The sequence below is a fragment of the Trachemys scripta genome, unplaced genomic scaffold (genome assembly GCF_013100865.1).
Source record: "Trachemys scripta elegans isolate TJP31775 unplaced genomic scaffold, CAS_Tse_1.0 scaffold_26, whole genome shotgun sequence".
NCBI classification, from domain to species: Eukaryota; Metazoa; Chordata; order Testudines; family Emydidae; genus Trachemys; species Trachemys scripta.
Genome location: NW_023260511.1, coordinates 1,211,545 through 1,283,633, shown reverse-complemented (window position 1 = coordinate 1,283,633; position 72,089 = coordinate 1,211,545). Strand labels below are relative to the sequence as shown.

The following is a 72,089-nucleotide window of genomic DNA, read 5'->3' as shown; positions in this document are numbered from 1 at the left end:
TAATAAAAAGGCAGATGTCCCTGCTTAACTCTTAAATGCCTCCTTAAATCGATCTGCCCAGCAGGGTTACACTATAAAGTATTTCAGGTTAGCAACTATCAAGGATGGAGACAGAACATGTGTAAATTAATGACAGCTTATAATAATAAGTACTGTAAGGAACCTGGCCATTCACATATCAAGGATCTTTAAAAATGACCTTCTTTCTACTTAATTCTGAAATATCAAGGAGAGGGGAACTTATGCTAGGCTGAACGTACCACAGACAGAAAACGGTCAGAGCAAAGGGCAGAAATGAAAGGATACCCCCTGAAAATACTTTTTAAGCATTAGTGCAATTCTCAGGTAGAAAATACATAGAACTTTAATATGAAACACAAAAATTTTGTTCAGACTTACATTTGCAGTTTGGATGTTTTAGGATCTCTTATTCTGTTTTGAAATCAAACAACCTTCTTTACCCTGACTTTCTCTCCTTCCTAGAAAATTGTTTTCAGATCCTATAATAGCTAGTGAATAATTAACTACTGGCTAGATTATAGAGACAAAGTGGGTGAGGTAATACCTTTCATTGGATCAACTTGTGTTGGTGGGAGAGACAAGCTTTCAGCTTACACAAAGCACTTCTTCAGGTCTGGGAAATGTAGTCAGAATGTCACAGCTAAATACAAGGTGGAACAGATTGTTTATCATAAGTAGTTAACACATATTTCAAGGTACCATTCAAGGTTAAATGACCCATTATCACCCCTCCTGTCATAGGGGGAAGGGAAGAGAGTGGTGGAAAAGGCAGCCTGAGCGTGTGTGTTTGTTAGTGGTTATAAATTGTTGTAATAAGCCCTAGTAAAGTTATGAATTTAAGCTCCCAGGATTGTCTTTTGAAAGTGTTGTGCAGATTTCCTTTGAGAATGAGGCCTGATAGGTCAGATACAGGGCTTTTTTTGCCTTTTATCATTTTCCTGTGTGAGTTCATTCAAGAGTGTCATGATTGTCTTGTTTCACCTACATGTATTGAGGCATTTAGTGCATGTAAATTTTCTAGACACTGAAAATCATGGACTGAATAAAGACACTTTCAGGCAAGTTTGTACTTGGCATGCCTCCATTGCTGCTACTTGTACAGCTACACTGCTATTTTTGCTTGTGCTAGTTTGATAGTTAAAGAAAAGTGAGATATACTGATGACAAATTGCTAAATGGGTAATTTTTGAACTCTTTATTATTCGCTCTGCATCAATTCATTTTTCATCAAACCACCAAAAAATGCAAATAGTTCTGCTCAAAGTTTAAATTTGGATTGTTGTTTCTTTGCCATTTCAATTAGATTTTTACAAAACACAGGTTTAAAACTCCTGATAAACTGAAAATGTCTGACTCAGACTTAACTCTGGAATTGTGATCAGCATGCCTTAATACAGGAAATTAAGGTACAAATTTCACTAACAACAAAAGATATATGTAGGGTGCAAAGGCCATCAGAGCAATAATCCAGGTATAGATAATAATAGGTTATTGGATCCTACTTTTCAAATAAAAATTCAAATTTTAGCTAAAACACATACAAAGTTCATCATTTTTGTGTGATAGCAGGCCCTGATTTATTTCTGAAATTAAAATTAGACTCTTGCAAGTACAAATACATAACAGATACATTACTCAAAGAACAGGAGATATATATACACATACAGAGACCATGAAAAGGTGGGAGTTGCCCTACCAACTCTAAGAGGCTAATTAATTAAGATGAGCAATTATCAGCAGGAGAAAAAAAAAACGTTTGTAGTGATAATGACAGGAAGGTGTGAGGATACTTAACATGGAAAAATAGATTCAATGTGTGTAATGGCTCAGCCATTCCCAGTCTCTATTCAAGCCTAAACTGATGGTATCTAGTTTGCATATTAATTCAAGTTCAGCAGTTTCTCCTTGGAGTCTGTTTTTGAAGCTCTGTAGGTGTATATATATCTCCTTGCTATATGTTCCATTCTATGCATCCGATGAAGTGGGCTGTATCCCACAAAAGCTTATGCTCAAATAAATGTGTTCGTCTCTAAGGTGCCACAAGTACTCTTGTTCTTTTTGCAGATACAGACTAACACGGCTGCTACTCTGAAAGATGCATTACTGCTATTTCCTGGGAATAGTGAATTTGTTTTAAACAGTTTATGTTCCACCAGGTTCCAAACATTAGTGTTGAGAAGGAAAGCCCTTATTCAGCAAAACACTTAACTTTAAGCACATGAGTATTCCCATCGAAGGAAAAATGAAACTACTCGCATGCTTACAATAAGGCATGCATTTAGCTATTCTGCTGAGTAGGGACAGGATAACACACATGCTGAAAGACAAGGAAATGCTTAATTGCTTTGTTAAATTGAAACAAAGGTGAAATAAATGTCATACAGTGGAAGGATGTTCTAGTAGTTAGTACACTAGCCTGGGATATGGGGATAACAGTACTTCCCAACCTTACAGGAGTGGTGTGAGAATAAATGCATCAGAGATTGGTAAGTATGCAATAAAATGGGGGCCATATGATTAATTTAGAATGACGATGAAAGGATGTTGTTTCTGTATAGCAGATTCTCACAATTGTCTGTATATCTGACCTTTTCTCTATTGGATTGCCACCTGTCCAGGTTTTACACAGACAGTCCATTTTTTGGCTTCTGTGTCTGGGTGCCATTTAGGGTTGCCAGATGCCCGTTTTTTTACCAGAAAGTCTGGTTGAAAAGGGGACCTGGTAGTGTCCGGTCAGATATCCTGACTCGACATCAAAAACCTGGTTACCACGGGGCAGCAGGAGTCCCCGGGACATTAACCCAGTCCAACCCCTGCTCAGGCTTCTTATCAGGCGACAGAAGCTCCCATCCCATGCCTGGAGAAGAGGGAACTCAGCTTGGAGGGAAGAAGGTGTAGATGATCCAGCAAGTGACAGGGGGATGGAAGCAGAGGACCGAGTGACAGGGGCAAGGCCTTGGGGGGGAAGAGGTGGAGCAGGGGTGGGGCCTAGGGGAGAAGAGGCGGGACAGGAGCAGGGCCTCAGGGTCCAGTTACCAGTAATTAAAAAGGTGGCAACCCTATTTCCCTAGTGAATATTAAATTTGTCCAATGTCTGCTTGGGAGAGTAGTGAGAGTTTTAAAAAAAATATATTGGCCTAAATATTAAAAATATTCCAATTTTTGAGTGCCAGCTTGAGACATCTTGCAGGGGTCTGATTTTCTGAAAGTGCTGAGTGCCTTCGGCATTAAAAATTAGAGGTATCCAAAATCAGTAGTCAAATGTGAAAATTATCTACACATGCACTGTGGGGCGGGGGTGCAAATTAAGACTGCACAGGCAGTCTTAATACTAGAATTTCCTATCTTTTGAGTGCTTGATTTTGCAACCTTACTGTTCTTCTGATGTAGCTTTTTGGACATAATAAGTAATAATGACTTACCATGTGTCACTTGATTTTCCTTTTATTTCCTTTTGTTTTTTCTTCCACATTTTCTCTTTCTTTTTCTCTCTGCCTGTCTCTCTCTATCTATTCATGATCATTATATATTCTTAAAATTTGTCTTTCTTCCTTTCTCTGCTCATGATCACTCCCCTGGGGTCTGTCTTCTTGAAGAACCCCTCCGTATAAACCATTTGAATCTCACCTCTCTCTTCTTCCTTTCCCCCCCTCCTGGGATTTTTCTCATTAATCTTCCACTTTACTGACTCCCATTTAGCTGTCTACTCCTCATTTGGTCACCACCCTCACTCCCTCTTGGAATAGCTCTTCCCCTCCTCCTTCTGGATATATCCTCAAACAGGAGGGAGAAGTGATATCCATCTCTCTCCTCTGTCTCTGCAGTTGCTATTTCTTCACCTTGGGGATTGTCTTTCCACCCCTTTTCCCTGATTCATGGGTCCCTCTTCCCCACTGTGGGGTGTGGTGAATTTCTCTCTGTGATGGGTTGGTTCACAGAAACCCCCTTGGGAACTGCCAACTGATGTGCCAAGACTACTTCTGCCCCTGCTTTCTCTGCCCTCCTGGGACACCAGCACCCTGAGCCAGACATGCCAATCTACTCCAACACAGACCCAGGGTCTGAACCTCGTGCCCCAGAACTGCAGGCTTAGCTGAAAGCAGCTTACAGAAGTGTTCCTGTCTTTAACACTCAGATGCCCAACTCCCAATGGGGTCCAAACCCCAAATAAATCTGTTTTATAACTCATAAATTGTTCACCCTCTATAACACTGATAGAGAGATATGCACAGCTGTTTGCCCCCCCCTTCCAGGTATTAATGCATACTCTGGGTTAATAAGTAAAAATTGATTGTATTAAATACAGAAAGTAGGATTTAAGTGGTTCCAAGTAGTAACAGACAGAACAAAGTGAATTACCTAGTGAAATAAAATAGAACACACAAGTCTATGTCTAAGAAAACTGAATACAAATAAAACCTCACCAGTTCCAGTAAGCTTCCTTTTACAGATTAGTCTCCTTCTAGTCTGGGTCCAGCAATCATTCACACCCCCTGTAGTTACTGTCCTTTGTTCCAGTTTCAGGTATCCTTGGGGGTGGAGAGGCTATCTCTTTAGCCAGCTGAAGACAAAATGGAGGGGTCTTCCATAGGCTTAAATAGACTTTCCCTTGTGGAGGGAGACCCCCTCTTCTCTCCTATGCAAAGACCAGCTCCAAGAAGAAGTTTTGGAGTCACATGGGCAAGTCACATGTCCATGCATGACTGAGTTTCTTACCAGCCAAGCCACATTCCTGGGAAAGCTCCGATGTGGATTGGAGTCTTTGAGTTCATTGTTGACTTAAGTGGTTCTTGATTGGGCATTTAATTTGCACATTCCATTCTCAATAGAAATCAAGCAAGTATAGAGCCAATATTCCTAACTTCAAGTACAAAAATGATACATGCATACAAATAGGATTAATAGATTCAGTAGATCATAACCTTTACAGAGATATGTTACATGACATATGTAGCAGAAAACATATATTCTAGTTATGTCATATATACATTCATAAGCATATTCCATAAAGCCTTATGGGGAGCACCATCACACTCTCCACTGTCTCAATACTAGGGTCACCCTCTTCCTCTATTTCCCTAAGAGCGTCTCTAATTCCTCACCTGAAATCTCATTTCCCGCCCTGCCTTGGAGTCCATTGTTTCTCTTATTAGGAATCTCTTCAACCATTCCCAAGAAGTGAGTGGGTGGGATTTCTAATTTTTACCCTTTCCCCTCAGGACTCTCTAGTTTCCCCTTCAATAGGACTCTGACTTCACTTATGTTCCCATCAGAAACCTCCAGCTCCCCCTTTATTCCTTGCCCCCACTGACTGGGTGGGGGTCTCCCCCATCCCAGTCTCACTGTTGCTGAGACATGAAAGGAGCCATGCTGGATGGTGCTAGCTGTATCTCTGCTCTGTCCTACAGTGAGTTACTCAAAGCAGAGGAAACAAGCAGCAGGAAAGTCAGGGGGAGCAGCCCCACAGCCTGTCCTTCCAGCTGGGGTGTCAGAGGGGTCCCTGCTTGTTGCTAGGATTAGGGCCAGGCAGATAGGGAGGTGATGCCCCTACAGCCTCCCAATAGCAAGAGGGCTGACTCCCCCCGGGTATTATCTCTCCAGGCTGGGCTTCCCCAGCTCAGGATTCACATCTCTTTGTGGCTCCAGCAGTTAATCTGAGCCCCTCCCCAACACTGCCCCCAACTGCAGCTGTCTCAGATCCTGCCCCTCCCCCACCCCACCCAGACACTGGACCAGGCTCTGATCACTTTATGTCTCTGAGTTTTTACTCCCTATTTCCCCTCATTGCGTATGTGGGGATTCACTCCTTCATCCAATTCCTCTCACTTGCAGCATCGCTCCCGGTGCCCCCCTCTCCCATCTACCTCTTGCTGAGCATGGGGCTGCCATGTTCAGGTTTCCCAGCATCATCCCTTTGCTGAGATGGCTGCAAACATCAGGGTACTAGGCACACACTGCCAGCTGGCCAGTGTTAGGGGCTCAGGATACTTCCTAGCTGGGCATTACTGGCTCCCCCAGGAGCTCGCACCCTGCCTGGCCCTCAGAACCTCCTGCTTCTTTAAGGTCTCACTTTTGCTTCTTGTTCTCTCCCTACCCCCATTTCTGTCCTCCTGGAGTGTGTACATGGGGTCCTAATTCTACCCTATTTCTCTGCTATGGATCCCCACAGGATCTTTCTTCTTTTAAGGTCTCACTACAAGCCGCTCTCTTCCAATTGGATCCCATCCCTCTCATCCTCCAGGGATATCTCTCTCCCTCTGATCACTGATCAACTGCTTGGGAATCTCTCCTTCCCATTTGGTCTCTCCTATAGTTACTCTCCTCTTCCCGGTGGGTCTCTCCATTCCTGATTCCCACCACGTGGTCTCTCTCACCTATTCCCCTTTGGGCAGCACTTTGTAGTTGTTCTCTTTTTCCTTCTGGGAGTATCTTTCCCTCTCCATCCCGCCACCACCTGGGGGATCTCTCTTCACTGTCTCCATACCCAAGTGTCCCTGTATTTCCAGGTGGCATCTCCTCCCTCCATTACAAGCAGGGCCGGCCTTAGGCATGGGTAAATGGGGTGAAAGCCCAGGGCATCATTACAATGGGGCACCTCCAGAGCAGGGGTACCCCTCCCGCTGCTGGCATCAGCAGCCCCGCGGCTCCTGATTGGTAGATGTGTGAGTGAACGAGCCCCTGATGGTATGGCTGATGTGATTAGGTCCTATGATGATGTCACTTGAATAGATATGTGGACAGAGTTGGCATCGGGCTTTGTTACAAGGATAGGTTCCTAGTTCAGTGACAGACAACCCCCCAACCTAAAGCAAATACTCACCAGCAACCACACATCACTGAACAAAAACACTGACATCATCATAGGACCTAATCACATCAGCCATACCATCAGGGGCTCGTTCACCTGCACATCTACCAATTTGATATATGCCATCATGTGCCAGCAATGCCCCTCTGCCATGTACATTGGCCAAACTGGACAGTCTCTCCGCAAAAGAATTAATGGACACAAATCTGACATCAGGAATCATAATACTCAAAAACCAGTGGGAGAACACTTTAACCTGTCTGGTCATTCTATGACAGACCTGCGGGTGGCTATTTTACAACAGAAAAACTTCAAAAACAGACTCCAATGAGAGACTGCTGAGCTGGAATTGATATGCAAACTAGATACAATCAACTCAGGATTGAATAAGGACTGGGAATGGCTGAGCCATTACAAACATTGAATCTATCTCCCCTTGTAAGTATTCTCATTCTTCTTATCAAACTGTCTGTACTGGGCTAGCTTGATTATCACTTCAAATGTTTTTTTTTTTTCTCTCTTACTTAATTGGCCTCTCAGAGTTGGTAAGACAACTCCCACCTGTTCATGCTCTCTGTATGTGTGTATATATATCTCCTCAATATATGTTTCACTTTATATGCATTCGAAGAAGTGGGCTATAGTCCACGAAAGCTTATGCTCTAATAAATTTGTTAGTCTCTAAGGTGCCACAAGTACTCCTGTTCTTTTTGCGGATACAGACTAACACGGCTGCTACTCTGAAACTTGTAACTTTGTTATCTTTTCTTATACATGTGTGCTAGTCTCTCATTTCCATGTTAACTCTCCTTCCCTGTCAGTATAGGTTCAAACCAGTCTTTTCCAACTTTTTAGTTATTTTATCTTTTCCTCATAAACATGATTGATCTGCAATTTCTTACACATACACAGTTCTACTTACGCTTATACTGTTAATTTTATATATATATATATATATGTCATAAACAGATTGTGACGGGTTGGATCACAGAAACCCCCTTGGGAGCTGCCACCTAATGTGCAAAGACTACCCCTGTTCCTGTTTTCCCTGCCAGCTCAGGACTGCAGCACCGCCTTGCTGAGCCAGACACTCCAGTCCACTCCAACACAGACCCAGGGTCTGAATCACTTGTCCCAAAGCTGCAAGTTTATCTGAAAACAGCTCACAGAAGTGTGCTTGTCTTTAGCACTCAGATGCCCAACTCCCAATGAGGTCTAAACCCAGATAAATCTGTTTTACCCTGCATAAAGCTTATGCAGAGCAAACTCATAAATTGTTTGCCCTCTATAACACTGATAGAAAGATATGCACAGTTGTTTGCTCCCACAGGTATTAATACATACTCTGAGTAAATTACTAAATAAAAAGTGATTTTATTAAATACAGACAGTGGGATTTAAGATTTATCCACCAATCCCTAGTGGACCCCAAACTCATCAACCTGGAGGCTCTGGTGACAATTCAACCCTTCATGTCACACTCTTTAACCTTGTCTACAGCCAAGTTGCCTGTCGTGTACAAGGGCTGGTCAGGAATGTGGACTTTTGCAGTCTATGATAATTATCCCATCCCCATGCAACTGGGGGAAGACTTGGCCAACCATGTGAAGCTAGCCAAGAGGGTGGGAATGGTCACCCACAGCCAGGCTAAGCAAGCTTTCACACCTACCCCTATTCCTGAGCCTTCCACCAAAGCCCCATCTGTGTTTCCAGAGACCCAGACAGAGGTGGTGGAACCGGATCTTCTACCCACGAATGCTACAGCCATAGTGAATCCAGTCCCAGAACCGGAACTGGCAAAGCAACCAGCACCAGAACCATTGCCAGCACTGAGTACAGCGCTTACAACAATTCCAACACCTGAGGGCAACAGTGAGCCTGAACTGGCAAAAGCAGCAGGTAATCCTACCCAAGAGGCTCAGCCAGAGCCTGACATACCACATAGTGCACCAGTGGAGAGAGTTCACAGTCAACGGAAACAACTCCAGCACCTGCATCGCTTCCAGAGGGACCAAGCCCAAGTCCACAGCCCAAGGAGGAACTGATGTCTCCAGCATCAAGGGAACAGTTCCAGGCCGAGCAGGAAGCAGATGACAGCCATCAGAAAGCTTCGGTGGCGGCACGGAGCACCCCACCACCTCTCAGCTCTTCTAACCGATCCCGGTTTGTTGTAGAACAAGGACATGTAAAGAAGGAGACTATTTCTGGTGGACACCAGGAAGACTGGCATCCTCAAAGACAGTTGATAGCTCCAACTAAGTACCGGGTAAAGCTCTTGAGCTTAGCCCATATTCATCCCAGTGGCCATTCTGGGGTGAACAGAACCAAAGACCGGTTGGGGAAGTCCTTCCAGTGGGAGGGAATGGGCAAGGATGTTACTAATTAGGTCCGGTCTTGTGAGGTGTGCCAACGAGTGGGAAAGCCCCAAGACCAGGTCAAAGCCCCTCTCCAGCCACTGCCCATAATTGAGGTCCCATTTCAGTGAGTAGCTGTGGATATTCTGAGTCCTTTCCCAAAGAAGACACCCAGAGGAAAACAGTACATACTGACTTTCATGGATTTTGCTACCCGATGGCTGGAAGCAGTAACTCTAAGCAACACCAGGGCTAAAAGTGTGTGCTGGGCATTAGCAGACATTTTTGCCAGGGTAGGTTGGCCCTCCGACATCCTTACAGATTCAGGAACTAATTTCCTGGCAGGGACCATGAAAAACCTGTGGGAAGCTCATGGGGTGAATCACTTGGTTGCCACCCTTTACCACCATGAAACCAATGGCCTGGTGGAGAGGTTTAATGGAACTTTGGGGACCATGATACGTAAATTCGTAAATGAACACTCCAATGATTGGGACGTAGTGTTGCAGGAGTTGCTTTTTGCCTACAGGGCTGTACCACATCCCAGTTTAGGGTTTTCACCATTTGAATTTGTGTATGGCTGTGAGTGTAAGGGGCCATTGCAGTTGGTGAAGCAGCAATGGGAGGGGTTTACGCCTTCTCCAGGAACTAACATTCTAGACTTTGTAAGCAACCTACAAAGCACCCTCCGACACTCTTTAGCCCTTGCTAAAGAAAACCTAAAGGATGCTCAGGAAGAGCAAAAGGCGTGGTATGATAAACATTCCAGAGAACGGTCTTTCAAAGTAGGAGACCAAGTCATGATCTTAAAGGCACTCCAGGCCCATAAAATGGAAGTGTCGTGGGAAGGACCATTCACGGTCCAGGAGCGCCTAAGAGCTGTTAACTATCTCATAGCATCCCCCACCTCAAACATAAAGCCTAAGGTATACCATGTTAATTCTCTTAAGCCCTTTTATTCCAGGGAATTCAAGGTTTCCCAGTTTACAGCCCAGGGAACAGATGATGCGGAGTGGCCTGAAGGTGTCTACCACGAAAGAAAAAGTGATGGTGGCATGGAAGAGGTTATCCTCTCCGTGACCCTTGGACGTCTGCAGCGACAGCAGATCAAGAAGCTGTGCACTAGCTTTGCACCAATGTTCTCAGTCAACCCAGGACGGACCGAACGGGCAAACCACTCCATTGACACAGGTAATGCTCACCCAATTAGAACCCCACCCTACCGGGAGTCACCTCACACCCAAACTGCTATCAAACGGGAGATCCAGGACATGCTCCACATGGGTATAATCCGCCCCTCTAAGAATGCATGGGCATCTCCAGTGGTTCTAGTTCCCAAACCAGATGGGGAAATACGCTTTTGCGTGGACTATGTAAGCTAAATGCTGTAACTCGTCCCGACAACTATCCAATGCCACACACAGATGAGCTATTGGAGAAACTGGGACATGCCCACGTCATCTCTACCTTAGACTTAACCAAGGGGTACTGGCAAGTACCACTAGATGAACCCAGCAAGGAAAGGTCAGCCTTCGTCACCCAGGCAGGGGTGTATGGATTTAATGTGCTCCCTTTCAGGCTGCGAAATGCACCCATCACCTTCCAAAGACTTGTAGATGGTCTCCTTGCAGGATTGGGAGAATCTGCAGTTGCCTACCTCGATGATGTGGCCATTTTTTCTGTTTAATGGGCAGAACACCTGGAGCACCTGGAAAAAGTCTTCGAGCGCATCAGGCAGGCAGGACTAACTGTTAAAGCTAAAAAGTGTCAAATTGGCCAAAACAGAGTGACTTATCTTGGACACCAGGTGGGTCAAGGAACTATAAACCCCCTACAGGCCAAAGTGGATGCTATGCAAAAGTGGCCTATCCCAAAGTCAAAGAAACAGGTCCAATCCTTCTTAGGCTTGGCTGGATATTACAGGCAATTTGTACCACACTACAGCCAAATCACCGCCCCACTGACAGACCTGACCAGAAAGACACAGCCAAATGCAGTTCAGTGGACTGATGGGTGTCAGAGGGCCTTTAATCAGCTTAAGGCGACACTCATGTCTGACCCTGTGCTAAGAGCCCCAGACTTTGACAAACCATTCCTAGTAACCACAGATGCGTCTGAGCGTGGTGTAGGAGCAGTTTCAATGCAGGAAGGACCGGATCAAGAATTCCATCCTGTCGCATTTCTCAGCAAGAAACTGTCTGAGAGGGAAAGCCACTGGTCAATCAGCAAAAGAGAATGCTACACCATTGTGTACGCCATGGAAAAGCTATGCCCATACGTTTGGGGATGGCGTTTCCAGCTACAATCCGACCATGCTGCGCTAAAGTGGCTTCATACCACCAAGGAAAAAAACAAAAAACATTTTCGGTGGAGTTTCGCTCTCCAATATTTTGATTTTGAAATTCAACACATTTCAGGGGCTTCTAACAAAGTGGCTGATGCACTCTCCCACGAAAGTTTCCCAGAATCAACTGGTTAAAATAGTCCTTGAAATGTGAAAAAATTTGTAGTTTTTACATAATTAGTAGTATATGTAAAGGTGCATGTGTTTTATTAATCTGTTTATTCTAAAGTTTTAGAAAGAAATCACAGCCAGTGCGGTCCAACACTGTCTGAGATTTGGGGGGCTTGTCATAAACAGATAGTTAAGGGTTAATGCCTCTTTTACCTGTAAAGGGTTAAGAAGTTCATTTAGCCTAGCTGACACCTGACCAGAGGAACCAATTGGGGGACAAAATGTTTCAAAAGGAAGGAGGGAAGTTCCCTTTGTCTGTGTCAGTTTCACTTTTGACTAGAGTGGGAAAACTCCATAATTCAGCCTCTTATCAAGTAGTGAATATTAGTGAAAGAAATAAATTGGTTTATGTTTATTTCTTTGTAACTTGTCTTGGGAATTGAGGAATAATCAAATTGGGTATTCTTTTGTGTACTAAGTTTTTGCCCAGGGGAACATCCTCCGTGTTTTGAATTTGTTGTCTGTGAGAGTAGCTGGTATGCTAATCTCTCCCAGAGGGTTTTCTCTTACCTTTCTTTTCTTTAATTAAAAGCCTTTTTCTTAATACCTGATTGATTTTTCCTTGTTTTTAGATCCAAGGGGGTTGGATCTGGATCCACCAGGAGTTGGTGGGAGAAAGGAGGGGGGATGGTTAATTTCTCCTTGTTTTAAGATCCAAGGGGTTTTGGTTCGTTGTTCACCAGGGAATTGGTGGAGGAGTCTCTCAAGGCTGCCCAGGGAGGGAAAGGTTTTGGGGGGGAAGACAGAGTTTCCCAAATAACTGATAAATCCTTTGGGTGGTGGCAGCCAGACCAGATCTAAGCTGTTAATTGAGCTTAGGAGTTCACATGCAGGTCCCCACATCGGTACCCTAAAGTTCAGAGTGGTGGTGAAACCTATGACATATATATATATACTGTTAATTAAATTTAATTATAATTAAAATGCATAGTAGTCTTCTGTCAGGCCTAAATATGTCTTCACTCCCAAAGGACAGAAGCAGCACAGGTGAAGAATCTTTCTGCAAACATCTAATAGTGAACAGGGGACAATACTGCTAGAGAGTGGTTCATTTACAGAAGCTTCCTACTCAGAAATCCTATGTCGCTGTAGCTGCTCGCTGGTTTATTTTGGCAGATCCCCTGAAACCTGGACCCCTGGTTGAGTACCACTGCTGTACAGAGCTGTGCAGGGTATGTACTCAGGTATATACCTGCACCCTTCAGGTGAGTCTTTACTCCACGTACCTAAACCATGCTTCACTATCAATGTTATTATTTATAGCCATCCTAGGGGGACCATGTGTATATTTGTACACAACATGCTGTAGAAATAAGTGTGCAGTGTAGATGCATCCATAAGAGGAACATCCTCTGTAGCAGAAGGGGAACAGGATGGCTACCCACCTCCTCTGAACTGCATTTACCTGTGAAGGATGAAATTGCTTTTAAAGGCTCCTCACTGGTGCTGATGGTAGCTGAGCTTCTGATGGTGGGGGGTGGAAGTAATATGCAGAGAGACTTATTCAGTTGAATATAGACCCAAATTATAATTATTAGTCAGACATGAATATGTTCTAATTATTGTACAGAAATATACTGACATTAAATTAGCAATAATATTGATGTCATTTTGTTTCCAAGGCCAATGCCAAGCACTGTTATGAAACAGTGCTGTATTTTCCTCAGTAAAATTCTCACATTTCTGTGTCAGAAACTTCATGTTCTTAAAAGGTTACGCAGATATCAGTAACTGCTAAGAGGCTGAACATTTATTGTATGGAAATTATACAGATAAGATGGCATCACAAAAGTAAACAGCTCTTCTTCTTTTTTTTGTTCCACAAAGATCCATCAGTATAAATTGTTATTGGTTTGTTATAAATTAATATAATGAGATATCAAATAACTAGGCTCAATCAATCAACTTTTATTAATGAAAAATATTAAGCAAAGATTAACACAGCATAATACAGAATGGAAAAGTCAATATGCTACCAACCAATCCTGAAGACAGCAGAGCAGCTGGTCAAAATTTCTCAAGATTGTGTGCATACCCCATCTGTATTTATACGTTACTCAAAGACTGGTTATACAATTTAGCGCAGACTCATTAGTATAATATAGGATATTTTTTGCTTACTTTTAGCTGTTAATATATCTTGTCCAGATAAACTAGTAGTTAGCAATGAAAATAAATTACATTTCTAGTTAATAGCTCTGTTTGTGAGAGCTCAGTTTTACAGATTCCAGTACAATCCCATTCTTTTATATGGGGAGCCACCCCTGCAGCATTAGCAATGTATGTAACTATAATTTCATAGCCAGTGATTTTTCACATCACCTTTCTTCTGGCTGCAAAGCAATCTGTTACTTTGGTTCAGTTTGGTCAACAGTGCCATGACACATCAAGGGGCTTTGGCTTAGTTTAGTCAACAACAAGGAGCCTCGCAGCCATTTTAAATTTATTCCTCTTCTTTAATTGAAGAAATTCTCATTGTTGTTTCTTTGTGGGAATTTTTAAAGAATGGATAAACCTCTCCTGAGAATGAACAATCGTTAAATGTGAACAACACAGACATGTCAGTTACACTGAAAAAGGTCACCTGCCTATCTTGGTAACTAAGGTAAACTCCAATTTTCTTGGGCTTTTTCTGCATCATGACCCGGGTCCATGGAACTGTTTTTGCCCAGTAATCTCTTCCACTCTGACCCAGAGCCCAGAATCCCTCTTTAGGGGACAGGGAAAGTTTTCCTTTTCTCTCTATGGATTTTATGGCCACCCCCAGGTCCCAGTCAGTGCTGCTCCCGACATCCACCTCCCAGTAGTGCTTTCCAGAGGAGAATCCTTCAGAGCCCAACACACAGACAGTCGAATCGAACCTCTCTGGATTTGGTAGAATGTTCTGAGGTTGGGCTTCATGTTTCAAACTCTTCTTATCCCCAGCAATGCAGAGGTTGGGGTGGGCTGTTCCTGCATCAAGAGTGATGTCATCTGCAAAGAGAGATTGGGTTTTACAAGGCACTGGTCTAATGTCTGTCTGAGCGGGGTTAAGAGAAGTTTACAGGGTAGACCCCATCCTGCACTCCTTTCTCAGGTGGGAATTTTGCCTGATTGAAGCCTGCCTGACAATGTTTTTTTGTTATATTGAAATATTTCAGATACATGAGAAAAGAACAGGAGTACTTGTGGCACCTTAGAGACTAACGAATTTATTTGGGCATAAGCTTTCGTGGGCTACAGCCCACTTCTTCAGATGCATAGAATGGAACATATATTGAGGAGATATATATACACACATAAAGAGAGCATGGAAAGTTGGGAGTTGTCTTATCAACTCTGAGAGGCCAACTAAGTAAGAGAAAAAAAACTTTTGAAGTGATAATCAAGATAGCCCAGTACAGACAGTTTGATAAGAAGTGTGAGAATACTTACAAGGGGAGATAGATTCAATGTTTGTAATGGCTCAGTTATTCCCAGTCCCTATTCAAGCCTAAATTGATTGTATCTAGTTTGCAAATACTCACTAGCAACCACACATCACTGAACAAAAACACTGACCCAGGAACCTATCCTTGCAACAAAGCCCAATGCCAACTCTGTCCACATATCTAGTCAAGTGACATCATCATAGGACCTAATCACATCAGCCATACCATCAGGGGCTCATTCACCTGCACATCTACCAATGTGATGTATGCCATTATGTGCCAGCAATGCCCCTCTGCCATGTACATTGGCCAAACCAGACAGTCTCTATGCAAAAGAATTAATGGACACAAATCTGACATCAGAAATCATAACACTCAAAAACCAGTAGGAGAACACTTTAACCTGTTTAGTCATTCAATGACAGACCTGCAGGTGGCAATTTTGCAACAGAAAAGCTTCAAAAACAGACTCCAGCGAGAAACTGCTGAGCTGGAATTGATATGCAAACTAGATACAATCAACTTAGGCTTGAATAGGGACTGGGAATGGCTGAGCCATTACAAACATTGAATCTATCTCCCCTTGTAAGTATTCTCTCACTTCTTATCAAACTGTCTGTACTGGGCTATCTTGATTATCACTTCAAAAGTTTTTTTTTTTTCTCTTACTTAATTGGCCTCTCAGAGTTGGTAAGATAACTCCCACCTTTTCATGCGCTCTGTATGTGTGTATATATATCTCCTCAATATATGTTCCATTCTATGCATCAGAAGAAGTGGGCTGTAGCCCACGAAAGCTTATGCTCAAATAAATTCGTTAGTCTCTAAGGTGCCACAAGTACTCCTGTTCTTTTTGCGGCTACAGACTAACACGGCTGCTACTCTGAAACCTGTCAGATATATGAGAGTTGCTTGAGATTTACATGAAACTTAAAGTGATTTGAATTATTTGAGTGGCATTCACAAGGGGGATATAGCCATATACAGCCAGCATTTAGGTGACACTGGCATTCACAAAACCCTTGCCCAGCTGCTGCCTAACCCTGCAGGCAGATACATTTCCTAAGCACCTAGATTTCCACCATTAAAGTTCCCAAGATTCCTAAACTTTGGCAACTGGATGTGCACTCAGCCACTTGAGTCCTGGCATTGCCAAGCAATTTTGTACCTAACTCATGCCCGCGTCCTATCAGGATTGACAAAGTAGGTCTCATCCTCTGCCTACTCTGCCTTTGGGGACTGATCCAATAGATGTGAGAGAGACAAGGTGTGTAAGGCAATATCTTTTATTGGACAAACTTCTCTAGGTGAGAAAGACAATCTTTCAAGCCACACAGAGCTCTTCTTTTCACCAATAGAAGTTAGTCCAATAAAAGATTACCTTACCCACCTTGTCTCTCTGATATCTTGGGACTGGCATAGCTATACACCAGTAGATGTGCTCAGATGAGGAGGTGCCACTCTTATGTATGCTTAAAGTTTAGCCCTTGCTTACAGGCCCTGATGAACTGGGGCCTTGTGAAAATGTTAATCTCTAAACAGCCAAGCAGATGATAGAGAAGAAAATTATTGCACCTATTATATTGTATCGCTGTACTTCCCTATTGTCTTTATTATTTTACCATCAATGTTATAATGGACTGTCTTAGTAACTAAAATAATATTTTGTCTAGAATCTAGACGTGGGAATTGAGAATCAGAACTGAGTTCTATTCCCTTCTTTGATACTGACTCAAGTGAGCTTGTTCAAATATCATAAGCAGTCTCTGTGAACTGTATATAATACTATCTTTAGTGAGCAACAGGTCCAGCTGGAGCTTTGAGATAACAGAAGAAAACTGCAACAAAATGCAAATTACTGTCATCACAGTCATAAATCACCATAATTAGAGCTGTCTTTCATCATCCCCTTAATGATCATTACTCAGTACCATACTCATTTTTTCCATCACCATAATCAGCATCAATCTCAAACCAACACCACCTCTCCCAGAGCTAACTTTTCACCACTGTTTTCATCAGTACCAAATGCCATCACAAGCTCACCCATTTTATTCTTTGCCACAACTACCCAGAATCATAACCCCTGTCATCATTACTCTTATTATTACAACCACTGCAATCACCACTGCCGCCACCTCATCTGTGCTTTTACCCTGCTCCAAATCCTGAGTCCCTGACTTAGTGTTTCCTCAGATAAAACTCTTATTTTGGGTGGATTCTGACCTCACATCAGTGAAAATAAGAAGTGACTCCACATAAATCCATGAAATTACACTGGTGTAAAATTGGTATGAAGTCAGCATCGGGTCCTTATATAAATGTGATTTTTTTCCCCCAAGTAAACACTGTGTAAAAACTGAGCATGGCTCTTAGGATAATAGCATTTTCTGGTATGTTTCTAGTTTGGTTACTGTATTAACACAATGATTTCTTCATCCTGGAAGAAATGTTTTCTGTTACCTGTTTTATTGCGAGCCCTTCTCCATTCTGAAATCAAGTGAGAAATAACAGACATTGAATTAAAAGAGGCCCATACTAAAGATTTTCCTGCTTCTGGCAATGGGATGTTCCAAACTGAGAAAGCATTAAATGGCTATTTAATTGTTCAGCAGGAAGAAGTGTTGATATTAATATGCACAAACGTGCTTAGAATGCACACACAGGTGTACTACACCTGTCTTACCTACATGTGGGCTCCTCTGAACTCCTATGATTAGAACCGGAGCAGGGTGTTGGTCTGCCTAAGAACTGCTTTGTCTGTCTTGACCTCAAGCCGATGCCTTATCTCATCATGTAATCTGCTCATTTTTGGGTGGTATGATTTCAGCTTTTTCTCTTACATTGACCAGCTCCCTCACACTTCCCCCTCATCCTTATATACTGTTTCAGACCACCACAGACTCTGTTAACAGCAATTCAAACCCCACTACTATTATTTACTTTGGGAGTGTGGCAGTACATCCCAAATGAGACAGAGTCTAGGGATCAAAGCCAAAAAGTGTTGAAATACTCAGCATGTCAACATCTAACTGTTAGGCATCTAGCCACCCAATGTAATTTGCAAGGCCTGAGTTAGGTGCCCCGGCATGGTGTAGATTGTAATTAATACATTAATCTATTATGAGATGGATATAAGAGATTAATATCTGGTAGGTTATGGGTAAAAAAATAGCTTAAGGTTTAAACTGAAATACAAGAAACCTACAGGCTTAAGTGTGTAAAATACTTAGCTTAGCCAAATTAGGCTTTAGGATTTAGGATAAATTGTCGATATTATAAAGCTAACTTACTCATGCTAACTTAATAATAAATCTGCTGAGCTTGCGTCTATGTTTCTATGCTAATGTTTTGAAAAGTAACTGAGTCTGGATAATAATGTCTATAAGAGTTAGAAACTATAAGATGACTGTTGATAGCCAGGGTGAAATGTTAGAGACTTCCTTAAAGTAATTTCATGTTACTATGGTGATAAGGTGATGTGAATGTTAATAAATTAAAGAAGAATTATCCAAGTGGCCTATGAGATTAAGAGTCCCCCATTATTACCAGGTGCTCCCAAAGATGGACATGCACATTAATGAACTTTGGTGGGTATATGCAAACTAATTATAAATGGGCCTGACAGATGACTGGAGCTCATCACTTCCTGAAGGTCATCATCTCTTGATCCTCAACAAGAGCCCAACACCTCTACTCTCCTTCACAATTCCATGTGGATATGTGGGTATGAAAGAATTCAAAATGCTGGTGCTGGACACTTTTTTTCCCCCTACCCATTGAAATGTATGCAACAGTTATATTAACTGGGGTATTCTATGTGAGAAGACTTTTAATAAAGGTACAGCTGATTAAATGTGATCATTGTTTCTTGCATGCACCTCAGTTCTCCAACAATGATGCTAGCTGACATGGTAGAGAGATAGGTGCTTAAAAATGGTCTCCACAAAAGCCAGCACACTGGACACAGTGACACCTAATTTAGCCAGTGGGAGATACTAAGCCCTGCCCCCTCAGAGAATTCATCACCTCAGTCTGGGCTGCAGGGAGGTGCCTATCTCCACTTGGGATTCTCAGCCATGAACTGTCTCCTGGAGTCAGGTGCCTAAACCATATCTTACATGAAAAGCAGCAATGTGTGCCCAATGCCACACAAAATGGCTGGGGAAGAGAACAACCTCTCTTTTAACCATTATCCCAGTTGTCATGGCACTCACCCAGGATGTGGGAGACTCACTTCTCACCTTCTGCCCTAATCACTGGGATGAAGGCTATAAGAGATGTCCAGAGCTGTGGCTAATGAACACTCAAAGAAGCTCAGTGTGAGGTGGGGAGGAGAAGTGATGAAAGGTTCTATTTGCATACTACCTTCCAATTCTGAGCTAGCTCTGCAGTGAGATGTTCACACTGTGCAGAATACGGCAGCTTGAAGGATGCCCTAAACTGTTGTGGTAACAACAGATCCCTGGCTATTGCACAAGGCAGATAGTGTGGATGCTGAGCTATGCCCCCTTTTTCCTGCCACACCATTTACACTGGGCCATAGGGAGGGTGAAATAATAGCTGTACATGATACAAAGATTCCCCAGTGCAAGAGGAATCCCCTAGTGCTCTGGTTCATTGTTTTTGGAGAAGTTTGTGTAGTCAAAGCACCATGAAGATGCTGCAATGTGGCTGAGAATCTGAAAGAAAACTTTTTTTTTTTTAATTCAAAGTGCTACTATTCCACAGTGCTACACAACAGGTAAAAGTGATATAATTTTCATCTTCTCAAAATGATTTTCCCAATTACTAACATATCATAAAAAATTACATGATGAAAAAATAAACGTCAGAAAACTTATGCTAGCCTCCTGCACACATTCAAAGATAAATTTTACAGAAGCGGAGTCATGATATTATTGGGTGTCTGTACTGTACTGTGATTCTTAAATCAGTCTTTCATTTTAGATGAAAGAAAAGAAGTACAAATATTCTAGGGTAATCAATCAATATCTCTTTTCATTTAAAAATAATCTTCTGAAGGCTAGTAGCAGCTGAGAAATCAAAAAGAACTTCCCCAGTCAGCAACTGCCAGTCTTCTCATTCATTGTCTTTCTTACACACCACACTTAACACATCACTCAGATTCAGTCACAGCTCTGAATCTTGCACTCGACAAGTAAATACAATCAAGGCCCTGTGTTCTTACAAAACTGAAGACCCAGCCCTCACCCCACTGACTCCTGTTTACAAATGTCCTTCTCCCCCCACAGATTACCACAACTATCTTACTGACAATGGTTTGAAACCTCAGTCTGTTCAAGGACCTCTAGTGATTCTAAGAAAATACGAATAAATTGTGCTCAGTCTGATTCACAATACTTTCAAAAATCAAAGCAAACCTACCATTCTCTTTCTGAAGCTCTTCTGAAAAACATAAAATTAAAATTCATTTGAAAAAAAAATTGCAATCCTTTAAATATTCAATATGTGCTGTAATATACAAATTTAAAGTATTGTACAGCTTCCATGCACTGCTGTACTTCCTTTGTGACACTCAGTGTATATCTACATAGACATATGTACCAAGGGGGTCTGTCATCATTCTACTTGGGAGGCTAGCCTGAGCCTCTGCCTCTGCCACTGTGTCCACAATGCTATTTATAGTGCCCTAGCAGAAGTAAGAAAAATAACTAGATACATGAATCCTCATCCTAGGTTGTGTGAGGTTTTCTTCTGCAAATTTAGAGAGAGAGAAAGGCATCCAAATCAAGGACTTTTTTTTTTTTTGAGGACAGTGAGATGAATACATCAATGATTCCTAGTTTCAGCACAGAACCTGCTCGTCTGTGAGTGAAATTGTTCACAAACCAACATCAACTTACTCATTTTCTCCTGGAGATTACCTACGGGACAAGAACAAATATTAGAATCACAGCAGCCATGCTTCAAAATTCAGCTGAAAGTGACTAGCCCCACTTTTCTGTGGAGTGTGAATATAGTTACTGAGTAGTTAAAAACGAGATACGAGAAGCTCAAAGTCCAAATTTAACTTGATGTGATTTGATCTGCAGCACAATGAAATCCAATACTAAGACAAGTGTTTGAGGCATAACACAGCAAAAAAAAAAAAAAAAGTCAATGATCTGACATGCGGTGGGAGGGAGCTAAATAATAGAATCATAGAATCAAAGAATATTAGGGTTGGAAGACACCTCAGGAGGCAGGGCCGGCTCCAGGTTTTCTGCCACCCCAAGCAGCAAAGGGAAAAAAAAAAAAAAGCCGATTGGCGGCACTTCGGCAGCAGCTCAATCGGGCCGCTCCATTCTTTGGCAGCAGTTCAGTGGCGGGTCCTTCGCTCCCTCTCTTCCTCTTTGGCGGCACTTTGGTGGCAGCTCAAAGAGGAAGAGAGGGACTGAGGAACCTGCCGCCAAATTCCCGCCGAAGACCCGGACAGGCTGCCCCAATAGCACACGGAGTGCCACTCCTTTGTATTGGCCGCCCCAAGCACCTGCTACCTTAGCTGGTGCCTGGAGCTGGCCCTGTCAGGAGGTCATCTTAACCCCCTGCTCAAGCAGGACCAATCCCCAACTAAATCATCCCAGCCAGAGCTTTGTAAAGCCTGACCTTAAAAACCTCTAAGGAAGGAGATTCCACCACCTCCCTGACATTGAAAACAGAGTATGTTTAGATTTTTATACTTCATTTATTGTTCTACCTCTTACGATAAGAAGTAATAGGACTAAAACAGAAACAGGGATGAAGATAACATGGCATATAGATAGAAAGATGACAGGGACACAATGAAGAAAACATCACAATGTGAGAAAAAGGTAAAAAGTGGTTTTCTGGAAAACCTTAATAGAAATATTAAAACTAAGTAAAATAAAAAGCTATATTCAGAGTCTAAGTTGAGCTCCCTTTTTCGTTTCATGTCTAGGATTTATATTTTCAATAGCAGCCACTGATTTTCAGTGTGTAATTTGAGACCTCCTGTGTCAAGAAATTTTGGAGTTGTGAGAGCTCAACCACACTGAAAATCAGGTGCAAGCTGTCTGAAGTGGGATATGTCAGACCAATAACAAGTATAATAAAACAAACAAACAAACAAAAATGTGATTCCTAGGCAGTAAGAAACATTTCTGAGCTGAGAAAAGAGGGAGGGAGAAGACAATAAATCAATTATAATTTTTTCATTGTAGAGGTTCTCTCTTATTTTTTGTCTTATATTTATTTATATTTTATTTTCTTGTATTTTATTTTTTTCTTTGAAACTCCCAGACAATTCCTTACATACTTATACATTTTTCTTCAGTATTTTTTGAAAAGAAAATCAGCATTTAAGCATTCACAAAATTGGCTGAACTCTCCCTTGGATAAGCACAAAAAGCTTAGGGGGTTATAAAGGAATGATTTGGGGGCGGGAGCACATTACTTATGAGGAGAGGCTGAGGGAATTGGAATTGTTTAGTCTTCAAATGAGAAGAAGGGCGGGGGGGGGAGGGTATTTGATAGCTGCTTTCAACTACCTAAAAGGGGGTTCCAAAGAGGATGTATCTAGACTGTTCTCAGTGGTAGCAGATGACAGAACAAGGAGTAATGGTCTCAAGTTTCAGTGAGGGAGATTTAGGTTGGATATTAGGAAAAAACTTTTTCTCTAGGAGGGTGGTGAAGTACTGGAATGGGTTACCTAGGGAGGTGGTGGAATCTCCTTCCTTAGAGGTTTTTAAGGTCAGGTTTGACAAAGCCCTGGCTGGGATGATTTAGTTGGGATTGGTCCTGCTTTGAGCAGGGGGTTGGACTAGATGACCTCCTGAGGTCCCTTCCACCCCTGAAATTCTATGATTCTATGAATGGGCAGGCTAACAAATGTTCTTGCATTGAGGAAAGACAAGGAAATGAAAATAAATATCTGTTTTCAGTTTAAAACATTCTTCTTAAGGACAGTAGCAGCTGAGAAATCAAACAGAAGTGTTTGAGATATGATACAGGACAAAGTACATCAAGGATCTGACCTTGGTTGGGAGGGAGCTAGATATAATGTCTTTTCTTGAAAACACACTTTACCTAGATTTTTGTGCTGCATTCATCATTATGTAATCTCATAGGATGAGAAACGAAAGGACTAAAACAGAGACCAGGAGAGAGAGAGAGAGAGAGAGCATGACACATAGATAAAAAGATTGAAGAGGAAGGATGAAGAAAAAATTGAAATGTGAGAAAAAAGTAAAATATGTTCTTTTGGGGAAAAAAACCAAAAAAACAGAGTTATGACCACTAAGTAAAATGAGATGGTCTATTCAGAGAGTCTAAGCTGAGCTTCCTTCTGCAACTTCACATCTTGGACTTAAACTTTCAATAGCAGCCACTGATTTTCAGTGTGTAATTAGAGACCTCTTGAGTCCAGGGCAACTGTACATTCTGTTGATTTAATTTGAAGCTGTATGTGCTCAGGAGGTTTGAAAATCACACCCAAACTCTGTGACACCGGAGATGCAAAATCAATGGCAAGTATAACAAAAAAAAATAGGATCCGTAGGAAGTAAAAGACATTTCTGATCTGAGGGAGAAGGGAGGCAGAAGACAAAGTTCAAGAAATAAAATATATTTTCCATTATACAGGTTTTTCTTTTTTCCCCCTTCTCTTTCTTTTTTGTGGGTATTGCACAAGGCAGGTAGTAGGGTTGCCATGCTCCCTTATTCCTGGCCACAGCCCTTGCACTGGGCCAGAAGGAGGAGGATATGGAAGCATGTATAGTAGCTGCACACATACAAAGATTCCCAGTCCAAGGTGAATCCCGTATGGCTCAGATCCCTTGTTTTATTATTATTTATTATTATTATTATTTATTATTTGGTTTCCGTTGTTTGTGGAGTTTGCATAGTCAGAGCATCATGAACAAGCTACTGTGTGGTTGAGCACCTGAAACAAGCATTTTTTTAATTAAGAGGTACTAAAACAGTAGTGTGCAACATTTAAAACAGATCTAATTATCATCTTCTCAAAATGATTTTCCTAATTAATAATACACACCATATCCTGCTGTAATTTCATGCTGTAGTTTATTTTCAGGATTTAAAAAAAAAATCCTGAAAATAAATTACAGCATGAAAAAATAAATACTATAGAAAACTTATGCTAGGCTCCTGCACACTCTCAAAGATAAAATGAAGAGAAGAGGAGGCAAGGCATTAATGATGAAAGAAAAGAAGTACAAATATTCTAGGGTAACCAACCAACTTTCTGTGGGAGAAAACCATTACAGTTCTCTTATGGAGTTAAACAGAAATCTGTTGACTAATGAACTCTCCTTGGATTGGGGAAAGGCAATAAAAATGAAGAAATATCTCTTTTCACTTAAGAACGTTCTTCTGAAGGACAATAGCAGCTGAGAAATCAAAGTGAACTTACCAAGTTCATTCCGGAGTTTGTCTGCAAAAGAACAGTGTAATTTCAATTAAAAATTGAGTGTACAGGTTTTATCTTACCTCACTGAAGGAGCTGTCCCTGCAGACCTTGCCAATCATCAGCTGCCAGTCTTCTCATTTATCTTCTTTCTTACACACCATACCGGACACATCACCCAGATTCAGTCACAGCTCAGATTCTTGCATTCCATAACTAGATAAAATCAAGGCTCTGTGTTCTCACAAAACTGGAGACCCAACCCTCACCTCACTGACTCCTGTTTACAAATGTCCTTTTCCCACCATAGATTACCACAGCTACCTTACTGACAATGGTTTGAAACCTCAGTCTGTTGAACAATCTGTAGTGACACCCACAGTCTACAAGTAATTTGTGCTCAGTGTGAGTAAATATAAACTCCAAAAATCAGAGTAAACCTACCATTTTCTTTCTCAAGCTTGTCTGAAAAACATAAAAGTAAAATTTACTTCAAAATAATACAAGTCTTTCAATATGTACTGTAGTATCCCAATTTAATGTAATGGATAGATTCCCTGCTTGGCTTCACTTCCTTTTTGACATGTGGGGTATTTCTGCATGACAGCTGTGAGGTGTGAGTCCCAGATTGGGTTCGTGTCCAATGTGTCAGCTTTAGGTGGCCGCAGCAGCCCAGGCAGTGGCTTGGGCTTGGGCTATATGCTGAGGTAAGTACCCAGAGGATCAGGTGGTATTGTACTTTAGTGCTAGCCCAAACTGATGCCTTTGCCACTGTGCCCACCCTGCTATTTTTAGTTTCAGCACAAAGCCTACTTCTGTGTGAGTGAAGTTGTTCACAAACTTTTTTTTTCCTGAAGATCACCTATGGGCATAGTGTCTTTTAAGACAAAATAGGAACGCAAGGCCACTTTGCATTTAAACATCATAGTAAGTTATCACCCACTGTACAGAATACAGAGTTAAAAGGCAGAGATGTCACAGGCCTGTTTCTCCAGGTCAGTTTGGGTAGAGACATAATAGGATGCTGACAATCCCCATATTCCAAGAGGCACTACACTACCTCCATCTGGTGCCATGCAAGCAAAGCACATGTGCAAACACCCACTAGCTGGCTGACCATATGCCTGACTCAGCTTTTCTTCTCTCCTCTGCCCCCATGACCACAAGTTCAACTCTTTGGTTTCTGTGTCTCACCAACTGGTCTTCAGCCCCAGACAAAGGTCGTTTAGTCCAGCCCCTGATGCTGAGGTAGGACAAGGTAAACCTAGATCATTCCTGACAGGTGTCTGGACTAGATGATCCCTTGAGACCCCTTCCAGCTCTACGTTGGTTGGACATTAGGAAAAATTTCCCAACTGTCAGGGTGGTTAAGCACTGGAATAACTTGACTATGGAGGTTGTGGAGTCTTCATCGTTGGAGATTTTTAACAGCAGGTTAGACAACAACCTGTCAGGAATGGTCTAGAAAATACTAAGTCCTGCCACGAGTGCAGGGGACCGGACTAGATGACCTCTCAAGGTCCCTTCCAGTTCTATGATTTTATGATTCTATGACCATACATCTTTTGAAGTAGAGGCAGAAGTTGACTTAGTGTCTCTGCCCCCACTGTTGCAGCTCTAAAAGCCATGTGACTTTAAGTAAGGCTTATGCTTCCTGCTCTAGAGACTGGCCCTTAACTGGGTGATGGACTCCAACAATGAAGACTTGACATAGACAAGTCTGTTAGTATTCAAGGGCCAGATCCACAAAGGGAATTAGGTGCCTATGTCCCAGTTTTGGTGCTACTGTAGGGTACAAAACTCCAGCTTAGCTGCCACTTAAACTCAGTGCCTACATTTTTAGGGTAAAAGACCCCTATTGGATGATATTTCTGCCCCTGAGCATGCATACTGTTGCCTCTTTCTAACAAATTGATTCTTTTCCAATGCAGCCATTTGGCAATCTGCCTTCCCCAGCCAACAGATGTTCTGCATCGTTGTTTCTCTTACCATCTGGCCATCTGCTGTCCCTCCCATAGCAAGAGGCATGTCCATTGTGGACGTGGTGAGGGACTCTTCTCTTCTCCTCTCCGAGGCCCAAGAGCAGAAACACTTGCGATCTCAACTCTCTCACCTGGCCCCTTCCCCACCTTCCTCCTCCTGATCTGCCAGTAAAAAACTCACTCGGGTCCTTTATGGTCTGTACGATCTTCTTCCATGGTTGGATGACTTCAGAAATCATAGCAATAATGCCTTTGGGCTGACTGTCTTCTTCCTTCCCACTTTCTGAAAAAAGGACATACAAATAAATACATTTAGACATATAGAGGGCACCCCCTTTTAATTTTAGAGTTTCTCTGAGTAATGTCAGACTTTCAGAAATGAATGAACAACTTTTCCTGGACTGGGTCCAGAAATATATACATAAATAGAATGCAGGAGAAAAAAATCATTGTTTTTTTAATCTATGGAATCTCATTCTTAACTCAAGATGAGATATCCTCAGCACAGGAACTAAGGGGTAGAGATTAAAGGTGAATGTATTATTTTAGCACCTCATGGTTTCTGCAGCAGGTTGGGAATTGGAAGAGATGTCGGTGTGTGTTAGGCTTGAATCCAGGAACTCACCATGATAGCTGGAGTGCATTGAACTCTGACATAGCTTCTTCTTTTTAACATACCTTCTTCCCTGCCCCTAAACTTGCTACTATGAGAGTAGGGTGGCATAGCATCATTGTGCCAAATCTAGGACACTGAGGAGGTTCGACTAGATGACCTCCTGAGGTCCCTGCCAACCCTGATATTCTATGACTCCCCCTATATCTGGGCTATACCCGATGGTTGGTTTCACACTTCTTGTGGCTCATGAAGGAATTAATTGAAATTCAGAATCAGGACTTCATTCAATTTTCTTCCCTGCCTGCTTCTCTTTTTCCCATTCCTCCCTTAAATCTTTCCGTTCATTCTCATCTATCCTAGTTTTCTGTCCTCACTGGTTCATCTTCGCATCTGGTTCATTTCTTCCCTTACCTTCCCCATCAGCTCTCACTCCTCTTCTTTTCTCCCAGGTTTCTTTCCTCATCATTTCAATGGTATCAGCTCTTTTCCCTGACTGCTTTTCTTGCTTTCTCTCCCCTGTTTGTTCAGCCCATTCCCCTTTCTTGTCCTGTCTTTCTGACCTCATTACCTCCCCATATATAGTTTTCCATCCCAAAGCTTCCCAAACTTTTCTCCTCTTCACATCTTCTTCTTTGCACTCCCATATTTCTCCTGTTCTCTCCCTGCACCTCTTTACCATTCTCCCTCAAATCCTTCAACTTATCCTCTGCTCTCAGCCATCCTGACATTTCCATCTGTGGCTCCAAGATTCTTTCCCCCCATCCTCTGCACCCTATACCTCCCCACCAGGTTTCTGTCAATACGTCATTATTCTCCCTTTCTTGCTGAAAGAATTCTTCAGCCCCAGAACAACTCTCTGTGCTGCTCCATCTGCACTGCAAGCCCCCGAAGAAGTTATCTGCCTCCACAGCTGTCAAAACCTGCAGGACTCAGATGTGGGACCACAGAGGTTCCAGGCCACTATCACTGCCACATCGCCACCATGTTGTGGCTGGGCTGCTGGTGGGAAATTTGGTGAAGCCAGACACTACAGGAAGTACTGCCCAGTAGGTTAGGAGTGGAGGCCCCCTGCAGTCGAATGATTGGGCCATGCTGGATATAAATCAGGAAGCCATCACAGGGGTGTTGACTGCCTGCGTGCTTCTGTTCCAGACCTTGCCTTGCTGTGAATCCCAGAGTCAGGCTTCTGACCCCAGTTCATTCTTGACTCTGCTTTGATATGGGGAAAAAACTTACCCTTTGTGTCTGTTGTTGTTCTCCAGGAAAGAGGGGAACAGGAAGCAGTTATGCTATGAGAAGCTGAAAGCCAGGTATGATCATAGATCATCAGATCACATCTAGAAATACTTATTTGGAAACCCAGAAAGTGTAAGTAGATCAGAAATGTTTAGAAAGACGTGATCAGGTTTATTTCTGTTTATTTCTTATGGCTAGTGGACTCCTCTGTGCTAACCCCAGATGCTTTTCTTTGCTTTTAACCTTTAAGCTGAACCTCCAAGAAAGCTATTTTGGGTGCTTAGTTCCTGGAATTGCTCTTTTAAAGTCTAGCAAAAGCCTAAGTTCCAGATGCATTTTCTTTCTTTTTGTTTTTAATAAACAATTACCTTTTTAAGAACAGGATTGGGTTTTTGTGTCCTAAGAGGTTTGTGCATATGTTGTTTGATTAGCTGGTGGCAACAGCTGATTTATTTTGTTTTCTTTCTCAGCTCTTCCCTGGGGAGAGGGGGGTAAAAGGGCTTGAGGGTACCCCACAGGGAGGAATTCCCAAGTGCGCCTTTTTGGGTCCCAAGGGGTTTTTTTGCACTTGGGTGGTGGCAGCATTTACCATCCAAGCTCAGAAAAAAGCTGTAACCTTGGGAGTTTAATACAAGCCTGGAGTGGCCAATATTAATTTTTAAAATCCTTGCGGGCCCCCACCTCCTGCACTCAAAGTGCCAGAGTGGGGAATCAGCCTTGACAGTAGGTATCAATGGTTCACTGTCAGACTAGGACTTTATATCTAGTGGGGTCCTGCAGGAGCCAGTCCTGGGTCCAAAACTATCAAAAGTTCCATAAATTACTTGGATAATGGAGTGAGGTGTATGTTTATAACATTTGCAGATGACAACCTGGGACTAGTTGCAAACACTTTGCAGGAAAGGGTTAGGATTCAAAATAAGCTTGATAAATTAGAGAACTGCTCTGAAATCAACAAGATGAAATTTAATAAAGAAAAGTGCAAAGTACTTCACTTAGGAAGGAAAAATCAAATGCATAACTATAAAATGGGGAATAACTGGTAGGTGATGGTAATGCAGAAATGGATCCAAGGGTTAGAGTGGATCACAAATTGAAAATGAGTCAATAAGATAATGCAGTTGAGAAAAAAAGGCTAATATCATTTTGGAGTGTATTAACAGGAGTGTTGTATGTAAGATGTGGGAGGTAATTTTCCCACTCTACTCGGCACTGGTGATGCCCCAGCTGCATACAGTGTCAATTTCTGGGTACCACAGTCTAAGAAAAATGTGGACATATTGGATTAAGTCTGTGAGGGAGGTCAACAAAATGAAAACAATTTTTTAAAAATGTGACTATGAGGAAAGATTATAAAAACTCAGCACATTTAGTCTGGAGAAAAGAAGACCGAAGGGGGACCTGAGAACAGTCTTCAAATATGTTTAAAGGGCTGGTGTAAAGAGGAGTGTGATGAATAGTTCTCCATGTCCACTGAAAGTAGGACAAGAAGCAATGGGCTTAATCTGCAGCAAGGTTAGATATAAGGAAAAACTTTCAACCAATAAGGGTTGTGAAGCTCTGAAATAGGCTTCCGAGGGAGGCTGTGGAATCACCATCACTGGAGGTTTTTAAGAACACCTGTCAGGGATTGTCTAGGTTTACTTGGTCCCTCCCCAGTGCAGGGGGCTGGATTAGATGACCTCTCAAGGCCACTTCCAGCTCTACATTTCTATAAGTGTATCCTGTGCCTATGGCCCTTAGGGCATTCTTTGCACACATACTCCAAACCTCCTCAGTCAGGTGTCTGCCAATAATTCAGTATTTCCCCTTAATTTCCAAATGAATTTGTCAGCCCCTGGAGAATTCACTAACCCTGATCAGTTTCCATTCACAAACTAGCTGTACAATTTCACTCCTACTTCATCCTCAGCCCACCACCTTCACTGACATCAGTTCATCCTAACACACACTCATCCCGTCAATCCATTCTCCATCTCTACTCAATTAATATTCCACTCGTTCACAGTGTATAAGTGTTCACTCATGTTCACCATTGCAACCACAAACCTCATTCCTGGGACCTGGCCTATGAATTCTTAGAATATCAGGGTTGGAAGGGACCTCAGGAGATCATCTAGTCCAAACCCCTGCTCAAAGCAGGACCAATCCCCAATTAAATCATCCATTTCTGAGGTCTAGGGTGAAATATCTGGTCAAAACCAGAATGTACCCAAACCCCTAACATCTAACAGTGCAGGGGTTAGGGTGCTCCACCATGGTGAGGAAAACCCAAATTTCAGTCCCTATTCTGCCTCATACAAAGCAAGAACTTGAATGTGGGTCACCCATTTACCAGGGAGATCTCCTCACCCCCAGGCTATGTGGTCAAGCTCCACTCTTAGAGCTGCACCACTTTGTGAAAATAATTAAATATTTCTGTTTGGGGAGGGAGAAAGGTAATAGATTTTGCTTTTCTCCTCTTCAAGGCACAAGAGCGGGAATCCTTGTCACTTCAATTCACCCTTGCTGACTCCTTTTATACTTGCAACATCTCCATCCCCGTCCCCTAAGTAAAAGTTCTCACTCCTCACCAAAAGGATTTAAGGTTTGGATCATCTTCTTGCACAGCTGCATGGGCCGACTCCCAAGAGCCAAAATATTTGCAATAATTCCTTTGTGTTCACTGACTTCTGCTTTCTCATTATCTGAAAAAGGGATATGTTGAGATTAGATAAACAGATAGACATGTACAGCCTGGAAACATTTTAGTCAGAAGGGGAATGTCAGGTGACTTTCCATTTAAACATCATTCTAATTTATGAGACACTGTACAATGGAGGAAACTCAGAATTAGAAATAGATCAAAAATGTTTCTTTAGATAAGCTTGCTTTAGACAGAAACATACTAGTCTGCTGTCTAAATTGCCATACACCACAATGTACTGTCATCATTCAATAAGCAGGCCCAGCACATGTGCAAGTGGCCACTAGCTGGCAATCCATACACCTCCCTCATCTTTTTTTCTATCTCTTCTCCTCTGGCCACTTCACTCAGCTCACCAGTTGGTCTCCTCCATCTGCCAGCCCATAGATGAAGGAAAGAGATCTACCTTCTCCAGAGAATTTGGTTTGATTCCAGAGAACCTTTAAGTGTGCATGCACTGGGGGAATGAAAGCCTAGGATAGATGGGAAGTGATGATGTTTACAGAAATGGGGTGAATAAGAGTAATGTGGGTGGGGGCATAATGGGGAATTACCAGGGGAAGGGGAGAACTATCAGGACTGCATTAAGCACTAGGCTGCTCTATGTGGTTGAGCTGAACAGCCTCTTGTAATTGGAAAAGGTGCAGGTCTAGTACTTGAGCCTAAAGACAGACCAAAGCTAACCATAACCCAGGTAGAACTGAACACAGAAGATCATGTCCTCTTTCACAAGGCTTTGTCCCCAAATTCAGCCAGAATTACTTAGCTAGCTCTGATAGATATAGCGCACATTAGTGTATGGAGTAAGGCAGAAACAAGAACTCCTAGAATAACTTTACAGTACTATCACAACGTGCCCCTGACTTGAGTGAGACATGTAGACACAAACTGCATAGGTGTATACACAAATAGACTTACATTTCAGACTTCAGGCGGGAGTTAAACAAAATGAATGCTAAATAGTGGATTACATTTGGATATTTGAACTCTAAGTTCAGGAAGGATATGTCACCACTCTAATATCAAAGCAGACTTACCATTGTTCAGCAGGACTTTTTCTGTAAGGGAAAAAGAAATGGACAAAATAAGTATGATTTAATTAAAAAAAATTGTGGATTTAAAATCAGAAATTTTAGAAGATAGTGAATAATTTTCTTCTTCAGCTTTTCACCAAATTCAGGATCAGAACATCTTGTGATCAGCCTCTGAAAGTGACAATCTGTCTAGACATCTGGATATTTCAGGTTTGCTACACTGAAAGTTGACAGACAGCAATGTCAGTTATAGATTTATTGTGTCTACTGTATTTTTTCCAGAATTATATTCTGAGTTGGGGGGAAAAATCGCTTATCTTTATAAAAGATCACTTAATTGAACCTCATTAGATGAAAGGTGTAAGAATTCCAGGGGGAGTGTCTTATTCTGATTCCTGGAAGTACTCCAAAGGTGGAGTTCAGGGGAAAGATGAGGCATGACCATAAACCTTTAGAAGTGGAGGAGACTAGAGTGGTCTATGTGGAGCATTTTGGGTCAGCAGCTGGAGACCAGTGATGATTGACGTAAGTTACACGGTGTCTACACTTGCATGGTGTTGACCTATTTACATCGATCTTGCCTCTGCACCACTTGGGGAGGTGGTGTTATTAAGTCAGCATAAAGGGGCACTTAAGTCAGTGGGAGACACAGCTAGATCGACTTAAGCCGTGTTACATTAACATAACTCTGTCATGTAGACCAGGCCTGAGCAACATTTCCCAGCTGGAGAACAAAGGACTGGGAACATGTGAGGTGTGGGAATCAGAGTTAGCTGGAAGGAGTTGGGGTTCTGACCTGCAGTCAGACAAAGGAGATTAGACAGAGAGACAGACAGAGCTTGAACCAAGGGATTCACTACAGCTTGGCTGGACTCTAGGTTAACCAGAATGGGCTCTGCTTTAACCTTCCTTCCTCTGTGCTACACTGAGGACTTCCTAAATTGTGTGCAACTTGACTAATAAACCCGACTGTTTGACAACGCTGATTCAGTGTCACTGCAAATACTTGGTGAGATACATTAATCCTTGGAGAGTGCACAAGTCTCCTCAGGAGTCTATTTCCCTTGGATTTGTTGAACTGAGTTCACAGAGTGAAGCAGGAGGGCTGAAGGCCCAGAGGTACAGTGTGAAGTCATCCTGAGGCTACATGGCTTACCCTGGAGAAACAGTGAGACCTACAGGTTCTGGAAAACTGACATAGATCCTCTTAGAAACTATTAGAATACTGGGGAGCACCACTGATTGGGTGGATCCATGACTTGGCGTACCTACATCACTTAACTTCAGGGTTTCTGGTGCAAGTGTCATGACTACTGACTCTAATTAATTTCTGCACCCCAAGTGTGCAGGATCTGGGCAAAGAAATCTTTTTGTGATGACTGCAACACAGAAGAGCCTTCTGGGACTGCTAGAGTTTGTCAAGCTTGTTTGTTAGACTGGAGGGAAGCTTCAATCATCAGCAAGGGAGAGACTGTGATCTGCCTTTGTGTGAATGTGCCAGTGAGTGGGATTAGCTGTGGCATGTCAGAGCGCTCCAGACCTTTGTGTGGCTTGTCCAAGGACTGTTGGTAACAGCAGTATCTGTCAGCAGGGACCTCTGCCCTTGGGACTTGAATTCTTCTCCTTTCCCTCCATTTCTTTCCCATTATCCCCCAACCCCAACAGTTCATCCTCTGACATCAACCTATCCAACCATGTTTCCCCAATCCAGTCTCTGCAGTCCATTGTTTTTGGTTCTGCATACCCAGTGAATACTCCAGCACCTGAACACTTTCTCTGCCCCTCAGACACCATTGCCATAATCCACCCTCTGAGCTTCACTCCATTAATCCATCCTCATATTATTTGTATTATCATAGTGCTCAAGACCCCCAATCATAGCCATGGACCCCAGTGCGCTAGGTGCTGTACAAACACAGAGCAAAAAACAGTCTCTTCCCCAAACAGCTGACAATCTAATTATGGGACAAAAGACAACTGATGGAGGTGGATGGGGAGTATGAGAAAAGAATTCTGTTCCCTTCTCATTGGCTACCCTCCCACACCCTGCTTCCACTCATATCTTTTCTGCCCAATCCATCAGCCTCAACAATATATGGTTTGACCGCCATCCATCTTCTGCTTTTCCTTCATATCCCATACCTGAACTCAGCCTGTTTTTTATACTCATCCTCCTGCCTTCAGCCCATCCTCTACTGCAGCGCCCCAGGCACTACATAAATACGTATTTCATTCTTTTTCCTCCCTTTCTTCCCCTATAACTTACATGATCCTCTGCAGCCCCACTCCCCAGCAATCCCTGCTCTGTCCCCATATCCTCTCCTATTCAGTTGATCTTTTGTACCTATCACCACACTAATTTATTGCTCCTTGCCATCACCACTCAATGTTGTCCCCACTTCTCCTATAACCTGCTTCTCTGGCTTTCTTCCTCTAGTTACAGGTCTGTCCTCAGTAGACTGTACGATGGACTTTGCTGGTCATCTCCCAGGTATAAGAAAAGAAACACTTGAGATTCCAATTAACCCTACCTTGCAACATGAACATTTTTTGTGGCAGGAAGCTCAAGAGTGCAAAAATCCTGAAGGGTAGACTTTTTTCTGTGTTAACACTCTCTGAAAACAAAAATAAAAATTTACAGAAATAGAAATGATATATATTTAGGTTGGCACAGCCTTGTTTTAATACAAGTTAAACAAAAGAATGTAAAATCACTTTGCATCTAAATAGCTTGATAAATTATCAAAATTGTACATCATAAGAAATCAAAGTCAGAAAAATCACACTTTATCATTACCATAATTACCACAGACCAAGCATCACAACCTTAGTTCTACCTCCTAGGAATGCCAGACTTTCAGCCTTTACCCATCCTTCCATACAAATCCCTTTACCAAGCAATGTCCTTCCAACAGAACAAACTACTCAAAGAGAGTGAGAAAGAGCAACAAAAGTCTAGAAATTAATTATTAGCAATTCTTGGAACCTAACAATTGTTCTGCTATGCTACTGCATAGCCAGTAACAAATATTTATGTGTGAAGGGAAGATACACTTATTCGAAGAAATATGTTATCCACCTCTCCTTTTGTGAAAATCAGTTCAAACTTACCCATTTCTTTACTGCGTTCTGTTATGCTGGCTCCTCCTATAAAAGAAAAAAATCTCCAACTGTATCTGCATTCAGTCCCATATTCTGTACATGGACCAAAGTTCTGTTGCCAGAGCCCTAGGTCCAAGACCATTATTCAGCTCTTTCATTCTTCAGAACAGAGTTCATATATTGTATACATTTAATCAACTAAAGATTGTTAAATTAGAAGATAAATTGACAAAAAAATAAAATACAAGATTTTTTATCAGACTATATCACTTTAATAAATTTGGGCTCTCCCTGTCCTTTTAAAAAGCCTCGTCCTCAAATGCATCCTGAATTATTTGGTGTCTCATGTGCATCTAATACCAATGAGGGTTTGAAATAAGGCACTGACCGCAACATCGTCCAGGTCTTTATTACCTAGTACAAGGTGCACCTGATGCGTCTGGGACCAGTAGACACAAACACTGAAAACATTATATAGAAATAGACTTCCACTGCGAAATTCACTTGGGAGTTATATGAAATGTCTGCTAAATAATGTACTGTATTTGGAAAGAGGGACTGTGACTTCAAAAAAGTATGGTGCCAGTTTCCAGCATGGAGTTTTCATCACTTTGATTAGATATCTAAGCAAAGTTAACTCTCTGAACTAGCTTCCACTTGGGATTCCCCAGTGTTTGATGATAGATAGATAGATAGATAGATAGATAGATAGATAGATAGATAGATAGATAGATAGATAGATAGATAGATAAACTCTTTTGATTATAGAACTCCTTTGTGTGAGGTTGCATTTCAGAAAGCAGTGTAAACTCACCATTTCCTTCTTGAATTTGGCCTGGAAAAAAATGATATTTTTAATATATTGAATTACCTAGGTCTACTTACATTACTGTTCTTCTTAAATATGTTCCAGGTCTAATTCTTAGTTCAAGCTGAGTCATGGTTCCCAGATGAATTAAGGGGATGGGGATTAATGGTGACTGCATTATCTTGGTATCTCAGAGCTAGGAGCAGTCCTCTGTGTATTCTACAAGGAATTGTCCAGATTAGTTGGAGGGGACTGAACTCAGGCCATAGCCCATCATGTCCTCAAAATACCCCTAGCCATGTCCCAACAATACCTTAACACCAGTGGCTCTGAGGGGGATGGAATAGGGTCATTCTACCAAAGCCAGGACACGAAGGAATGCCTCTGCACCTGGACTACCACTGCGTGACCAGTTTTTGATTCTTGGTGACTCTAAAGGGATCATCAGACACTCAAAATAAGATCCTTTTTCTTCACTCAAAAACAACAAGGAATGGTAACATACAAAATCCAGTAGGTGAACACTTCAATCTCCCTGGTCATTCAATTACAGATTTAAAAGTCACTATTATTAAACAAAAAAAACCTTCAGAAACAGACTTCAAAGAGAAACAGCAGAACTAAAATTCATTTGCAAATTTAACACCATTAATCTGGGCTTGAATAGGGACTGATTGAATTGGCCCTGTTAACACTGGTTCTCCACTTGCGAGGTACTCCCTTCTCTTCATGTGTCATTATATAACACATTCATCTGTAACGTTCACCCCATGCATCTGAAGAAGTGAGGTTTTTACCCACGAAAGCTTATGCCCAAATAAATCTGTTAGTCTTTAAGGTGCCACCAGACTCCTTGTTGTTTTTGGAGATACAGACTAACACAGCAACCCCCTGTTATTTTTCTTCACTCAACCTCTTTTCTTTCCCTTCCTGTCTCTCTTTTCCCTCACCTTTTTTTCCCTACAAATGACTTTCTTTCTCCCCATTCCACCTGCAAATCTCTCCCTCCATGCTTGTCCATCACAGTTTTCCTTCTCCTACCTATCTTCCCATCACATTCAACTCTACCCTTAACTTCCCAATATGTTTTCAATCCTTTTCCTCACTCTTTGTCCCTTTCATGTTGTTAGTTATTTTTCCTTGTTCTCTGTCCTGCTTACTCACCCATCTTCTAGTCACCCCATGCCCTTTTTCTGTCCCACTTCTGTGTTCCCATCCTCACACCCATCTTATATGCAGTTCTCCATCCCAAAGGTCCCCTAAGATTTCTCTCTCTTTGGCTGTCCTTAGCACTCCCTCAGCTCTCCTGTCCTCTCCCTCCATTTCTTTTGCAATGTCTCTCAAGTACTTAAATTTATCCTCTGCCTTCAACCATCCTCTACTAAAAAAGTTTAATTATGACCAGATACTTAACATAATTAATATAAACAATAAGAGAGAAGGAACACAAGCCAGAATAGGGAAAGAACAGGTTAAAGAATGTTTAGATAAGTTAGATGTATTCAAGTCAGTGGGGAAATTCATCTTAGGGTACTTAAGAAACTAGTTGAAGCAATCTTAGTGTTCTTAGTGATTATCTTACAGATCTCCTGGAAGACAGATGAGGTACCAGAGGACTGGAAAAGGGCAAACAGAGAAACTCTCCTTAAAAAGGGGAACAAAGGGGGCCTGATCATCTTAACTTTGACACTGGAACAAATGATTAAGCAATCAATCTGTAAACACCTAGAGGATTATAGGGAAGTAAATAGCAGCCAACATGGATTTATTAAGAACACAAACCAACCAATTTCCTTCTTTGACAGGGTTTCTAGTGTACTGGATGGGGGAAAGCTGTAGATGTGATGCTGACTTTAGTGAGGCTTTTAACAGAGTCCTACATAACATTCTCATACCCAAACTAGGGAAATTCAGTCCAGATGAAGTTGCTATAATGTGGATGTAAAACTGCTTGAAAGACCATACTCAAAAAAGTAGGTATCAATGGTTCACTGTCACGCTAGGAGTTTATATCTAGTAGGGTCCTGCAGGAGTCAGTCCTGGGTCTAATATTATCCAAAAGTTTCATAAATGACTTGGATAATGGAGTGAAGTATACTCTGGGTCCCCAGAAGGGGCAGGGCCTTGGGCAGAAGGGGCGGGGCTGGGGTCAGCCTCCCCCAGCCAGCCCATCTGTGCTCTCTGGCCCATGCCTCCCAGGGTTCCAGCAGCGATTTAAAAGAGCCCAGGGCTCCAGCCAGGATCCCCAGGCCCTCTGAAATCACTGGGCCCCGGGGCACCTGTCCCTTTTACTCCTCCCACCCATCCACCCCGTTGGTGGCCCTGCCAGCCGGGTCCCTAGACAATCAGGAATGTCAGATGACTTTGGTTCTACACATCCTTCTAACGTATGGGACTCTGTACAATGGAGGTAAGTAAGAGTCAGAAATTCATCAGAAATGTTTCTTTTGACAAGCTTGCTTTAGATAGAGACATAATAAGATGCTTTCTAATTTTCCATATACTAAGAGATACTGTCGTCATTTAATAAGCAGGCCCAGCACATGTGCAAGTGGCCACCAGCTGGCTGCCTGTACATCTTTTCTTCTCTTCTCTGCTCCTGTGGCAACCTCAACTCAGCTCACCAGTTGGTCTCCTCCATCTGCCAACCCATGGAGGAAGGAAAGATACCTCCCTTCTCCAGAGAATCCCAGTAATTTGGTTTGACTCCAGGGAACTTTTAAGTGACCATGCATTGGGGGAATTGAAGCCTAGGACAGATGGGGATGTGATGAGTAGTTAGAGAGGTAGGGGTGAATAAGGGTAATGTGGGTGAGGGCATAATTGTTATTTGGACAAGCAGCAGGTCTGGTACTACAGCCTAAGGACAGACCAAAGCTAATCCTAACCGTGTTAGAGCTGAGCAAAGAAGGTCATGCCCCTTCTCTGTCCTTTTATGGGGCTTCATTCCCAAATGCTGTCTGAATTACTTGGCTACCTCACATAGACCTAGCACCAATTACTGTATGGAATAAGACAGAAACAAGAACACCTAGAATGACATTATAGTACCCAGCACAACATGCCCTGACTTTGCTGGCACATGCAGACACAAATGCCATAGGAGTATAACACAAATAGACTTACACTTCAGACTTCAGGTGGTTAAACAAAATTAATGCTAAACAGTGGACTATCTTTGGAGTTTCAGAGTAACAGCCGTGTTAGTCTGTATCCGCAAAAAGAAGAACAGGAGTACTTGTGGCACCTTAGAGACTAACAAATTTATTAGAGCATAAGCTTTCGTGGACTACAGCCCACTTCTTCGGATGCATATAAAGTGGGCTGTAGTCCACGAAAGCTTATGCTCTAATAAATTTGTTAGTCTCTAAGGTGCCACAAGTACTTCTGTTCTTCTTTTTATCTTTGGAGTGAAAGACCGTAACATCAGGATAAATGTGGAGCCAGTTTTCATAATGGGACTTTCACCACTTGGATATCACAGCAAACTTACCATTCTCCAGCTGGAACTTGTCTAGAAAAGAAAAAGAAATAGACAAAGTAATTATTATTATTTTAATAGCTAAATTGACAGCTGACAGTCAGCAATGTCAGTTATAGATTTATTGTGTCTGCTGGATTTTTCCAGAATTATTTGCTGAGTTGGGGGGAAAAACTGATCTTCATAAAAGATCATTTAATGGAACCTGATTGGATGAAAGATGTATCAGTTCCAGGGGGAGTGCCTTATTCAGATTCATAGAAGTACTCCATGGGTGGAGTTCAGGAGAAGTATGAAGAATGACATTTACAAGGGAGATCTCCTCACCACCCCTGGCAATGCAGTCAATCTCTTCTCTTAGAGCTGATCCACTTTGTAAAAATAATTAAATATTTCTGTTTGGGGAGGGAGAAAGGTAATAGATTTTGCTTTTCTCCTCTTCAAGGCACAAGAGCAGGAATCCTTGATACTTCAATTCACCCTTGTTGACTCCTTTTATACTTGCAACATCTCCATCCCCGTCCCCTAAGTAAAAGTTCCCACTCCTCACCAAAAGGATTTAGGGTTTGGATCATCTTCATGCACAGTTGCATGGGCCGACTCCCGAGAGCCAAAATATTTGCAATAATTCCTTTTTGTTCACTGACTTCTGCTTTCTCATTATCTGAAAAAGGGATATGTTGAGATTAGATAAACAGATAGACATGTACAGCCTGGAAACTTTTTAGTCAGAAGGGGAATGTCAGGTGACTTTCCATCTAAACATCATTCTAATTTATGAGACACTGTACAATGGAGGAAACTCAGAATTAGAAATAGATCAAAAATGTTTCTTTAGATAAGCTTGCTTTAGACATACTAGTCTGCTGTCTAATTTGCCATACACCAAGATGTACTGTCATCATTCAATAAGCAGGCCCAGCACATGTGCAAGTGGCCACTAGCTGGCAATCCATACACCACCCTCATCTTTTCTTCTTTTCTCTGCTCCCGTGGCCACCTCACTCAGCTCACCAGTTGGTCTCCTCCATCTGCCAGCCCACAGAGGAAGGAAAGAGATCTTCCTTCTCCAGAGAATCCCAGAAATTTGGTTTGACTCCAGAGAACCTGTAAGTGTGCATGCACTGGGGGAATGAAAGCCTAGGATAGATGGGGAAGTGATGAGGGTTACAGAAATAGGGGTGAATAAGAGCAATGTGGAAGGGGGCATGATAGGGAATTACAAGGGGAGGGGAAGAACTATCAGGACTGCATTAAGCACTAGGCTGCTCTATGTGGTTGAGCTGAACAGCCTCTTGTAATTGGAAAAGCTGCAGGTCTGGTACTTGATCCTAAAGACAGATGAAAGCTAACCTAACCCTGGTAGAACTGAGCACAGAAGGTCATGTCCCCTTTTACAAGGCTTTGTCCCCAAATTCAGCCAGAATTACTTAGCTAGCTCTGATAGATAAAGTGCCCATTAATGTATAGAGTAAGGCAGAAACAAGAACACCTGGAATAACTTTACAGTATTAGCACAACATGATCCTGACTTGGGTGGAGCAAGTAGACACAAACAGCATAGGTATATACACAAATAGACTTACATTTCAGACTTCAGGCGGGAGTTAAACAAAATTAATGCTAAACAGTGGACTATGTTCGGAGTGAGCAACTGTAAGATTAGGAAGGATATGGTGCCAGTTTTCATAATGGGACTTGCACCACTTGGATCACAGCAAACTTACCATTCTCCTGCTGGAACTTGTCTAGAAAAGAAAAAGAAATAGACAAAATAATTATTATTACTTTTAAAATATTTTTTTTGTTGTAAGTTGTTATGGATTTGAAATCAGAAATTTTAGAGGATAGCCAGTAATTTTCTTCTTCAGCCTTTCACCAGGTTCATGACTAAAACATCTTGTGATCAGCCTCTGTAAAGAGACAATCTGTCTAGAGTGCTGGATATTTGGGGTTTGCTACATTGACAGCTGACAGTCAGCAATGTCAGTTATAGATTTATTATGTCTGCTGGATTTTTCCAGAATTATTTTGCTGAGTTGGGGGAAAAAACTGATCTTCATAAAAGATCATTTAATGGAACCTGATTGGATGAAAGATGTATCAGTCCCAGGGGGAGTGCCTTATTCGGATTCATGGAAGTACTGCATGGGTGGAGTTCAGGAGAAGCATGAAGAATGACATAATAACAGTTTTCAACTATGTAAAAGGTTGTTACAAGGAGGATGAAGAAAAATTGTTTTTCTTAACCTCTGAGGATAGGACAAAAAGCAATGGGCTTAAATTGCAGCAAGGGAGGTTTAGGTTGGACATTGGGAAAAAAACTTCCTAACTGTCAGGGTGGTTAATCACTGGAATAAATTGCCTTGGGCGGTTATGGAGTCTCCATCATTGGAGATATTTAAGAGCAGGTTGGACAAACACCTGTCAGGAATGGTCTAGATAATACGTAGACCTGACATGAGTGCAGGGGACTGGAATAGATGTCCTTCCGAGGCCCCTTCCACTTCTATGATTCTATGACCATCTATCTTTAGAAATAGAGACAGAAGTTGACTTAGTGTCTCTGCCCCCACTGTTGCAGCTCTAAAAGCCATGTGACAAAAGCCATGTGACTTTAAGTAAGGCTAATGCTTCCTGTTCTAGAGACTGGCCATTGACTGGGTGATGGACCCCAGCAATGAAGACTTGACATAGACAAGTCTGTTAGTATTCAAAGGCCAGATCCACAGAGGGAATTAGATGCCTATGTCCCAGTTTTGGTGCTATTGTAAGCCACAAAACTCCAATTTAGCTGCTACCTAAACTCAGTGCCTATATTTTCAGGGCAAAAGACCCCTACAGGCTGATGTTTCTGCCCCTGACCATGCATACTGTTGCCTCCCTCTAACAAATTGATTCTTTTCCCATGCAGCCACTTGGCAGTCTGCCTTCCCTGGCCAACAGACGCTCTGCATCCTTGCTTCTCTTACCATCTGGTCGTCTGCTGCACATGACCATGATTTCCTGGCTTCCTGACTAAGCTCAACCGCAAGTCTGCCACTCGTCTCCTGACTGTGACTTGGTAACTGAGCCGTGCACACAGGCAGCCCATGGACCAGCTCTGACAACTAGCCAGATAAAAATTCCTACATCCCCTTTCTGCCTTCATTGCTAATGCATTAGCTGCCCGCATTCACCGACATCCACACTACTCCAGCTGTGCTTTCTGTTCAGCCACAGTAAACTGATCCTCTCCCCATCCCAGTCAGCTGCCTGCCTGCCTTTCCACACCCAACAGATCCTCTGCCTCATCACTTCTATGTGCTGCCCTTCTGTTCCCACTTCCCATATTAACACAGATGTTGTTATTGGAGTTGAGAATGGACTTTGCTCTTCTCCTCCTCTATTCAGATGTCCAGAAACACTCAGAATTGCTGTTCACCCTAGCTTACCTTTTCCACACCTCTCACATCCTTAGTCTCCTGATAAAAACTCCTATTCCTCACCTTGGTTAACCCATGGGAATCGTATGAACTTCTCCAACTTTTGAAAAGGCTGGAACCTGAGTTCAAAAATCTTTGTAAGAATCCCCATGGATTGATTGTCTTCTGTCTTCTGAGTACCTGAAAAAGGGATAGATGTATAATTAGACATGTATAGCCTGTTGTGTTTTAATGAACAAAAGGAAAGTAAGGTCACTTTACATGTAAACCTCAATAACACTGCTCTACAGCCAAAATGCTTCTGAAATAAATGTAGTCAAACTTTACTAATTCTGGGTCACTGAGAACGAAAATGATGTTTAAAATTGTTGATTGGCTCTAGTTTTAAAGATATGCTATTGGGTCAGTATATACGACCCTTGACTTGGGAATGGCGGAGGATAAGTGAGTTATAAAGGGAAGGGATCTCAATTTAAACCAGAAATGACTAAAATACATCTTTGACTGGATCTATGAATAAATCTATGACTGGGTTTGGACAGTTCTTGCTTTTTAGGCAAAACAATGAATGATGCAGTCTGAAGCTGGTATTGCGTCATACATGATATGAATTGCATCATGTTATTCCTAGAAGTCATGGATGATGCAATGCAATCATAACGAAGCTTATATCACTCTGCTGAACGAATTGCCCTTGTAATTCTGTGAGCCTTCAGTGGACCAGGGACTAGATACTGCAGGAAACACTCCCTGCAGTGATTGATGTGCACCCATCTCTACCTCTACAGATAGAGCAAAGCCTGAGGGGGCTTGGAAGGCTGTGCTTTTGTTCCCAGAGGCTGATGGATACAGGAAGGCACAAACAAGACTTCCTTGTACTAAGGACAGGTGGGGCCTCATGCCTCACAGCTCTGGTACCCTTGGGGAATATCTTTTGCCTTCCCACAAACTGAAAAATTATTATATGACTATACACACACACTAGACATGTATAGCCTGGTGCCTTTTATGTCAAAAGAGGAATGTAGAGTCCACTTTGCATTTAAACATTATAGTAAATCATCACACACTGTACAGATTACAGAATTTAATGGTGGAGATGCCACAGACCTGTTTCTCCAGGTCAGTGTGGGTACAGACATAGTAGGATGCCAACAATTGCCATATTCCCAGGGGCACTGTACCACCTCAATCAGTTGCCATGTAGTCACAGAACATGTGAAAGTAACCACTATATCAGCTGTATTAGATTTTCTTCTCTCCTCTTCCTCATGGCCACCTCACTCAGCTCACTGACCTTTGTGTCTCACCAATTGGTCTTCTCCATCTGCCAGCCCATGGAGGAAGGAAACAGTTCTCCCTTCTCCAGAGAAGCCCAGTAATTTGGCTGGACTGTAGGGAAGTTCTTAGTGTGCATGCACTGGGGGAATGAAAGCCTGGGACAGATGGGAAGGTGAGTGTGGGGTGAAGAAGGAGAAATGGGCAAGGGCATGATGCGGGAATTATTGGAAAGGAGAAGGAGAATTGTCAAGGCTGCATTAAACGTTGGCCTATTCTGTGTGCCTGACCTGAAGAACCTCCTTTTTTTGGAGAAGCAGCAGGTCTGGGATGTGTGATGGTGAAGACACACCATAGCTGGCCTAAGACCTGGCAGGATGAAATGTTGCAGACCATGGGCCCTCCCTGTTCTTTTAAAAAACCTTGTCCCCAAATGCATCCTGAATTATTTGGTGTCTCAGGTAGATCTAATACCAATTAGTGTTTGAACTAAGGCACTCACAGCAACATCCTCCCGGTCTTTACTACCTAGCACAAGGTGCCCCGGATGTGTTTGGGACCAGTACACACAAACACTGAAAACACTATATAGAAATAGACTTCCACCGCAAAGTTCAGTTGGAAGTTATATGAAATGTCTGCTAAATAATGTACTATATTTGGAAAGAGGGACTGTGACTTCAAAAGAGTATGATGTCAGTTTTCAGTACAGAGTTTTCATCACTTTGATTAGATATCTAAGCAAAGTTAACACCCACTGTGTGTGTGTGTGGGAGGAAGTTAGGCTGATTGGGGGAAGCAGCCACAGGTGCGGCCATGCCCCAATCAGGCACCTGCTGGCCCTATAAGAGGGCTGAGGGCCAGAGGCTGAGACAGACACTCTCTTTAGCTTGAGAGAGAAGGACTTGGCTGCCTGGGAAGCTGAGCAGGGTACCTGAGGTGAAGCAGTGCTGGGGAAGGGCAGAGGGAGCTGGGGAGCTCCAGCCTAGCAGAACCCCAGGCTGCAGGTCAAGTTAAGGACCCACAAACGGTACTGGGGCTGTAGAGGGGCAGCCCAGGAATAGGCAGAGGCAACTGGTCCAACCCCCCTTGCTGATGATGAGTGGTTTATAGACTGCAGTCTGCCCCAGTGAACAGGGGCTAGATAATGACTGGCAGTAGCCACTGAGGCAAGGTGGGGATAGGAGGTTGGGGTTTCCCCTGGATGGGGAGACCCAGACAGTGGGTTACTGCAGGGGCAGAACCATAACATAGAAGTGAGACACCAGCCTACAGAGGGCACTCCGGGCTGGAACGAGCTAATTCCCAGGACCACCAGCAGGAGGCTTGCGCCGGTGAGTCATTGCCCCGCCACATGGTGACTGAATTACCTTGGTACCTCATAGATTTTGGGGCCTCTCAAGTATAGGAGCAGTCCTCAGTATATGCTACAAAGGAATTGACCAGATTAGTTGGAGGGGACTGAACTCCTGTTTTGACAATGCTGTTTTGAGTGTCACTCCAAAAGCTTAGTGAGATGCATTAATCCTTGGAGAGTTCACAAGTCTCCTCAGTTGTGTTTCCATTGTATTTGTTGAATAGAGTTCACAGGGTGAAGCAGGAGGCTCTGAAGGCCCATAGGTCCAGTGTGAAGTCATCCTGAGGCTACATGGCTTACCCTGGAGAAAGAGTGAGAACCTATGGGTTCTGGAAAACTGACATAGGTCCTCTTAGAAACTATTGCAATACTAGGGACAGGAGCATCACAGATTGGGTGGATCTATGACTTGGAGTACCTACATCACTTACCTCCAGGGTTTCTGGTGCAAGTGTCATGACTACTGACTCTGGTTAATTTCTGTGCCACCAGAGTGCAGGATCTGGGCAAAGACACCTTTTTGTGAAGTCCCTCTGCAACACAGAAGAGCCTTCTGAGACTGCTAGAGTTTGTCAAGCTTGTTTGTTAGACTGGAGGGAAGCTTCAATCATCAGCAAGGGAGAGAATGTGATCTGCCTTTGTGTGAATGTGCCAGGGAGTGGGATTAGCTGTGGCATGTCAGAGTACTCCAGACCTTTGTGCGGCTTGTCCAAGGACTGTTGGTAACAGCAGTATCTGTCAGCAGGGACCTCTGCCCTTGGGACTCCAATTCTTCTCATTTTCCTCCATTTCTTTCCCATTATCCCCCAACCCCAACAGTTCATCCTCTGATATCAACTAATCAAACCATGTTTCCCCAATCTAGTCTCTGCAGTCCATTGTTTTTGATTCTGCATACCCAGTGAATACTCAAGCAACTGAAGACTTCTCTGCCCCTCAGATCCCATTGCTATCAATCCACCCTCTGAGCTCCACGCCATTAATCCATCTTCTTATTATTTGTATTACCATAGTGCTCAAGATCCCCAATCATAGTCATGGACCCCAGTGTGCTAGGTGCTGTACAAACCCAGAGCAAAAAACAGTCTCTTCCCCAAACAGCTGACAATCTAATTATAGGACAAGAGACAACTGATGGAGGTGGATGGGGAGTACGAGAAAAGAATTCTGTTCCCTTCTCATTGGCTGCCTTCCCACACCCTGCTTCCACTCATATCTTTTCTGCCCAATCCATCAGCCTCAACAATATATGGTTTGACCGCCATCCATCTTTTGCTTTTCCTTCATATCCCATACCTGAACTTAGCCTGTTTTTTATACTCATCCTCCTGTCTTCAGCCCATCCTCTACTGCAGCGCCCCAGGCACTATATAAATACGTATTTCATTCTTTTTCCTCCCTTTCTTCCCCTATAACTTACATGATCCTCTGCAGCCCCACTCCCCAGCAATCCCTGCTCTGCCCCCATATCCTCTCCTATTTAGTTGATCTTTTGTACCTATCACCACACTAATTTACTGCTCCTTGCCATCACCACTCAATGTTGTCCCTACTTCTCCTATAACCTGCTTCTCTGGCTTTCTTCCTCTAGTTACAGGTCTGTCCTCAGTAGACTGTACAATGGACTTTGCTGGTCATCTCCCAGGTATAAGAAAAGAAACACTTGAGATTCCAATTAACCCTACCTCGCAACATGAACATTTTTTGTGGCAGGAAGCTCAAGAGTGCAAAAATCCTGAAGGGTAGACTTTTTTCTGTGTTAACACTCTCTGAAAACAAAAATAAAAATTTACAGAAATAGAAATGATATATATTTAGGTTGGCACAGCCTTGTTTTAATACAAGTTAAACAAAAGAATGTAAAATCACTTTGCATCTAAATAGCTTGATAAATTATCAAAATTGTACATCATAAGAAATCAAAGTCAGAAAAATCACACTTTATCATTACCATAAATTACTGTTCACCACAGACCAAGCATCACAACCTTAGTTCTACCTCCTAGGAATGCCAGACTTTCATCCTTTACCCATCCTTCCATATAAATCCCTTTACCAAGCAATGTCCTTCCAACAGAACAAACTACTCAAAGAGAGTGAGAAAGAGTAACAAAAGTCTAGAAATTAATTAATAGCAACTCTTGGAGCCTAACAATTGTTCTGCTATGCTACTGCATAGCCAGTAACAAATATTTATGTGTGAAGGGAAGATACACTTATTTAAAGAAATATGTTGTCCACTTCTCCTTTTGTGAGAACTTTTGTGTTTCAGTTAAAGTGTTGAAAATCAGTTCAGACTTACCCATTTCTTTCTTGCATTCTGTTATGCTGGCTCCTATAAAAGAAAAAAAAATCTTCACATTTATCTGTGTTAATTATTCAGTCCCATATTCTGTACATTGAAAAAATGTGTTGCGTAAAACAGTTTCTCTTGCAATATAAGTAGATGTGAAGTTTTAAATCTACATTTAATGCAAGGCAGAGTGTAAGCTTTCAGCATCCTGTTTTCCTTAACTGTTAATGCAAAAAAACATACAAAGATGTGGGAGATTTAGGCTTGGATTTTCAAAGAAGCCTAAGGGAGTTAGGCACACACTTCCCATTGAAAGTCAGTGGGATTTGCGTACCCTACTTCCATATGTGTCTTTGAATATCTGCCATTTAAGCAGGCAGATTTTCAAAAATCTTTGTAACAGGCAAAAGAAACCCCTGGGGCAGGGATCGGCAACCTTTGGCATGCAACTCACCATGGTAAGCCCCCTGACAGGCCAGGCCAATCTGTTTACGTGCTGCATCCGGTTCGGCTGATCACGGCTCCCACTGGCCACGGTTTGCTGCTCCAGGCCAATGGGGGCTGCGGGCACATCTGTCGGGCCATGCCGCTTCCCACAGCCCCCATTTGCCTGGAGAGGCGGACCGAAGCCAATGGGAGCCGCGATTGGCTGAACGTGCAGATGTGGCAGGTAAACAAAGCAGCCTGGACCGCCAGGGTGCTTACCCTGGTGAGCCGCGTGCCAAAGGTTGCCGATCCCTGCCCTAGGACATTTCTGCATTTAAACAATAAAGCCAGCTATGCAGTAAATTCCCAGTTGATAAGGGCACAATCCAGGTGAAATGATGAAGTTCAGGGTTCACAGGATAAGTGACAAATCACCCAAGTGCAGCAATACTCTCACTGGGACAAAGTTTTTCTGATCTACAGTAGTAATGGAGGCCTTGCCTACTGGGGTGGGGACCAGGACAGGGAAGCCTATGAGCAGCACAACTAAAAAGAACCACAGATCATCACAGTCATTAAGGAAATGCCCCACTAGGGAATGAGCTTCTGTGCAAAGGCCCACAAAGCAGGAGCTGTGAGCTTCAGGTTGTGAATTGGGAGAATGCTGAGGGGGGATGTGATGAAGTGGGAATGTTTTTAATGTCTTCTCTGATTACAGTGTGTGTGCCTCAGTTTCCCCCTACACTCTGTAGCCTGACAACTGATGGCTGGGCCACCTCCTCTGCAAGAATCAGCCAGAGGTGTTGATGCAAACCAGGTGACCTGCTGGCCTGAGAAAGAGACAAAGGAACAAGGAGGGGGAACAGTTGTTTCTGGGGTCAGAAAGCTGGAACCGGTCAGTCTCCTGTTTGGGACTCAGGGAAGTTCAGGGCACTGGATCCCCCCAAGATGGACTTTGCTGAAAGCTCTGTTCTATGCTGTGTTCCTGTTGACTAATAAACCTTCTGTTTTACAATGCTGGCTCAGAGTTACTGCTGACTGCAAAATTGGGGTATATGGCACTTTGGGGGAGTGCAAGGCTTCCCCAGGCATTCCATGCAGGTGGACTTGCTGCAGGGATCTCACAGTGTGAACGGGAGGTGCTTCAAGATTAGTTCCTCCCAGTGACCGTACGGAGCCAAGAGATCACAGGGCCTGTGAATCCATGACATGGGGTAATGGCTTGATCCTGGGTATCCAACCTTCAGCTGTGAATGCCATCTCTGTGTCACACACATCTGTAATAGCCATCTCCTACTTATCCAGGCTATGCTGTCTCCCCTTGACCCCTCGTGGGAATGTCAATGGTGTCTGCAGTTTCCAGTGACAAGGAGAATTTCTCTCTTACTCCTAATCACTGTACACTGTGGTGTTGGGGCTGCCTGTCTCTAGGGAAATTGATAGGTCTGTGACTGTGTGGATCAGAGCAGTTAGGAAACCTCCAAACCTCAGAGATGCAGCAGAGTGTCCACTCTCTGTAGAGTCCTGATGGTACTTTCCAAGTCCCTTGTGACATGGATGCAGTGCTGACCCTGAGCAGCAGGGACAGGGCATGGCTCCTCCAGCTCTGTCTATTAGTTCCCCCTTTCAGTGGTTCAGAGGGATAACATTACGGTGAGCCTGAATCTCTGTATAGCCAATAGTTAGTGCGCTGGGGATGGGATTTTGGCTTCTTCGTGCCTAAATCGCTTTTGAAAATGAGATTTAGGCTCCTAAGTCAATTAGACTTGCAACAATGAGTGCCACAACTCCTAGATATTTTTACAAATCTGGTCCTTAGTGCGTTTTATCCTGAGGCTCCTTCCGTGAAAGGGAGCTATTCCCTGACTCACAGGGGTGTTTTGAGGAGCTTAGATACTGAGGTGATCAGGGCCACATAAGTACTGTAGATAGACATAGACTATGAATTAAGTCCTCCGAGGCACTAGACCATGTTGGGGGTTGAAGGGGCTGCAGCCTCCCCCTCCCTGACACTTATGTTGCCTCGACCTGCTGCCTCCCATGCTCCTAGGCTCTGGTCTATGTGCCCCTAGCCTTCCTGTTCCTTGCCTCTGAAAAAAATTCTGGCTCTCCTTCTTCCATGTACTGATCTTATTAACTCTCACTAAATGCTGTCTGTCTCTGATGCTTACACTATCCATTTTTCACTTAGGCACATGTGCGTGTGGCGAGGTCATTATTCCAGTGCTGTTTGTTTTCAGGGTGCACAGTAGCCAATAAGAGGTGTTTTACCCTTTGCCTCCAGCTTTAGAAGGGCCTCTCATCTGACTTACTCATGGACACCTGGGATCGCCCTTGAATCCCCAAAGAGTTCTTCTAAAACATCCCGTTTGGGGCCTCATGCCCCAGACATCACTCCACTGTCCTGCGCCATTGGAGAGCTCTAGAAAAATGATGCTCAGACAACTTGGGTGTGGCCGGACAGCAGCTGGAGCGATACTGTATTTAGAACTTACTAAGAAAATTTAGGCTGAATCCAGAAGAGGATGGGTCTCAAAGGTAACTTTAAGCCTCCTTTCACATCCTGCTCCACTTTGGCGGTTAGTGGTGAGAGGAGCTCCAATAAGTTGCACTGGCTGTTAATGCCCCCACGGGACTGCTTCATCAACCCATGATCTTGAACGTATGATAAGGGTTCAGCCAGGCACCCTTCCCTGGCCACACTCCTGACATGCACTCTACACCAGAGATGAAGAGAAGGTGACATAGGGTCATGTTGGGAGAATCCCCAGCTCATCATTTAATCCAGCTTTCTCCATGCTTTGTGCTGGTGAAACACAGCAATTCATGTAAAATAGGTAGGAAGAATCAAGCTCTTGATTTAAACTTACAGTCATACCATATACAAGGCAAGCAAAGGATGCAAAGTTGATCTCATGCCAAACATTTTTTTTACTTTATAAAAACCACAGACATTTACATTTAGATATTCAAAGAATCAGAAAATAATTATACAACACAAATTATTAAACTATATACAAACATACTGCATTTGTACAATCATAAGAAGTTCTGTAACAAAGTAACAGGTATAGAGTATAGGCTCACAAACTATTTAAAGCAACAGGGGGTCCTGTGGCACCTTTGAGACTAACAGAAGTATTGGGAGCATAAGCTTTCGTGGGTAAGAACNTATAGGAATTGTGTAGTGTCCCTTTAAATAGTTTCAAGTATCAGAGGGGTAGCCATGTTAGTCTGAATCTGTAAAAAGCAACAGGGGGTCCTGTGGCACCTTTGAGACTAACAGAAGTATTGGGAGCATAAGCTTTCGTGGGTAAGAACTCACTTGCATCTGAAGAAGTGAGGTTCTTACCCACGAAAGCTTATGCTCCCAATACTTCTGTTAGTCTCAAAGGTGCCACAGGACCCCCTGTTGCTTTTTACAGATTCAGACTAACATGGCTACCCCTCTGATACTTGAAACTATTTAAAGGGACACTACACAATTCCTATACACGGGGTTAGAATTTTTGGTTTTCAGTTCTTTAATGTGTAATAATATTGAAATGGAATGGTGTGTGTATGGAGCTTGTTTGTGTGTTGGTGTGATGGAGTGTAATGACTATATTGAGCTACTATTTGGCAATTGGTTCTGATGGGCATGACATAGCCTCAACTTCTGATTTCTCTGTCATTGCTTGTGGTGTTAATTAATATACTTGAAGCAGACTTAAATAAGCACATTCCTAAATAGTATTGCTACAAATCCTTTCTAAAGAAATAATTAGATTAATTATTTTTCAACCAATTTTCACCAAAAATATCAGCAAAAATCCTTGCATGTTCCTTCAACTGAGGAGGTTTTAAAATGGGCAAATAAAAGGCATCGGTTTTTGTGTTACCTTTTCTGAAGGAAAGAACTAAGGGAAGCGTACAGTATTCCTCCACCTTGGTACGAGCATGACATTGTAATGGGCTACTTACTTTCTAGTCACTCTGGATGAACAAAGATTAGGTAATGGAGAATCAGTAACAGTTTAGTTTATATTCTCTTTGTAGAGCTATAACTTGGTCCTCCTCAGAATAGTCTTTTGGCTTCTCTTATTTCTGTAAAATGTCATGCAAACTTGTAGCACTAGTATCACTAAAAAAACCAGATTTCCTTTTTTAATTAGTTTTTTTTGCTCTAATATTGAGATGTTTTGGAATATCATGATGGGGTATGATGCTAGTCAAATAGGGTGATCAACAAAACTTTATATAGAGGAAAGTGAAATTAAGCAAAGAGATGAAGAAAAATGATTGAAAAATCATAATTTAACTAGAGTTTCAAACCATTGCATTCACAATACAATCAAACAGAAGATGTTTTTATTATCAATAGTGCTCATGTTCAGACTTACGTTTGCTCTTTGAAGGGAATCCAGTCTCTGTGTCTGCTTTTTAACTTCCAGCTGAGAAAGGGAACTAGTTCACACTCTTTCTCTTTTTATCTGTCCCTTTCAGAGAGAAAACAGTTTTCCTGTTGGACAATGAAAGTACATGTTACATCAACAATAAGTCAACATGACAAGGTTCAAAGATCATTAGAGACGAAAGCAAACTATGGCAGATAAAAGTGAACTTTGATCTCACTCTTTGAATACCTGGGGTGTGATTCACCACTCCATTATAGAATTTTATGCTGATGTGACTACAATGGTTTACTTGGATCACCAGGGCAAAATTGATGTAACAACATGGTGGTTCAGGCCTAGTATCTTAAATGATATTGTGGAGTGGTGGCAAATGCTCCATAGTTAAGGTTGCCAGATTCCAGGGGCCAGATTTAGCACTGTGCTGGGTGTATGGCTGCTTTCTAGCCATAGTGTACTGGTGAACATGGCCCTACATTTCAGTTACAAACCCTACTGACCTACCAGTTGGGAGGTTAGATCTGAAGGCCAGTAGAATTTTTCTACAAAGTTTGAAGTTCATCAGACAAGTTTCCTTAATCTTGACACCCTAAATTAAAGGAGTTAATCAGAGTTCAAAAAGCTTTCCAACTCCCCCCCCCACACACACACACTTTGTAGGGAACAAGCAAAATGAAAGAGATATAATGTAGTTTACTTGATGTGGCTAGTTGCCATCTGTTACAGAGGACCAAAACTTAGTTGGTTAAACTCTTGTAATTTTCTAATTTTAAAACTTGTTCCTAGAGAAAAACAAATAAGCTTTGTTATAGTAAAGTTAAGGATGTAGTCATGTATCAGTTATATATATATATATAGCTTTCAAGTATGATAGCATGTTTAAAAAGTTAGAAACCCTCAAAATTCAAATCTAAGGTTGCACTTATGAGAAATCCAAAGATGTGAAAATATGGAAATGCACAGATAAGGTACCCAAAGTGGCTTAAATCAATCCCCACATAGACGCTATCCTATTTTGTCTCCATTTAAGGCTAATAGAAAACAAGTACCACAGAGCATTATGGAATTAAAGGGGTGAAATATTTTGTTTCAACTTTTTGATTCAAACTGTTTTTTTATTTTAAATTTGGCCAGTTTAAAACAAACAAACAAAAAAGAAAAAAATGAAAAAAAACCCCACCAAAATGGCTAAACTCATTAAAAAAAACCAAGAGGGACAAAAGCACTTTGCGATGATTGAAACATTTCAGTTGATTTAAAATAATGATTTTTTTTTTAGTTCTTCCTTTTTTAGTTCTTGCTGGAAATAATTAAGAAAGGGATAGATAATAGGACAGAAAATATCATGTTGCCTCTATATAAATCCATGGTATGCCCACATCCTTGATACTGTGTGCCGATGTGGTCACCCCATCTCAAAAAAGATATACTGGAATTGGAAAAGATTCAGAAAAGGGCAACAAAAATGATTAGGGGTATGGAACGGTTTCCGTATGAGAGATTAATAAGACTGGGACTTTTCAGCTTGGAAAAGAGACAGCTAAGGGGAGATATGATTGAGGTCTATCAAATCATGACTGGTATAGAGAAAGTATATAAGGAAGTGTTGTTTACTACTTCTCATAACACACAAACTAGGGGTCACCAAATGAAATTAAGAGGCAGCAAAACAAACAAAGTTTTAAAACAAAGAAAAGGAATTATTTCTTCACACAACGCACAGTCAACCTGTGGAACCCATTGCCAGAGGATGTTATGAAGGCCAAGACCATAACAGGGTTCAAAAAGAACTAGATTAATTCATGGAGATTAGGTCCATCAATGGCTATTAGCCAGGACAGGCAGGAATGCTGTCCCCAGCCTGTTTGCCAGAAGCTGGGAATGAGCGATGGGATGAATCATTTGATGATTACCTGTTCTGTTCATTCTCTCTGGGGCACCTGGTACTGGCCACTGTCGGAAGACAGGATCCTGGGCTAGATGGACCCTTGGTCTGACCCAGTGGGGCCATTCTTATGTTCTTATGTTCCATTCAGTGAATTATTAAGAAAAAAAATGTTCCGGGGCTGAATAGAAAAATCCCACCAATAATCTGATGCATCTGAAGAAGTGGTTTTTTTACACATGAAAGCTTATGCCCAAATAAATCTTTAAGGTGCCACCAGACTCCTCGTTGTTTTTGTGGATACAGACTAACACAACTACCCTCTGATACTTGTCACCAATAATCTGGTTCAATTGCAACCAAAACATTTTTTTTCTAGATTGCTCATTAAATCAAAGAACTCAAAAGGAAGTTGTTTTAAACCAATTTAAATGTTTCAGTCCAATCAAAATGAATGTTTTTCTGATTATTACTTATTTTATTTCTCCATTTCAGGTATTTTTCACTTTTTTTTTTTTTTGCAATGTTTTATTTCAAACTGGTCAAATTTAAAATTGAAACACTATTTTCAATCTATAAGTTCTCAACATAATAACACACCAGGTGTTACCTGGGGTTTCTCAGAACCCAAAGCAGTGGTAAGTGAACTGTTTCTCTCCAGGCAGTGTCAGGAATAAATCAATGGGGAAACAGCTCACCCATCTGATGTATAACTGATACAAATCAGAGTGTTTTTACCTAAAACTACTTTTTCATTAGATCTCAAACACAAACACACATGTGCTGTAGCAAGAGATCTAGAACATCTCAAAACATTTATATTTACTAAAAGCTAAGAGATGTTTTCAAGGAATCAGGGGCCAGGCTTCAGTGGTGGGGTGGGGGCTATCTTCTGTCTAGCTGCTGGGGAAGTTAGGTGTCAGATCCTAGCCCAAAGAAAGTTTCCTTGGACTGCTCCAAAGCAAATTCTTTCACCTAATCTTTCATAGCTAACTTCAAACAAAGCACATAACTTATACTGACTCCTAGTGGGTCACCATAGTAACTCCTAATGGGTCACCAATTCTCCTACTTTCTGCAAAACTACTCATTATATCTTATCATCAAAACATTTTTAATCATAACAACAATGGTGTCTTAGGTATTCAAGACTGAGATCTCTGTCCAAATACTCCTTCTATTCTCACAATAAATTCACTTCTTATCCCATTCTCCCATTCTGATAGCAAAACTGTAAACATGCAGTTATTTGGTCTTGCTTCTCAGGGCCTAAGATTTTCCTAGGTATGTGATGTTTGTTTTTCAGCTGGCTGTAGCTGAACATACATAATTGCTGACTGCAGTACTGTCAAATTCTGGGGTACAGACAGAAATTTCAAATTATGGGGTAACACAGGTGTTACCTAACACCAAGTAAGCACATTCCTGACCAGGGAGCATGGTACAAAAACACACCGATCTCTTATGTAACTACATAAACACATTTCTAAGCCCTGGTCTACACGGGTACATGGTGGGGGGGGAGGTCGACCTAAGATACGCAATGTTAGGATAATGGAAATATGATAGGGTAATGGAAAAGGATGTTTTGTTCAACTAATAGTTACGGGGATAAGGGTAGGGTAATATGTAACTTCTTCGAGTAGTGTCTCTATGGGTGCTTCATGGTAGGTGTATGTGCTCCCCTGCACCACTGATCGGAGATTTTTGGTAGCGGTGTCCATTTAGCCCGCACATGTGCCCTCCCTCCCTATGGTCTGCATCGAGGCTATTTAGCACTGCACGGGCAAACCCCCCTCACTTCCTTCTCTACCGCCTTTGGCCTTAATGGAATAAGCAGTCGTCCCTTCCTTATGTATCATTAGCATAAGCAGTGTTTGTTTTGTTATCTTTGTTCTCCTTAAAAGTAGTTAGGCTGGTGTTTCTTTATTTTATTTTATTCCTTTGGGTTAAAGAGAGAGAGAGAGAGGAAAAGAACTTCAGTTTCCTGCCCTGTCTGAGGGCATTCTCCCCCTCCCCAGCATCTAGTAGACTCATAATTGTTTTTTTTTCCACTTTAAAAAGAAGAAGAGTAAAGAAGATGTTCTTCTGCATTCCTCACTGCTAGAGGATGACAACCCCCTGCCCAGGGGCAGGTCTGGCTCTCTCTGCTCCAAACGGTGACTCTCCTGCCAGGAGTCAGTTCCTGTAATGGCCTGACACTCTCCCTGTCCCTGGGAGAGCCCCACAGAAGTGCTTTACCTGCCACAGCTAAAACGGCAACCTCACAGGAGCTGGGAGCTGAAGTTAAAACTCCTCCCTATGGAGAAAACACTTCAGTCTGCAGGGGACTCTGGTGCTGACCCGGGATCATCCCCGGAGCCTTCACTTCAAAAGGGGTCAATTCATGAAAAGGAGAGGAAAAAAAAAACACCAGCAGACCCCCCACTCCAGAAAGGCTCGTAAAAAGGGCTCCGAGCAACTGGCCAGCCAGTGGGGCTCCCCAGACCGGCCACCTCTGAAGCACGGCACCCAGAAGGGGCCCCCTGCTGTGAGCTCTGCTCTGTGGCACCCTCCCCATGGAGAAGACAGGGGCTTCCACAGTCAGGCTCTGAGGCAAAGGTACCACCTCCTAAGGAGAGGGGACAATTACAGACCATCTCTAAAAGAGCAGCACAGAGAAACCCTTTGGTACCAGATGCAACAAAACTCCCATCCAGGAAGTGTTCTGCACTTTCCCAACCATCGATACTGACAACATACTCAGACACTCCTCTGTGGTACCACATGAGCCATGGTAACACACCTGATCTGGTACTCTGGAGACCTGTGGCCTCAGTACCCAAGGAAAGACAATTACCGTACCATCTCTAAAATAGTGGCACCAACAAACTTTCTGTATTGGGCACAACAAAACTCTCATTTAAGGAGTTGTCAAGATTCCCTCCCCACTCTGAACTCTGGGGTACAGATGTGGGGACCCTCATGAAAGAACACCTAAGCTTATTTCTACCAGCTTAGGTTAAAACTTCCCCAAGGCACAAATCCTTCCTTGTCCTTGGGTGGGTACTGCTGCCACCACCAAGTGTATTAGACAAAGATTCAGGAAAAAGACCACTTGGAGTTCCTGTTTCCCCAACATATCCTCTCTCCCCACCCCAAGCCTCTTCACCCTCTTTCCTGGGGAGGCTTGAGAATAATATACCAACCAAATAGGTAACAAGGAGAGCACGGACCAGATCCTTGGATTTTTAGGACACTAAAAATCAATCAGGTTCTTAAAAATAACCAGAACTTTATTATAAAGAAAAAAGTAAAAGAAGCACCTCTGAAAAATTAGGATGGAAGGTAACTTAACAGGGTAATAAGATTTAAAACACCGAAGATTTCCCTCTAAGCAAAACTTTAAAGTTACAAAAATACAGGGATAAACCTCCCTCTCAGCACAGGGAAAATTCACAAGCTAAAACAAAAGATGATCTAAAACATTTCCTTGCTATTACTTAGTATTTCTGTAATATTAGATGTATCATTTCAGTAGGAGCTGGATTACTTGCTTGGTCTCTCTCATTGTCTTGGAGAGAGCCCCCACAGAGCACAAAACAAAACCTTTCTCTCCCCCCCCCCCCAGATTTGAAAATATCTTCATTCCCCATTGGTCCTCTGGTCAGGTGCCAACTAGGTTAATTGAACTGATTAACCCTTTACAGGTAAAGGCGGGATTTTATGCTACCCTTAGCTGTATATTTATGACATGCCCCCCCAAATCATAGACAGTGCTGGACAGCCTGCTCCACACTGACTGTGATTTCTTTCCTGGAGCTTTAGGAGAAAACAGAGTTAATAAGACACATGCACCTTTAGATATACTACTGAATATATAAAAATAACCATATCTTCCACATTTCAAGGATAATTTTAACCATTTGATTCTGGGAAACTTTCATGGGAGAGTGCATCAGCCACTTTGTCAGAAGCTCATGAAATGTGTTTATTTCAAAATCAAAATTTTGGAGAGCTAAACTCCACTGAAGAAGTTTTTTGTTATTGTCCTTGACAGTATGAAGCCACATAAGCGCAGCATGGCCGGTTTGCAGGTGGAAACGCCATCCCCAAACGAATGGGCATAGCTTTTCCAGAGTGTACACAATGGCATAACATTCCTTTTCGGTGATTGACCAGTGGCTTTCTCTCTCAGACAGGTTTTTGCTGAGAAACATGACAGGATGGAATTCTTGATCCGGTGCTTCCTGCATTAAAACTGCTCCCACACCTCGCTCGGACGCATCTGTGGTTACTAGGAAAAGTTTGTCAAAGTCTGGGGCACTTAGCACAGGGTCAGACATGAGTGTTGCTTTAAGCTGGTTAAAGGCCTTCTGACACTCTTCAGTCCACTGAACTGCATTTGGCTGTTTCTTTTTGGTTAGGTCTGTCAGTGGGGCAGCGATTTCGCTGTAGTGCGGTACAAATTGCCTGTAATATCTGGCCAAACCTAAGAAGGATTGGACCTGTTTCTTTGACTTTGGGACAGGCCACTTTTGGATAGCATTTACTTTGGCCTGTACAGGGTTGATAGTTCCTTGACCCACCTGGTGTCCAAGATAAGTCACTCTGTTTAGGCCTATTTGTCACTTTTTAGCCTGCCTCCCTTATGCACTTTTAGTTAGTCCTGCCTCCCTTATGCGCTCGAAGACTTTTTGCAGATGCTCCAGGTGTTCTGCCCATGAATCAGAAAAGATGGGCACATCATCAAGGTAGGCTACTGCAGATTCTCCCAATCCCACTAGGAGACTATCTACAAGTTTCTGGAAGGTGGCAGATGTATTTTGCAGCCCGAAAGGGAGCACATTAAATTCATACACCCCTACATGGGTGATGAAGGATGACTTTTCCTTGGCAGATTCATCTAGTGGTATTTGCCAGTAACCCTTTGTTATACGGGGTTCTTTCAACCCAAAGCTCTTGGTAACTTTTACTCTGTGCCAGGAGGTGCCAGGAAATAAATCAGGGGAGACATGACTGATAGATAGCTGGCACAAACAGGACAACACAAGAGTGCTTTCCCTTAAAGCTAAACTTTACTTAGTCTCAAGCACTTACACACACCCCCAACGCTTGATAATTTCCAAAGCTGAGTGTGGCTTTCAAGTGACACAGCAGCAGGCTTCTGGTGGCCAAATCTTCCATCTGCCAGTGGGGACGGCAAGATGTATCCAGAGGGAGAGTCCAAAAAAAGTCCCCAAACAACTCCAACTATCTCAAATTTTCCCCCTTATTTATACATTAGTAATAAAATGACATGTCCCCTAAAGAAACCTTGTTAAGTAAGCAGTTTCAATGATCAAGCAAGAGGTTCCTTCTGATTATTGCTTAACCAGGTGTTGGTTTTTCCAGAGTTTGCAGCCTTGAGACCCCAATAGATATTCCTGGGGCATATCCTGCTCTTTTAAAGTGCATGTATCAGCAACCTCAACACAATTTTTATCAGGAAGGATGCAGGGTCAAGCTGCCCTTTCTCTGGCACCCCAAACCCCACTCCCCTCCTGCCTTGGTCAAGCTGAGATTGCTGAATGGCCAATTTACAGCTTGCTGACTAGGCTGCCTTTAACAATAAGCCATAGTGGTTTCAAGCACTCTACTGGTTTGCCAAAGTCTCCCTGCACACCATTGTTAAGTCTAAGGTAGAGATGAACTGGGCATGTCCCAATTACTCCAATAGCTCATCTCTGCGTGGCATTGGATAGTTGTCTGGGTGAGTTACAGCATTTAGCTTATGGTAGTCCACGTATTTCCCCATCTGGTTTGGGAACTAAGAACATAAAAACGGCCATACTGGGTCAGACCAAAGGTCCATCTAGCCCAGTATCCTGTCTACCAACAGTGGCCAATGCCAGGTACCCCAGAGGGAGTGAACCTGAACAGGTAATGATCAAGTGATTTCACTCCTGCCATCCATCTCCACCCTCTGACAAACAGAGGCTAGGGGCACCTAATAGCCATTAATGGACTTAACTCCATGAATGTATCCAGTTCTCTTTTAAATGCTGTTATAGTCCTAGCCTTCAAAACCTCCCCAGGCAAGGAGTTTCACAAGTTGACTGTGCACTGTGTGAAGAAGAACTTTCTTTTATTTATTTTAAACCTACTGCCCATTAATTTCATTTGGTGGCCTCTAGTTCTTGAATTATGGGAATAAGTAAATAACTTTTCCTTATCTACTTTCTCCAAAGCACTCATGATTTTATATACCTCTTATCATATCCCCTCTTAGTCTCCTCTTTTCCAAGCTGAAAAGTCCTAGCTTCTTTAATCTCTCCTCATATGGGACCCATTACAAACCCCTAATCATTTTAGTTGCTCTTCTCTGAACCTTTTCTAGTGCCAGTATATCTTTTTGAGATGAGGAGACCACATCTGTATGCAGTACTCAAGATGTGGGCATACCATCGATTTATATAAGGGCAATAATATATTCTCCATCTTATGCTCTATCCCCTTTTTAATGATTCCTAACATCCTGTTTGCTTTTTTTACTGCCGCTGCACACTGCATGGATGTCTTCAGAGAACTATCCACAATGACTCCAAGATCTTTTTCCTGATTTGCTGTAGCTAAATTAGTCCCCATCATATTGTATGTATAGTTGGGGTTATTTTTCCAATGTGCATTACTTTACATTTATCCACATTACATTTAATTTGCCATTTTGTTGCCCAATCACTTAGTTTTGTGAGATCTCTTTGAAGTTCTTCACAGTCTGCTTTGGTCTTAACTATCTTGAGAAGTTTACTATCATCTGCAAACTTTGCCACCTCACTTTTTACCCCTTTCTCCAGATCATTTATGAATAAGTTGAATAGGATTGGTCCTAGGACTAACCCTTGGGGAACACCACTAGATACCCCTCTCCATTCTGAGAATTTACCATTTATTCTTACCCTTTGTTCCCTGTCTTTTAACCAGATCTCTATCCATGAAAGGACTGTCCCTTTTATCCCGTGACAACTTAATTTATGTAAGAGCCTTTGGTGAGGGACCTTGTCAAAAGGCTTTCTGGAAATCTAAGTATACTATGTCCACTGATCCCAATTGTCCACAAGTTTGTTGACCCCTTCAAAGAACTCTAATAGATTAAGTAAGACACGATTTCCCTTTAGAGAAACAATGTTGACTTTTTCCCAACCATTTATGTTCTTCTATGTGTCTGAAAATTTTATTCTTTACTCTTGAGAGTACACCAGAGGTTTGCTACAGCCTGGCTGTCCAGAGCACCTTTGTTTTCAACATCCACAACCCACCTCCATCATTGTGGATGTGGTTAATGCACAAAGCAAGCAACATAATGCCAAGTCCACTCCATATGATCAGGCTTGGAAAGACGGTATATTCATCGACAACATTACTGTTTAGAGTCATGAATTACCAAAATGTCATGGCCAAATACAATTGCATTCATTATGGGAAACCCAATGTTTCTGGAACATTACTGGAGACACAAAAAAACAGATTCAGACCATTCTTAGAGATGGTCAGTTAATAGGCAGACTGGTCTTAGAGACAGCACTGGATGTAGCTGTTACAGCTGCCCGCCCAGTCTCCATGACAGTGGTACTGAGCTACCCACATTCACCACCCTGGGACGCCTTTCTCCCTAATACTGGGGAGCTCACCTGCACAACCATAAGATTGTATATCTTTTCCCAGTTTCCTACTCTATCCAAGATTCTGTAGAAAATTCAACGAGACAAAGCAAAAGTTATTCTGATTGCCCCTCTTGACTATGACAAGTCTGGCTCCCTTACCTGACACATTTCAGAGTAGCAGCCGTGTTAGTCTGTATCCGCAAAAAGAACAGGAGTACTTGTGGCACCTTAGAGACTAACAAATTTATTAGAGCATAAGCTTTCATGGGCTACAGCCCACTTCTTCGGATGCATATAGAGTGAAACATATATTGAGGAGATATATATACACACATACAGAGAGCATGAACAGGTGGGAGTTATCTTACCAACTCTGAGAGGCCAATTAAGTAAGAGAGAAAAAAAAAACTTTTGAAGTGATAATCAAGATAGCTTAGTACAGACAGTTTGATAAGAAGTGTGAGAATACTTACAAGGGGAGATAGATTCAATGTTTGTAATGGCTCAGCCATTCCCAGTCCTTATTCAATCCTGAGTTGATTGTATCTAGTTTGCATATCAATTCCAGCTCAGCAGTCTCTCGCTGGAGTCTGTTTTTGAAGTTTTTCTGTTGTAAGATAGCCACCCGCAGGTCTGTCATTGAATGGCCAGACAGGTTAAAATGTTCTTCCACTGGTTTTTGAGTACTATGATTCATGATGTCAGATTTGTGTCCATTAATTCTTTTGCGTAGAGACTGTCCGGTTTGGCCAATGTACATGGCAGAGGGGCATTGCTGGCACATGATGGCATATATCACATTGGTAGATGTGCAGGTGAACGAGCCCCTGATGGTATGGCTGATGTGATTAGGCCCTATGATGATGTCACTTGAATAGATATGTGGACAGAGTTGCATCGGGCTTTATTACAAGGATAGGTTCCTGGGTCAGTGTTTTTGTTCAGTGATGTGTGGTTGCTGGTGAGTATTTGCTTTAGGTTGGGGGGTTGTCTGTAAGCGAGGACAGGTCTGTCTCCCAAGATCTGTGAGAGTAAAGGATCATCTTTCAGGATAGGTTGTAGATCTATATCTAGATATATGCCATCATGTGCCAGCAATGCCCCTCTGCCATGTACATTGGCAAAACCAGACAGTCTCTACGCAAAAGAATTAATGGACACAAATCTGACATTCACCTGTAGCAGGGCAATGGTGCAAAAGCACCTAATTAGCCCCTGCCCAGTCAGCTCCAATCAGGGGAGGCAGATTGGGGCTGATGGAAAAGGCCTGATGCTGGCCTGAGGATTGGCAACACCTGCTGGCCTGACAAGCCAAGGGCTATAAAGGCTGGGAGGGAGCCAGAAGCGGGGGGGGGGGGGGACGACTGCCAGAGAAAAGTCAGTCAGGGAGAGAACTGGAGGATCTTTTAACCAGTTACTGATTATTGAGAGGACTTTTCCTCTGATCCCATGACAGCTTACTTTGCATAAGAACCTTTGATGAGGGACCTTGTCAAAGGCTTTCTGAAAGTCCAAGTACACTATATTGATTGGATCACCCTTGTTTGCCTGCTTGTTGACATCATCAAACACTTCTAATAGATTTGTGAGGCATCATTTCCCTTTACAAAACCATGTTGACTCTTCCCCAACAAACTGCATTTATCTCAGTGTCTGTGTCCTTCTACTATAGTTTCAACCAATTTGTCTGGCACTGAAGTTGGGCTTACCAGCCTATAATTGCCAGGATAACCTCTGGAGCCTTTTTTTTTTTAAATCTGTATTATATTAGCCATCCTCTAGTCACGCAGTACAGAGGAAGATTTATGTGATAGGATGCATGCAAAAGTTAGTAGTTCTGAAATTTCACATTTGAGTTCCTTAAGAACTTTTGGGTGAATACAATATGCTTCTGGTGACTTATTGCTGTTTATCATTTTTTTCCAAAAAGTCCTCTATTGGCTCCTCATTCTGGGAGAGTTCCTCAGATTTGTCACCAAAAAAAAAAAAAAAAAAATGGCTCAGGTGTGGTGATCTCCACTATATCTTCTGCAGTGAAGACCAATGCACAGAATTATTTTGTCTTCTTTGTAATGGCCTTATCTTCCTTGAGTGTGCCTTTAGCACCTCAACTGTCCAGGGTCCCCACTGAGTTTTTTGTGTGCTCCAGCTTCTGATGTACTTTTTAAAAATGTGATATTTTTTTGGTGTACTTGGTTAGGTGCTCTTCAAATTCTTTCTTGGCCTGCCTTCTTCTACTTGTACACTTCACTTGCCAGAGTTTATGATCTTTTCTATCTTCATCACTAGGATTTGAACTACAATTTTTTGCCTTTAACTGCCTCTTTTACTGTTCTGTTTAGCCATGTTGACTTTTGTTACTGAAATATTGGGTCCACCTAGCTGAGAGCCAATAACAGCCAGACAGGGATAAGGAAGAGTTGCTTTATTCTGCAGAAGAAAGGAGAGTTTTGCACCTTAGTACAAAAATCTGTCTTACACACATTTTACAGATCCTTTATACACATTCAGACAAAGGTCCTTGCAGTGTTTACACTTGATTGGTGGTTGTCAGACCCGTGCTTTTGCTATCTGGTCAGTGAAAACCGGCTTGGGACCAGCTCCAACTACTTTAAGGCCTTGAAGGGAAGACAGTTGAAAAGTTCAGGCTACTGTGTACTTGAAGTGTCTGCTTCCCCCCTAATGGGCACTGGTTGACATAAAGGCTGCTTTGTTAAGGGGGGGTCACTAGTAACTTTCACAGTCCCCCTTTTGGGCCTGAGAAATTCAAAAATTGTCAGGCCCATTATGCAATTTGCGATTAAGCTGGAGGGACAGATACTGGGTTTTCTTATGGACAGCAGAGCTTTTGATTATAGCATTACACAGGCATTTGGCACATTGTATTATTGTCTAAATAACACATAGAAAGAAAAGAATTTATTTAACAATTGTTTGAAAGAGCCTTGTAAACCATGACCCAAGGTCTGGAAGGAGGTCCTCAAAACTAAAGGTGTGATTAAGAGATAAAGCACGGAAAACAACAGCAGCATTCTTAATGGCTTGTAAATCCTGCTTTATTAAGCCAGAATGATTAACATAGAAACAACATTTTTTTTTATGCGAGCACAAGTTTTCTTTTAATTGGTTCATATGCTTGGAAGGAGCATTGAGAATGTTTGTACTTTTACTCTGAAAGTTTTTAAGTATGTCTTTATGGCTACAGATCAGATGGTACTTCTGATGTGTCTGTAAGGGCAGTGGGCTAAGCCTGATGCTCTAGATTATTCTGAATTGCCATTAGCTGGTCATTCAGGAAATCTTGAATTTCTGAACATGCTAGATCCCACTGCAATGCTTTCTCAGCCTTAGTGATATTTAATACTATTTTTGTTAGCAACTTTTGGGTCATAGAACTAAGGGCGGAGATAACATGTAACTTACTAATTTTAGCTTGTACTTGGGTTAGCTGTGCCCCAATTTCTCATTATTTTTTAAAAATATTCCAAACTGCTGCTGCACTATTGGCCCCATCCCATAGGGATCCGGTCAAGTCACTTTTTTTTTTAGAGGAAATAACTTAAGCTTTTTGTTGTGCTAATTTAATGGCCGCCCCCTGTGAGCAATTTGGGTATGTAGAGGTGATCTGGAAACTGAATAAGGGTAATGAAAATTTAACAGTTCTTAGTGTAGTGTAGTGAATCACAGTTCATTGATATTTTAATACATTTTTTTTGGTGTAGTACTATACTACATTCCCAAGCATGGGTCTTAAAAGTTTTTTTTTGCCAGTGTATAATTTTTTGTTTTTTTACTAGGGTCAGTTTTTAATGTCTTTTGTAGTTAGGAATTTCTGGACTTTGGTGGTTCCAATGAAGAAAGTGGGTTTTTTGTTTTTGTTTTTGTTTTTGGAACAGTGTGGTTTAGCATTATACAGGGGAGAGGTTACTAGCACATTACTCTGTAATGGTTTTGCTTCTTCTAGAAAAATCCAAAGGCACAGTAGGTCTGTCAGTGGACAAGGGAGAGGTTACTAGCACTTCACCTTGTCTTTTTTTTTTGTTTTGTTTTGTTTTTTGCTGTTTAAAAGGCACAGCAGAGCTAGAAGGAGAAATAGGCTTATCAGTCGGAGAGTCCTTCCAAGGTGGAGGGGTCTTTTTACAGTGAGAAACATGGGTTCAGGCAGGTTAAGTCCTTAACCACTTCTCAGCGGTGTTGGTGGTTAACAGCACTTGGAAAGGGCCTTTCCAGTGGGGAGCCAAAGCAGTTTTTCGTTGATGGACTTTACATAGACTCATTTTTTTTGTTTCAATGAATGGCAGGGCTGCTAAGGTCTTTGGGTAGCACTTCTTTTATCTGTGAGAAAAGAAACTTAACACATTTCATTAATGCCTGGCAGTATTTTGCAGATCTCATAGTTGCTTGGGCACATTCAGGCCCCCCTTTTCTTGGCTGTCAGCCAAGTCTTAGCTGTGGGCAGTGTCCTTGGATGGGGCCAGCGTCTTATCTTTGGATTGAGCTTGCTAGCTATTTTTTTTTCCAGTTAACTCATTCTGTTTTTTTTTTGTTTGTTTGTTTTGTTTTGGCTTTTTTTAACTTACAAAGGAAATTTTTATTTTTTATTTATATACTTTTTTTAACAATGAACATATACACATTGCCATTATACAGTACATTAATCTTATTACTCAATGTATGCAATATACACCCTTCCAGTAAAATAACTTTATTACAGAGCTTTGGAGCAACAAATCAGGACAAGCACACTCACCTTTGAGGAGTCCACTCAGTACAACCTCTTGTGTCCAATAGATTATTCTTCTTTAGCCCTCTGACTAGAAATCTGAGGTAGCCAGAAGGATCCCATGGGCAATATGGAGAATGGGTTAACCTTCCATGTCCTTGCTTCCAAAGATTGTTGGTATGCAAATTTTAACAACAATTTTGGCCATAGAATACAAAAATAATTTCTATTGTGCCAGTAAATGCATGGTACGTTGAATGCTATTCAGTTGGCATCCGTTTTCTCTGATGATCTGAAAGACAAAAGAACAGAGGTCTACCCCTTCTGGGCAGTCAGTCATTGCTTAAAATATTTCCTTTATATACACATACTCTTGTTGATTTTAGGCAAAACAGAATTACCCCATATTTCTTTGTATTTATTTTATAGGCAGCCCAGGTTTCAGTGGCTTCTGCCTTATTAGTTAGAAAATTGCATTAATACAGATGCTTTCTGGCTTGCTTCCAGATCCAAAGCTATTCACAGCTTAAAGATTCTTACTTAAAAAAAAAGGACATAATTAACTTTTTTAGACTTTTGCTTGCCTTTTACTTCTAACTCCTGCTTTTAAACACACAGTGATCTGAAAAAGACAACACAACCTATATTGGTAGGTTTGCATTTCTTTTACTTCTGCTACAATATACACTGCACATGTTCTGGGGAAAATGCACATCCTCTCCACAATTTAATTTTTACAACACAAGCTACATCAATTTCTACACAAGGTGTAACTGTTTCTTTTTAAACACTGGGTAAAGACTATTTACTTAACATATAATTCAAAGGGCTATCCTTAGAGGGTTTTACCAGAGACCCACCCATCTGCCTGCTGACTCTAACAGAGAATTACACAGAGAACAGAGGGAATTATGGCCTAATAGGATCCTATTACAGGAATTTTTACTAATACTGACCGCTACAGGGGACGGGACAGAAGGATCCCAATTCGACCCCAGAGCTTCATCGCACGCGATGGCTTCTACTCAGAGGAATTACGAATGAGAGGCTCAGTTCCGTCCACACACTTAACGCTCAAATGTATAAGACAGAAATTCATTAACCAGTTAACTAGACCAGAACCAGATAGTGTCTCCTTATTTTATTAGGACTCACTTTATCGGAGCACGAATCCCAGGGGCTGCGGTGAAGCAGAGAAAAGGGGCAAAACACCCCGTTGGCGCCGTTCTCAATTCGCTGCAACCATCCGGAGTCCAATGTCCGAGCTAGGAGAGTCCCGGCAGAGTCGCCAGAAACTGTTACCGAAATATTGGGTCCACCTAGCTGAGAGCCAATAACAGCCAGACAGGGATAAGGAAGAGTTGCTTTATTCTGCAGAAGAAAGGAGAGCTTTGCACCTTAGTACAAAAATCTGTCTTACACACATTTTACAGATCCTTTATACACATTCAGACAAAGGTCCTTGCAGTGTTAACACTTGATTGGTGGTTGTCAGACCCGTGCTTTTGCTATCTGGTCAGTGAAAACCGGCTTGGGACCAGCTCCAACTACCTTAAGGCCTTGAAGGGAAGACAGTTGAAAAGTTCAAGCTACTGTGTACTTGAAGTGTCTGCTTCCCCCTAATGGCCACTGGTTGATATAAAGGCTGCTTTGTTAAGGGGGGGGTCACTAGTAACTTTCACACTTTTTTTGTTTCTTTGCTTTCTATCTGTTATTATTATTATTGATAATTATTATTATTATACATTTATTTTGAGGCTCTTTTTAAGAAGTCCACGTAAATGTTGTAGGGCTTTGGAAAACATCCCCTCACCTAGGTCTGACAGCCTGGATTGCCAAACTTTCAGAGCATTCTTCAGGACTCTACAATGTGTTGACAAGTTATCAGAGAGAAGGAGTGCAATTTTTATCTGATTTTATACTTTGAAATAATTGGCAGTGCTCTCACAGCTTGCATATGCGCATGTTGTGCTGCTTGAAATGGAGAAAAAAGAAATTATTTTTTTCAAATATTTTCTACCTTTCTGAGAGAGACAAGGTGGGTGAGGTAATATCTTTTATTGGACCAACTTCTGTTGCTGAAAGAAACAAGCTTTCAAGCTTAAACAAAGCTCTTTTGCAGGTACCTTTCCCAGATCGGAAGAGGAGCTCTGTGTAAGCTTGAAAGCTTGTTTCTTGCATCAACAAAAATTGGTCAAATGAAAGATATTACATCACCTACCTTGTTTCTTTAATATCCTGGGACCAACACAGCTACAATAACAACTGCCCCCTTTTTTAGCAGTTTACATAGAAGAGTATATAAATCAGTGTAAACATCTCGCTTTCTCTCTTCTGTTTATCTATGCAGAAAGTACACAATTATCATCTTTTGTAAAAAAAAATTGGAGGGGGAGAGAGTTGGGCTAGGGTTTATTAGCTGTGATTATAAAAAAAGATTTCAGAAAAATTGAGTTTTCAAAAAAAAGGGAGGGGGGGCTTATTTGTCCAACTCTGATATTGCTACAGTTACAGCAGGGATGGATTTGAACACAGCTATTCTGTGGATTGTCTTGTGATGGAGCAGTGCTATGGTCAACAAATATAAAGCACATATGCTCCACCCCTTTCTGCTTGTGTGGAAAGCTACATAAAACACATCAAATTTACTTATTTCCTTCCATACTGGGTCTGAAAAGGAATGACACACATTTAAGTACCTAGTGGCAGAGTTTTTGTCCTTTTCTGTAAACAAATGATTTCTGTGCAGGGATGTTTATTATTAGGGAGTTATAGAAAGACTGCAGGAAATGTGTAATGATTTCAGGATTCTGAGTAGTAAGGAATTAGCTTATTCTCCATCTCCCACTAACCATCATTTCACAGTTTTCAAAATTCATTAGTTTTCCCTTATTATTATCAAGAATGGAGGAAGATTGATGGTACAGTGGACTAAACTGAAAGAAAGTCAGTCAGTAAATATATCATGCACACAGTTCCATCAGATGCTCCATTTCATCTCAGCCTGACTAGAAGGGCTCAAAAATCATTATTAACTTACCTCTTCCCCTCTGCACTTGGCCTGCAATGGAAAGACACAGAGTTGAATAAATAGATATTTTTGCCCTCTTCTGTAAACAATTGTTCTATAGGTTGGGCGACTTGGAATAGGTGACAGATAGATGTGAGCCTGAAGAAGACTGAACCAGTGCCAGTCACCTAGAGATCATGACCCTGGTGCAAACAAAATCTGAAATTTTGATTAATCAAGAAAGTCCTCTTGGGGTTTGACCTGGAGGGAGCAACGGAATGTAGGTCTCCCATATCCCACGTAAGGGCCCTAATTTCCAGACTAATAAGCTCATCACATTACCAAAATTCTGAATAGTTTCAGGTCCACCCAGAATTCCATTTTTGGTGACTAAACTACTAATTTGAACATTTTTGCTCAGTTCTAATTGCATATGCTATATATGGGTAGACTGGGACAAAGCTTTAGAAATGTAGTTTGAATTTATAATTAAAAGGAATGGAAAAGAAGGGGAAAATTTTCAGTGTGACTGAAATTTACCAATTTTATTCTGGAATTTATCTGTAAAAGATTATATCTGATTAATGTGTGTATTACTATTATTGGAAAATTTGTTTATTACCATTGGGTACTTGACTTATTAATTTAATGGCCACAATCAATCATTTTTAATGTAATGGTTAGCATCAATCAGCCATATTTGGTGAGGCTCAAATTCAGTGAGTCAAATATTTTGACTGAATACTTATTCTTTCTGTATGTTTTACCACCAGCCCAATTTTCTCTCCTGTTCTCAACATGTCATCACCACTTCGCTCTTGTTTCCTTCAAGCACTGTAAAGCGATCACTACATTCATAAGATCTCTCACCAGATTTGGGCTGTATTTGAAAGGTGGTCCCTATAATCTCAGGCCAATGCAAAGAGTAGGAGACCCTACAGAATAGCCTGCTTTCTGGGAATGAAATAAATCAACATTTATTGCAATTGGAGTTTCCAAAACAGAATGTGTGCCTAAAACTTCCCAATGTGAGAACTCTACTAAGCCAGGGTTTAATTTTCACATCAACTCATCCTCACTGCACAGCTCCTTCCTTTAGCCAAGGAGGAGGATGGGACAGAAAGTCTAAGACTCTGACCCAGGAAATGACTTGGTACTTTTTCTGGAAGTTTGGTGGCATGGCTAGCCAGGAGTTGTAGGAAGTTGGATGCACAAGAAAAACCCCAGGGACTGACGGACGGAGCAGGCTGTAGCAGATGCTGTGGAAATGTGAGTGGAACAGGGTTTAAGTTCCAGACATTAGAGCTGTGTGCAGGTCTATGTGTGAAGCCACAGCCATTAGGCAGGGAGCCAGTGCAGAAGTGCCCCAATGAGAGGCACTCCACTAATCCTAGCCTGGAAACCTCCAAGATCCTATCTGCTTAGAATAGAAGCCTGCATTGGAGACGGCACACCAAGCAGTAGGCCAGAAAAGTCCAGACTTTCAATTGGATTGCCCCAGGGCAAGGCCGGATTTAAAAGGGGGCTTTAGGGGCTGTAGACTTTAAAGCCCCTGCATTCCAGCCCTTCCTACTGGGGTGGGGGAGACGGCACCACATGCTGCCATTCTTTCCTTCCACCCTTCCCCAACTGGAGCTGTGTGGCTGCAGTGAGCTCCAGGAAGCTCTGTCGGTACACTGCCCTCACCTGCAGGCTCTGCCCCCTGCAACTCCCATTGGCAGGGAATTGCAGCCGATGGGAGCTATGGGGGGAGCGGGGCCTACAGGCAAGTGCAGGGCCATGCGAGCCATGCGGATCCACCTGTCCTCCACACACCAAACGGGAGCTGCCCCAGGTCAATGCTCCATACCCCAACCCCTTCCCCAGCCCTTAGCCCCCTCCCACACTCTAATTGCCTCCCAGACCCTGGACCCCCAGCCCTGATCCCCCTCCCGCACTCTAACTCCTTCCCAGACCCCACACTCCCAATTGAGCCGCCTCCTGCACCCTAACTCCTGCTCATACACCCCAACCCCAACCTCCTGCCCTGAGACCTCTCCCACACTCCAAACCCCTTGGCCCCAGCCTCCTACACCGCAAATGCCTCATCTTCAGCCCCACCCCATTTCCTGCAACCTCAGTTGGAGCCCTCACCCCCTCCTGCACCCTGCCTTCTGCCTCAATCCACAGTTCCCCTCCGGCATTCTGAACCACTAATTTTTGACCCCACCCCAGAGCCTAGGGGGCCCCACAAAA

At 42.3% G+C, this 72,089-nt stretch overlaps 2 protein-coding genes across 12 annotated transcripts in view; both read right to left on the bottom strand.

Annotated features, from left to right (window-relative positions):
- Positions 1-509, bottom strand: part of LOC117870356 (butyrophilin subfamily 1 member A1-like) — a 102,067-nt gene extending 101,558 nt beyond the window's left edge. For all 3 annotated transcript variants that reach the window (XM_034757495.1, XM_034757497.1, XM_034757496.1), the window contains exon 1: positions 400-509. The gene's annotated coding sequence lies outside the window, so the exon portion shown is untranslated. The remainder of the gene's footprint in view (positions 1-399) is intronic.
- A 13,073-nt stretch (positions 510-13,582) lies between these two features.
- LOC117870353 (ret finger protein-like 4A) lies at positions 13,583-53,212 on the bottom strand. Of its 9 annotated transcripts, XM_034757483.1 has the most exons (21): positions 53,119-53,205; positions 52,603-52,721; positions 47,804-47,836; positions 47,187-47,270; positions 45,933-46,034; positions 42,930-43,046; positions 41,169-41,189; positions 39,992-40,105; positions 39,454-39,474; positions 35,967-35,987; positions 35,162-35,197; positions 34,582-34,665; positions 32,054-32,074; positions 30,904-31,017; positions 26,660-26,761; positions 24,941-24,961; positions 24,503-24,523; positions 20,976-20,996; positions 20,497-20,517; positions 17,572-17,598; positions 13,583-14,671 (listed from the first exon to the last, which is right to left on the bottom strand). In XM_034757483.1, exons 3-21 carry the CDS (start codon positions 47,805-47,807, stop codon positions 14,142-14,144), a joined length of 1,482 nt encoding a protein of 493 aa, XP_034613374.1. In that variant the 5' UTR covers positions 47,808-47,836; positions 52,603-52,721; positions 53,119-53,205; the 3' UTR covers positions 13,583-14,141. The 9 variants fall into 9 exon arrangements, with proteins under 9 accessions (XP_034613374.1, XP_034613377.1, XP_034613375.1 ...); XM_034757486.1 differs by lacking the exon at positions 26,660-26,761 and having other exon boundaries at positions 53,119-53,210; XM_034757484.1 differs by lacking the exon at positions 17,572-17,598 and having other exon boundaries at positions 53,119-53,207.
- Positions 53,213-72,089: the final 18,877 nt, after the last annotated feature.

Coding starts and splice junctions, on each gene's coding strand:
- LOC117870353 (XM_034757483.1), bottom strand. Junction 43,047..45,932: donor TTGCACCAGAAACCCTGGAG/GTAAGTGATGTA, acceptor TCCCTTTTTCAG/GTACTCAGAAGACAGAAGAC. Junction 31,018..32,053: donor AAAAGTCCTGCTGAACAATG/GTAAGTCTGCTT, acceptor TCCCTTTTTCAG/ATAATGAGAAAGCAGAAGTC.